Source organism: Urtica dioica, chromosome 9, assembly GCF_054948205.1.
Source record: "Urtica dioica subsp. dioica isolate 48M chromosome 9, U.dioica_male_clone48M_v1_H2, whole genome shotgun sequence".
Classification (NCBI taxonomy): Eukaryota; Viridiplantae; Streptophyta; class Magnoliopsida; order Rosales; family Urticaceae; genus Urtica; species Urtica dioica.
The window spans coordinates 9,286,987-9,359,075 of record NC_142764.1 but is presented as its reverse complement, the minus strand read 5'-3'; the positions used below and the strand labels follow the sequence as shown (position 1 = coordinate 9,359,075).

Below are 72,089 nucleotides of genomic sequence, written 5' to 3'. Positions count from 1 at the left end.
AGCGCCGCCCACCTCCAGTGGCTCTTCACCACCACGCACGCAATCGAGCCTGGCCGGGACTGGCCCCCCCAGGCTCCCATGGCCGCCGGCCACCTGCAAAACAGCCTCGGCGGCGTTTCCCCAAGCCACGCGCGGCGCCCCTGGCTCGCGCACCTCTCCAGCGTCCTCCACAGCCGGCCAAGCTCCCTCAGACCGAGGGGGATCTTCTCCGGGGCTGGGTTTGACCCAGACGGCGCCGACCCGGCCAGGCGCAGCTCCCTCCACGCCGGCATCGGTCCCCTTGGCGCCTTCGGCGTGCGCCCTGGCCAGGCTAGTCGCGCGCGGCCCAGCAGATGCTCCTCCGGGGCTGGGATTGGCCCAGACGGCGCCGACCCAGCCAGGCGCGGCTCCCCCGATACCGACGGCAGCCTGCGCGATGCCACCCACAGCCGGCTCTTCTCCCCCGGCTCCAGACTCGCCGGAGATGGCTCCCCCGGCGCTGGATGGCTCGCCAGCGGCCTCCTGGGTGGTCGACCCTGCGCGCGCGGCGCTCCCGGCACATCCCTCGACCAGGCCGGCCCCGAGCTGGTCGACCCGGGCTCTCCCCGGCGCCCGGCGCCCCTGGGCCGGCGTCCCCCTGACGGTATGGGCCATCTCCGGTGCGCGCCTCCTAAACTCCGTCGGCCAGCCACGCCTCTATCGAGGAAAAATCGCCCCCTACCATCTCTACATCGCTTTTGCTCGAGGAAAATGAAGGCGGTGCGTTGTAGGTGGTCGAAGGGGACGAGAATTGTGCCCAAAAATTGTCCAAATCCACGTTTTGATTCCCTAGAAAGGGAAAAAGGTCGTCATCAACGGTCCCACACCCCGACAGGTGGTTGGTGGGATCCATGAGCACGTATAATAAAATAATAATAAGGGAGGCAGGCTTCCCGATTCAAAACAAGGCGGTTCGACGAGGCGACGAGGGGCGAAGCTCACTTGAGTTTACCACACGGGCTGCGCCCGGTGGTAAACTCGGGGGGGCTAATGTTATCGGCCCGACGAGGTCCGACGACGCGGTCGACCCTTCGGGCGGCCGGACGAGCTCACCCGGCCGATGGCCGGCCCAATTCACTCGGCCATTGGCCGGCCCAAGCAGTTTACTCGGCCAATGGCCGAGTGAATCTCATCCGGCCCATCAAGTTCACTCGGCCAAGGGCCGAGTGAACCCCCCAGCCGGCCCAACAGTTCACTCGGCCAATGGCCGAGTGAAACCTCCAGCCGGCACAAGCATTTCACTCGGCCAGTGGCCGAGTGAATCTCGTCCAGCGACCAGCGATTCACTCGGCCATTGGCCGAGTGAACCTCTCTCTGCGGCCAGCAATTCACTCGGCCAGTGGCCGAGTGAATCTCACCCGGCGTCCAGCAACTCACTCGGCCAATGGCCGAGTGAATCTCCCCCGGCGGCCAGCACTTCACTCGGCCATCGGCCGACCGAGTCTCACTCGGCCGATGGCCTACTCAACCTCACTAGGCCAAGGGACCTTCAAAACGTCCCTTGGTCGCCTATATATTCGAGGCTCGACCCCTCGAGACAGGTAATCCAATTTTGAATCCCGAAACGCTACCGAACTCATAACTCGCTCGTTTCGCTCATCTTTGGCCTCTAAACACTTAAACCGTCAATATTCCACCTCAATCCTACTAATGTTGAGCGTCGGAGAGGTTAACAGAGGCACCTCCTCTGTTTTCCCTTTGTAGTTCACACCTCTTTTCTTATCTTTTCAGTTGTTCTGACGAGATAGACATCACCAACAGCTAAGGAACGACTTGGGATACCAAGCCCGACACGCTCGAACCGAAGCGAGGCCACTTGGTCCGGCCTTGGGCCTAACCACTTCCGGTTCCTAAATCGTTGTCCGAAAACGAGCGACAACAAGATCCATCAACAAAACCAAGCTTATTCTTCACAAAAGAGCAATCAACATAGAACGATTCCACGAAGCGTAATTGTCTCCATTCAACAATTGAGATACAATGACTGTACCTGGATTATCAGAGTGATGGAGATAGTATACGCTCAGCAGATCATCGATGACTGAACGTCACGAAGCTCCAAGCGTCGAGTCCACTGCAGCTGATTTGCTCTGATCTTCCATTTGAGCAGCAAGAAAAATAAAGTACGAACTAGAAACTACGATAATCGGAACAGTGAAGCTTCGACTAGCTCAACAATGGCGGAAAAACTACTCTGATGATACCATAATACATTAAGTCACTCAGAGAGGTTGGAGTTAGATCTGCTCAAATCAAGCCGTCTCTGTAATTCTCATTAAAAAGAATGTTCAGCATATCACTTGGATATATACAGACTCTAACCGAATGAAACAAACTATACAAATCAAAGTATGACACGTGTATAGACTAAAAACAAGAATAAAAATATGAGATGTAAACTAAGACTACGTCGTTTAGTCCCAATAATTGTTGTTTCTTGTGGTGGGTTCTATATAGAGAATGTTAGTTTTAACGTTAGAAATAGTTTTTGTTTCTTGAAAATGTGTATGTTTATCCTTGATGTTAAGAGTTTTGGCTGGATTAGTTTATCATTTGCAATTAAGTTGTGTGAATTTTGACTTCTCTTGTACGATGGACTTAAAAATCCACCGCGGTGGACTTGTTCCGCACCGCAGAGACAACATTATATATTATACGACATAAAAAGACCATCATACAAGTTTAAAGTTGGACGACGAAGATGAAAATCCCTCGAACGTATGTCTATCGAGTAGTCGAACTGCTTGCCAAACATGCATAGATAGGGAGACTTGTGTCCTAAGACAGACGACGGAGTCCGGTTTATCAGAAAACAGCCGTGAGAACACACTCGGACCAGAACTTAAGAGGCACACGAGACTGAAAATATAAGGCACGAGCCACATTTAGTAAGTGTTGGTGCTTTCGCTCAGCGACTAAGTTCTACTGAGGTGTCTAGACACACCAAAACTGGTGTAGTGTACCTTGCTTGGCAAAGAAGTTAGCAAAAACTAATTCGCGCGCATTATCTGATCTTAAACATTTTATGACTTTATTGAACTGAGTGTTGACCATAGCACAGAATTTGGGAATCAACATATGCACATCGGACTTATGCTTCATCATATAAATCAAACAAAAACGAGAATAGTCATCCACGAGCGTAAGAAAATAATTGTGACCCCAGTGAGATTGAATATGAAATGGCCCCCATAGATCGCAGTGAACTAAGTCAAAAATGTTATCAAATACATTTGTAGAAGCTATAAAAGGCAATCGTCTTTGCTTGGCAACAAGGACAATGTTTCGAACTAGATTTGTAATGAAGCAAATGTTTGAGTGGTTCTAACTTCTTGAAAGATAAATGGCCCAATCTATCATGCCACACTTGAGAAGAAAGCTGATTCACTTGATTTGCTATAGCATGACCACCACGAATAATGTATAACCCATCGCGGCTCTCACCCCTGCCAATCGTTCTCTTTTTCCGAGTATCCTGGATTAAGAAACCAGAAGCTGTAAAAAATGATCTCAACATTCAAATCTTCAGTGAGAGCATGTACAGATAAAAGGTTAAACTTAAATCCTGGAACAAAAAGAGTATCTCGAAGCACTAAATCAACATTCAGGGCAGCATCACCACACTGATGCACATGAATAACTGTGTGATTGGGTAATGTAACTGTAGAATTGACAATGGGCTTAAGCCCCATAAAAAGAGAACTCTGAGCACAAATATGCTTTGTAGCTCCAGAGTCTAATATCCACATGGCATTAGCATCAACATTGCAATCAAGAAAAGTGTCTGCATAACAAGCACCTGCATTATATGTGGTTTGATTGACTGTAGTGGCGGAGTTGGAGTTGGAGGCAAACAAATTGCTCATGTGACTCGCGAGCATCGTCATCATCAGATTGCCTTGATCAAAGAGCTGAGATGAGGTCAGCGAAGCCTGGTCTTCACTCTTGAGCTGCTGATCTTTGACTTCGACTCAATTGGCTTGAGTCCTTGGTTTCTTTTCACCCGGTGGATAACTGTGCAGCTTATAGCATTTGTCGATTGTGTGACTTGGAATCTTGCAGTGAGAACAAGTTGGCTTGTCTCTCTCCTTCCTGAATGGCCTCTTCTGAACTTCATCTTTGACTGCCATCGCAACAGCATTACCGGAACCCACACTCACATGTTTATTCCGATGTTTCGCTATTTTTCTTCCTACGTAATCAACGCAAACACCTTGTTGATGGCGAAAATGGGATCAATGAGTAGAACCTGGCTTCTCACTCCAGTGAATGAGTCACTAAGCCTTATGAGGAAGCTCATGACATGCTCGTTCTAAAAGAATTCGCTAAACTTCTTAACTCCTCCACAAGTGCACGATCCACAAGTGCAAGTAGGATGGAAGTTTTTAAGCTCATCCCAAATAGTCTTCAACCTGGTGAAATACATACCAACATAAATTTGATCTTGTGATAAATTCGTCAATTCACGCTTGGGCTGATAGATCCGAGGTCCATTAGACTGTTGGAATCTCTCATTCAGATCAATCCAGATATCTGCAGCTGATTCACCAAACAAGAGACTCGGCGAAATCTCATTGGACACAGAGTTCATCAGCCAAGCAATGACAATGTGATTGTTACGGCGCCAAGCATTCAACAAGTGAGGATCAGAACCTTTAGGTTTCGAGATAGAACTGTTATCGGCCCGACGAGGTCCGACGACGTGGTCGACGCTTCGGGCGGCCGGACGAGCTCACCCAGCCGATAGCCGGCCCAATCCACTCGGCCATTGGCCGGCCCAAGCAGTTCACTCGGCCAATGGCCGAGTGAATCTCATCCAGCCCATCAAGTTCACTCGGCCAAGGGCCGGGTGAAGCCTTCATTCGGCCCATCAATTCACTCGGACAAGGGCCGAGTGAACCCCCAGTCGGCCCAACAGTTCACTCGGCCAATGGCCGAGTGAAACCTCCAGCCGGCCCAGCAACCAGCGATTCACTCGGCCAGTGGCCGAGTGAATCTCACCCGGCGTCCAGCAATTCACTCGGCCAATGGCCGAGTGAATCTCCCCTGGCGGCTAGCACTTCACTCGGCCATCGGCCGACCGAGTCTCACCCGGTCGATGGCCGACTCAACCTCACTCGGCCAAGGGACCTTCAAAACGCTTGGTTGCCTATATATACGAGGCTCAACCCCTCGAGATAGATAATCCAATTTTGAATCCCGAAACGCTGCCAAACTCATAACTCGCTCGTTTCACTCCTCTTTGGCCTCTAAACACTTAAACCCTCAATATTCCACCTCAATCCTACTAATGTTGAACGTCGGAGAGGTAAACAGAGGCACCCCCTCTGTTTTCCCTTTGTAGTTCACACGTCTTTTCTTATCTTTTCAGGTGTTCGGACGAGATAGACATCACCAACAGCTAAGGGACGACTTGGGATACCAAGTCCGACACGCTCGAACCGAAGCGAGGCCACTTGGTCCGGCCTTGGGCCTAACCACTTCCGGTTCCTAAATCGTTGTCCGAAAACGAGCGACAATATTTTGGTGCTAGAAGGAGGGGAGCTCCCGACCTTGGCGACGCTCTCCCTTCCAATCCCTTCTTTGACTGCATCTACGACTCTCGAAAGATGAGTCAAGTTCCCGCCGCCTCCGCAGGCACTCGAGCGTCGAGCTCGAGATACGGCCTCCGAAGCCTCGCGCACCGTCTAGGAGGTCAACTTCATGACAATGAGAGCCAGCCCCGAGACTCGGCGAATGACCCTGAGGCCGCGCTCCGAGAGGACATGGCTCGAAGGCTCGCCGAGCTCCTAGATCGTCCTGGCGTTGACGGCACGCTCATCGCCGACCTCCTCGGCTACGACGTCGAGGATGGATCCGCCCGAGGTGACTGCGACCCCAACTATATGGGGGAGTCGAGAACCGACAAGGCAGCGCCTAGCCTTGCCCCGTCACGGTCCGAAAGGACGAATGGCGCCTTGGCCGAGCCGTCGCACCCGGCGCGACAATAGGCACGGTCACACTCCCAAGGACTCGCCCCCTCGGTTTCAAGAGGCGGCCGGACACGGCCCCTCGCCGGGGAGAGAGCGGCCCTAGGAGATGATGGGGCCGATAGCCGGAGCGCTCGCTGGACAATCTGGCCAAGGGCGACCTCGCCCCGCCAAGCGCCGAGTGTGGACCTTAGAGAATGCCTAACGCGCAGAGAAACTCCTGAGGGGAGGATCTCCGCCAAAGGCTCAACTCTCGGAGGGATGCACTCCCCGCCGCAACTCTCGGCCGACCTCAGGCCAATGCCGGGGACCAAGCGCCAACAGGCGACTCCCGCGGTCCCGGCAGTCAGCCCCGCCAACGGGCTCGACATGGTAACGATGATTCAAAGCCTCCAAAACCAAATAATCGAAATGAGGGAATCGGGGAGGCAAAGGCCTTACGGAGGGATCGAGGAGTCATACTCTCCCTTCGCCGCTCAAATCCTCGTGCAGCCTTGCGTGGGGAATTCCAAACTGCCGTCCATCTGTTGGAATCGATCTAGGGTTTAAGAAAAATTTAACGCTTCGGTAAGTGACGGAATTTTAAAAATTTTCTTTTTCAAGTAAAACAGTTTTTACTAACCTAGACAAAGAGCAAGCACATGTAAATAAAAACTAATATGAGCATAAAAGATTACTAACCTTTTAGAAGCTTGAACGTTGAGAAGCTTTTGGAAAAAGGTTGCAACGTTCGTCTCCCTCACAGCACGTCTCTCTTCCTTTCCCCGTTAACTCGAGCAACCACGAAAGTTTCTATTACTAAATCACTCAAGATAAAAAATAATTAGTGTGTGGGCACTTTTAAACACTACGACTTAAGAACGAGTCTTGAAGTCACAGAGCTAAATACTAGGTCAAATGAGGACCTAGGTGCCAAAACAATAAAAACGAAATTGAATAGAGAGAGAGAGAGAGAGGAGAGGGGCGGCCAAGTCTAGAGAGAGAAGCTCTCAATCTCTAAAACTTTGGATGAATGAAATGTGTGGAATGAAGCTCCTATTTATAGGAGAGGTCTCACCTTCAATAAGGTAGTTTCCTCTTCTGTAGAATATCACATATTCATCAGCAAATATTGCCTCCTTCGCACTTATGTCACACGGCCAAGGCAGCCTTCTAGAAGGCTTGGATTTGTTTCCTTTTTTGTTCCTTGCCTTGCCTTGACTCTACTTGGGCGATTCCCTTAGTGCATCCATTTGCAAATTTGTTTCCTCTTTTTCTTTTGGCAAGTATCTTGATACATTTATGCATAAAATATTCTCTCTTTCCCTTGGGTAGTAGGCGCCCATATTGTCTAGAAAAGGCTTCTAGAAGCTTTTCCATTTATTCATGACAACATGAAAAAAGCCCATTAAGAATTTTCAATAAAATGCTTATGAAATGAAATTAATCCACAAGGCCCAATAAATCTAATTTTGGCAGAGTGATGCATTCATCAAATGACCATGTCAAAAAAATTTATTGACATTCATTTCATCCTATGTCTCAAAAGATAAAAATACCCTTTGGACAATTTTCGTTCTTGTTTTGACTTAACTGCCGGACAATCTTTGGCACTAAAGCTACTAAGACTCGGATATTTTTGGCCTACCTTGAAAAAGGACTCCCACGAATGGGCCAAAAATACGACAAATGCCAAAGGTTCGCCCACGTCCCGCGCCAAGCGCCGGCCCCATTTTGCCCAATCATTGTGCCTCGACCCTTCGCGAAATGGGGAATCGACCTCATCGGTGAGCTGCCTACGGCCCCGAGGCAGTACAAACACGCGATCGTGGCTATCGACTACTTCACGAAATGGGTAGAGGCCGAACCGCTAGCAAAGATCAACGAGGCGAACACGACGAGCTTCATCTGGAAGAACATTGTCTGCCGCTTCGGGATCCCCGCGTCGATTGTGACCGACAACGGAAAGCAATTCGATAATGCGCACCTCCGGGACATGTGCGAACAGTTGGGCATCAGCAAAACTTTCTCCTCTCCCCGCCACCCGCAAGTCAATGGTCATGTCGAGGCGGTCAACAAGACAATCAAAGAGAACCTGAAGAATAAGCTGGAAGAGAGAAATGGGGCTTGGGCCGAGGAGCTTCCCATGGTCTTATGGGCATACCGAACAATCTCGCGAAACGCGACCGGCGAAACCCCTTTCGCTCTCGCATTCGGCGTCGAGGCCGTGGTACCTGTCGAGACCAAGCTGCCAACCTTGCGCGTCGAGGAGTATGAAGAAACCGCCAACGAAGAAGCAACCTGGCTCGAGCTGGACCTCATGGACGAGAACAGGGCAGACGCACTCTCCCGCCTTGCCGCGCAGAAGAGAAAGGTCGAGAAGTACTACAATTCCAAGGTCAAGCTGCGAAAGTTCGCCGACGAAAGCCTCGTCCTTAGAAGGGTGTTCCAAAACACCAAGGTGTAGGGAGAGGGAGTTCTGGGCCCCACCTGGGAAGGCCCGTATCGCGTGCGCCGAGCCATTCACAATGGCACGTACGAGCTCGAGAACCTGGAGGGGCTCGTGTTCACACACCCATGGAATGCGGAGCACCTGCGACAATATTACCAATAGAAGCTCGGTCTCGCCTTCTTTATGTTTAATTGCTTTTGTCTTATTTTCGGTTTTAGCAAAAGACAATTTTAAATTTCAAATAGGGCCAATGGCCTGGCAATGTAATTTTTAACTATTTCGACATGATAATTGGATTACATTTCACTTCGAAAACCTCTATCCTTTAATTGGATTACATTTCACTTCGAAACCTTTATCCTATAGTGTCATAATTTCTAGTCTCCTCTGCGAGTACACAAGAAACTCGGGGGGCTAATGAGGGTAACAGGTATACATTTCTCACGCGACGCACTCGCACGACTCGACACTTCGCTCACCGAGAGGTAGCAAAATGTCAATAAGTCGGATCCGCGCATCGAACCTCTGACCCTACACATCACTCGTGCGATGCCCTCGCACGACTCGACACTTCGTGCACCGAGAGGTAGCGAAATGTCAACAAGTCAGATCCGCACACCGGACCTCCGACCCTACACATCCCTCGTGCGACGCCCTCGCACGACTCGACACTTCGCGCACCGAGAGGTAGCAAAATGTCAACAAGTCGGATCCGCGCACCGGACCTCCGATCCTGCACATATTTCGCGCGACGCTCTCGCACGATTCCACGCCTCGCATAGCGACAGGTAGCCGAGCGTCGATCGATCACGTCCGCGCACCGGACCGTTGATCCTAGCAACCAAAGCCCAAAACGTGAGATGCATACCGACAGGTATCGCACTAGCTGGGAACTGCGCTCGCCTCAAGCCCATTCTGGCGCACAATTCGCACGCTGATAGGTAGCGTACGTGCCAGAAGGTGGGCGCGATAGCCACTCAGCTCGCACACGCCGACAGGCAGCGAGTCACTAATGAACGGCAAAAAAATCGCATCCGCCCGACGAAACTGGTTTAGCCAGCGTCCGTGGAAAACCTTGCCGCCAAGTGCGGCACTAAGCCGTGCAAACCGGTTACGCTAGATATAGTAATCCGGGTTTGTAAGACACGCACTAATCGGATTGCGCGAATCGGTTACGCTAAGCATAGTACATCGAGAAAATAAGACGCATGATAAATCGGAAAAAAGCTTTAACCAAAGCAACCAATGTTGCACAAACAACCCAACGGAAAAGAAAACACGACGAATGTCAAGCAAAAGAAGTCATAACAAGTATCCGAAAGGAAACACAAAGCAAGCGCTAAACAAGTGCGCGAAAAATCAAAATAAAGTTGGCTACTCTGAGCCGAAGTCAATCTGCTCCTCATCATCCTCGGGGCGAGGGGCGCTCGACCCGTCAGTAGCATCGCCGTCAAGCTTACCGAGGGTTCGAATCCCTCTCTTTCCGTACCCGTCACCTAATTCAATAACAACGTTAATGTTATTAAACGCAATATCTCAAATAAAATACACGATTAATTATTGTCGATTGCGCAGCCTCCGCGGGGACCTGGGGACGCGGGTCGCTCACCTATGGCACATCGTCCAAAGGAGGAAACATGGCGTCGAAGAAGGAAAAGGTGGTCCCGCGAGACGCGTTCTCCTTCGCGGTCGCATCTCGAACTCGTACGGCCGCTGCATAACGAGCCTCTTCTAACGCTAGGTCCTAATCGTCCTCTAGGTCCGCCTTGGATCGCACGGCGTCGTCCTTCTCCTCGATGAGGGTCTGCATCTCCATTAGCAGAGAATCCCTCTCCCTCTCGGCCTTGACTCGAGAGATTTCGCTCACCGATAGTCGAGCATGGACGATGCTCAGCTCCTCGTCTCGGCTCGAGAGTGCCGCCTGGAGTTTCTTCGTCTCCCGCAAGAAAGTGTCAGCGGCTTGCTCCTCCTTCTCCAGAGAGGCCTGCGCCATCGTATGCAATGATCTCTCGGCCACCAGTTCCTCGCTGGTCCGCCTCGACTCTTCCTCGAGCGCTTGAAACTCTTGGGCAGTCCGAACCCCCACTAGGGCAGCAGCGTGGTCTGCCGCCGCGCTCTCCATATCCCTCTTCATGATTTGCATTCTCCGCAGTAGGTCCCGGAGGATGCGGTCACCTCGTTCTTGACACGCGAGCATCTGCAAAAAATGGTGGTGCACATATAATCAAAACAAGTACAATGGTCGCATGTAGGTCAAACAAGCGTGCCATACCTTTCGAGTGTTGCTGATACCGTTTTGAAAGTACTCAAGATCGCTCATCGTCAGCAGACCCTTGAAGTCTCTCAGAGGGGTCTCAAGGATCCCCTGGGAACATTGGCCTCGCAGCTCCGCCGCCTCCGCTAGGAGCGTCGAATCAATGCCATCTGACGCCGCCGACGTATGAGCGCGCTTGTGGCCGGAGAGAGAGCCGAGGGAGATTGACGGCGATGGTCGCTTGTTCGAAGAAATCGCCTTGTTCCTCGCCCGCGTTGGCAATCCTCCACGACGAGCCTCAACTCGGGAACGAGCCACGGCCAGAGCTTCAGCAGTAGGTTCTACCCTAGGCATTCGCGCGCGCGACCGATGCCGGACCCTGGTATCTGCAAAAAAGGAAAAGGCATTAGTCGGTTAGAATGCAACGATAAGCATAAACAGTAGAAAGCAACAATAACACGAAAGCACATATGTGGTTAATATCCCCCACGTCGAGGAGGGGAGCAGACGAACCCCCCGCCTCAGACTCGGGGTCCTCCACGACCTCCGCGACGGGTCCGGGTCGTTGGGGACCTTCATTGCCAGGCACGAACCACCCGGTAGTCGCCATAAGATCAGGGGACTCGAAGAGCGATCCATGTCGCCTCGAATCCGGTACCGCTCCGACCACGAGAGTGAGGTCGGAACTCTCGATGCCGTGATCGGCCGAGAAGTCGGCCGCGGGGCCGAAGGTGAGAGGCGCCGTCCCGAAGGCAGATTTGGATACCCACTCCCAAGGGTAGCGGTGTTTGGAAGATAGCTTGGTGAGTATGGGAAATCGCTTGCGATGTTGAACCTTGTAGAAGCCGGGCTTCCCGGGGACGTCGTAGACGGATACAAGGTTCCTAATATCATCGGCCGTCACGGCTCGGCCTCTCGCTCGATGTAGCATCATGTGGCATGCCGCCACCATGCGATAGAAAGATGGAGACATCTGCGACACGTGGACGTTCAGTCGGACCAAGAGATCCTGGTTCATGGGTTGGAAAGGCAGCCGTAGCCCCCCGCGGAGACTCGCCTCGTGAATAGCGGTGTATCCCCTTCGTGGACGAGTGGGAAGGTTGTCGGGTAGCGGTCGCAACAACGAAACGGATAGCAGAATGCCGAATCGTTTCCTCAAGCCTCTGAAGCTGGCGAGTGAAAGAGAGCTCAAGAAGTCAACTCCGGAACAGTCGAAACCACTTCGAATCGCCGATTTCTCGATAGGGTGTGATGAGGCGAGCTCCTCCTCTTGTGCGGTCAAAGTAATTAGGGCGGTCGAGAGGGTACGGCGACTCGACGTCTCGCCCGAGCCCTCGGCGTTGGAAGCAGCCCTCGGCTCAAGGAGTTCCTCGCGACGATCGCCCGAATGGGCCGGCCGAGCCATTGTGCGCGTGCTCGGCCCGGCGGGGCCCATTTCCTGCGTGTCTACCTCAGAAGGCAGCCCTATTGACGCGTCCGGCCCAGTCATGGGTCCATGATGCACGTCGGGCACCCGAGCCCGAGGATCAACCTCGCCAAGGTCCGGCCCAAACAAGTCCCTTTCGCGCCCGTTGGGTTCTGGGTCGGCCGGACGGCCCTCTTGATGTGCATCGGGCCCGAACGCGTGGCCCTACCCGAGGCGGGCTGAATCTCCTCCACCTAGGCCCGGCCCAATGGGTCCTAGGGTTGGCACGGGAGCCAGGCTGGCCGCCCCTCCCACTCTGGCAATGGGCGGCCGACACCCTTCATCCCCGGCGCCGGCGCCCCCACCTGCAGCGCCGCCCACCTCCAGTGGCTCTTCACCACCACGCACGCAATCGAGCCTGGCCGGGACTGGCCCCCCCAGGCTCCCATGGCCGCCGGCCACCTGCAAAACAGCCTCGGCGGCGTTTCCCCAAGCCACGCGCGGCGCCCCTGGCTCGCGCACCTCTCCAGCGTCCTCCACAGCCGGCCAAGCTCCCTCAGACCGAGGGGGATCTTCTCCGGGGCTGGGTTTGACCCAGACGGCGCCGACCCGGCCAGGCGCAGCTCCCTCCACGCCGGCATCGGTCCCCTTGGCGCCTTCGGCGTGCGCCCTGGCCAGGCTAGTCGCGCGCGGCCCAGCAGATGCTCCTCCGGGGCTGGGATTGGCCCAGACGGCGCCGACCCAGCCAGGCGCGGCTCCCCCGATACCGACGGCAGCCTGCGCGATGCCACCCACGGCCGGCTCTTCTCCCTCGGCTCCAGACTCGCCGGAGATGGCTCCCCCGGCGCTGGATGGCTCGCCAGCGGCCTCCTGGGTGGTCGACCCTGCGCGCGCGGCGCTCCCGGCACATCCCTCGACCAGGCCGGCCCCGAGCTGGTCGACCCGGGCTCTCCCCGGCGCCCGGCGCCCCTGGGCCGGCGTCCCCCTGACGATATGGGCCATCTCCGGTGCGCGCCTCCTAAACTCCGTCGGCCAGCCACGCCTCTATCGAGGAAAAATCGCCCCCTACCATCTCTACATCGCTTTTGCTCGAGGAAAATGAAGGCGGTGCGTTGTAGGTGGTCGAAGGGGACGAGAATTGTGCCCAAAAATTGTCCAAATCCACGTTTTGATTCCCTAGAAAGGGAAAAAGGTCGTCATCAACGGTCCCACACCCCGACAGGTGGTTGGTGGGATCCATGAGCACGTATAATAAAATAATAATAAGGGAGGCAGGCTTCCCGATTCAAAACAAGGCGGTTCGACGAGGCGACGAGGGGCGAAGCTCACTTGAGTTTACCACACGGGCTGCGCCCGGTGGTAAACTCGGGGGGGCTAATGTTATCGGCCCGACGAGGTCCGACGACGCGGTCGACCCTTCGGGCGGCCGGACGAGCTCACCCGGCCGATGGCCGGCCCAATTCACTCGGCCATTGGCCGGCCCAAGCAGTTTACTCGGCCAATGGCCGAGTGAATCTCATCCGGCCCATCAAGTTCACTCGGCCAAGGGCCGAGTGAACCCCCCAGCCGGCCCAACAGTTCACTCGGCCAATGGCCGAGTGAAACCTCCAGCCGGCACAAGCATTTCACTCGGCCAGTGGCCGAGTGAATCTCGTCCAGCGACCAGCGATTCACTCGGCCATTGGCCGAGTGAACCTCTCTCTGCGGCCAGCAATTCACTCGGCCAGTGGCCGAGTGAATCTCACCCGGCGTCCAGCAACTCACTCGGCCAATGGCCGAGTGAATCTCCCCCGGCGGCCAGCACTTCACTCGGCCATCGGCCGACCGAGTCTCACTCGGCCGATGGCCTACTCAACCTCACTAGGCCAAGGGACCTTCAAAACGTCCCTTGGTCGCCTATATATTCGAGGCTCGACCCCTCGAGACAGGTAATCCAATTTTGAATCCCGAAACGCTACCGAACTCATAACTCGCTCGTTTCGCTCATCTTTGGCCTCTAAACACTTAAACCGTCAATATTCCACCTCAATCCTACTAATGTTGAGCGTCGGAGAGGTTAACAGAGGCACCTCCTCTGTTTTCCCTTTGTAGTTCACACCTCTTTTCTTATCTTTTCAGTTGTTCTGACGAGATAGACATCACCAACAGCTAAGGAACGACTTGGGATACCAAGCCCGACACGCTCGAACCGAAGCGAGGCCACTTGGTCCGGCCTTGGGCCTAACCACTTCCGGTTCCTAAATCGTTGTCCGAAAACGAGCGACAACAAGATCCATCAACAAAACCAAGCTTATTCTTCACAAAAGAGCAATCAACATAGAACGATTCCACGAAGCGTAATTGTCTCCATTCAACAATTGAGATACAATGACTGTACCTGGATTATCAGAGTGATGGAGATAGTATACGCTCAGCAGATCATCGATGACTGAACGTCACGAAGCTCCAAGCGTCGAGTCCACTGCAGCTGATTTGCTCTGATCTTCCATTTGAGCAGCAAGAAAAATAAAGTACGAACTAGAAACTACGATAATCGGAACAGTGAAGCTTCGACTAGCTCAACAATGGCGGAAAAACTACTCTGATGATACCATAATACATTAAGTCACTCAGAGAGGTTGGAGTTAGATCTGCTCAAATCAAGCCGTCTCTGTAATTCTCATTAAAAAGAATGTTCAGCATATCACTTGGATATATACAGACTCTAACCGAATGAAACAAACTATACAAATCAAAGTATGACACGTGTATAGACTAAAAACAAGAATAAAAATATGAGATGTAAACTAAGACTACGTCGTTTAGTCCCAATAATTGTTGTTTCTTGTGGTGGGTTCTATATAGAGAATGTTAGTTTTAACGTTAGAAATAGTTTTTGTTTCTTGAAAATGTGTATGTTTATCCTTGATGTTAAGAGTTTTGGCTGGATTAGTTTATCATTTGCAATTAAGTTGTGTGAATTTTGACTTCTCTTGTACGATGGACTTAAAAATCCACCGCGGTGGACTTGTTCCGCACCGCAGAGACAACATTATATATTATACGACATAAAAAGACCATCATACAAGTTTAAAGTTGGACGACGAAGATGAAAATCCCTCGAACGTATGTCTATCGTCGCGGCCTGGATAGTCTCTCGCCATAGCTGTAGACGCTACTATTGTACACGATCAAATATCCGTCATCCAAGTTGAAAGTTTACAAACATGTACCTATATATCGTACAATGTGTGCCTTGCCGCGGTGAGAAGAAGTTATGCTGCGGCGAGAAGGCTTGCACGATGATTTTTTGGTGAACGTTGTGCAAGGTTCTTCGTGCAAGCCACTATTTATAGTAGTGCACGCTTGGAATATAACATCATTTTCCTCTTTATCAACCACTCCACGGCTGCCGACATTTTGCTTTCCCAATGAATGCTTGATGTCTCGTGTAATAAGACTGAAAACTATTTATTTGTTGAGCCACCCACCTTACAGGATTACCTCTGGAGTATGGACCGCCCGGTCCCAGCCTTTGTTACTACACTCGTTAGATGTATGTCATATGATCCCGCACTTGAAACGGGTTTGATCAAAGTCTTTGAACTTACACTAATCCACATGGGTCAAGTTGCACCATATCCAAGAAGAAACCCACCATTTGTGATTTCCTTATGACGAGTACAACTCTCATATGCAGTCCTGTTGCTGTCCCACTAGTATAACGTAAGAAATCTTTGTACAAAGTTATTTATATATAAGTAAAATATACTACACAAAAGAGATCCATAATTATTATTTAAAATCATAGTATTTAATATCTGGATTCATTAGGAAAATAGTCAATTTAAACGTTTGATATTACTAAATAGTCAACATTTGGTAATTCTTAGGTAGATAACTATTTTCATGTATTTACAAACGTAAATCTTAGATAAACAACCACCTCCATATATATTTGTCCACGCATTATTTACGGTTATTTATCTAAGATTTATTAAACATTGGATATTTAGCAATGTCAAACGTTTAAATTGACTATTTTCCTAATTTTCTGTTAATAACAAGCTACATAAATGCTCCAAACAAACACAGTAGTGTTATCGTAAGACTATATAAAAAAAATTGTAGTCTAATATTAAAATAATTTGAATTAGATAAAACTATTATTTAACACCGTAGTTTTAATTGATGAGATTTGTACGTAATACATGTACATAATATAGTAAGTACATAATTCAATACGTGATCTGGTGTAAATAATAAACTCCAATAAAAAATCGAAGTCTTATGTAAAGTGTAAAAACTACAAGTGCCTCGACTGCAAACAGCTAATCATAGTTGTTTCGAAAGAGAAATTTGATTTTGTAAACCCCGAAATTATCAACATATTTAGTTAGTTCCACTAGTTTAATAATATCCAAAATGGAACTTTTGGGCAAATTTCAGACAAAAATACCCCTACATTCAAATATGCACACCATTCCATCTCACTTTCAAAACTCTTTATCTCTCTCTCTCAATCCACCAAATCCGACCGATTCCCTTAAAATCCGACGACATCCATCAAAATTCGACCAATTCCAAGTGTCACCAAGTCATTCGGACGAGTTTCCATGCTATAAATCCGGCGATCAAGGTTTTCAAGGCTCTCATTCGTGGTTGAAGGTTCCATAGCCAAAAATGACGAAAAAAGGGTAGATTTTATCTTTATTTCATGTTTTTATTGGTGTAGGATAGATAAGATGATTGAAGTGATTATTAGTGATTTTTGGATGATTTGAATCGAATTTGGACGAGAAAATGGAAGTTAGGGTTTTGAATTTTTTGGTATGAATCCGATGAATATTATCGGATTTCATCGGATTCGGATGAAATCCAACCGAATCCGATGAAATCCGAAGAGATTCATCAGAAATTTCCAATGGGTTCCGCCAATGTCAGATAGGCTCCGATGGTTTGAGGATTTCCGATGTTGTTCGACCAAATCCGATGGTCTCCGATGCCTCCGTCAAAATCCGATGATATACTTCAAAATCCAATGAATCTAGAAAGTTGTCCGATGGTTTTGGTGAAAAAAGATTTATTTTAAATATTTTAGGATAAATAGAGAAACTAATAAATTGGTGTTTTTTTATGATGATAAACTAATAATTAGTTTTTTTTTTATTATGAACAGTAGACTAATAATTTTTTTATTATTAAAAACAATATACTAATAAATTAGTTGTTATGTTTTTATTTATATTTTATGAAAAATATATTATTAAGTTGTTTTTTTTAATAATTATACAAATATTTTAGGATATGTTATTCGTGTTTTATGACAAATTGACATTCCTATGCGAGCACGAATTTGCGGTCGAATCACATATGGTGGTTCGGGTTACTTAAAGATGGTGAAGTAAAAATTTTACCGCTCTCGGTGTAATTGATTGGGTCACAGAGACTCTGTTCGCCCAATTCTTCGAGGGGATCACGCTCAACTTTTCCCCGGTACTCATACACTCATTCTTCTCCGAAAGATCGACCCAACGAAACGGGGGATATACATACATTTTGGGTTGGAAAATAAGCGCGGGAGATTTAGACGGCTCGAATACACGTTGATAACTAGATTCAGTATGAAAGATAGTCCGGCGGCGGCAGAGCAGGACGAGCGAAAGAGCGATAGGCTCATAACGGATTACTTGAATGGCGTGTCACATGCCAAGATCAACGTCTTGGTAAATGCGTTCAAGACTTGTCAAGATTCGAATGATGCGTACAAGCTTGGTTTGTGTGTTTGTCATAGGGTATCTCCTCGGACTAGAACACAACAAAACCATCAACGACAAATACCTCTACATGGCTGAAGACTTGCCGTTCTTCTATTATCTGCCATGGGGGAACATCACGTGGGATGAGACTCTATCATCCTTGTCGTTGAATTTTCTGTGCTACTATGACCGATTTCATGAGAAATGCGCGAAAGAGAATGTTTTCCAGAAGGAGGCGAAGTATTCCTTGTCGGAAAATTTGCACGGCGTGCAATACTGGACGTACAAGGCTATCCCAGAGATTGCTCAGCAGTTCGGCAAAAATGCTGGTGTCCGTGTACCGAGGATGCATCTTGGTCCAGCACCCGGGTTGCACCCGCAAGGACGTCAAGAAGATTTTAGTAAAAAAATGGTAATTTCTTTGAACTTAAATACTTTAACGTCTCTAAATTTTAAATGTTTATAACTGCTTATTGTCTTGTAGGTTGGCGTTCTTCAGATGTTGAGACCGCAGATCGGAGACCGCCAATTTTTTTAGCTACTAGAGACGCAACTCAGTCAATCGCTCTATCCGACAGAAGGAAAAAACATGATTGAGCTATGTAATGAAGTCGACGTACTCAGACAAGCCGAAGAGTACGAAGACGAGGACTTGTGGGGTGAGAAAGACGATGATGAAAAACATGTTTTGAATACTCCGCTAGTACCTCGTCAGGTAAATTTTATTAATTAAATATCAGTTTAGTTACTAATGAATTAGTAGTTTATTTATTAATTAGTTATTAGTTTATTCATCAATCATTTCAGTCCAAACGTCCTGATCGTGCTCATGCTCGTCCTGAAGCTCCCACTCATCCCTCTCATCCCACTCCGTGGGCTTTGACGGAGGTTATTGGAATCAAATTGTACATTCTAAGTCAACCGTCTTGAGAGCTCTGAGTACGAACGGTCACAGACTAGAGAAAATGAGGCGACACCAGGTTAGTTTTTATAAATTAAGTTCTAAATCGGTCGTTTTTATAAATGATTAGTTTTTTGTTAAAATATTTGGTGTCATCAACTTACAGCTTGCCATGTTTGAGAAGATCAACCTCATGTTCGAGGACGTGACGGTTTACCTATGGGACCGTTACCAACTACACAAGCTGGTGTATGTCGTCCACATCGATCGCGTAGTCCTCCTCCTTCACAGCCGTCCTCTTCGACAAAGCCACCCTCTTTGACGAAGCCACCGTCTTTGACAAAGTCATCGTCTTCTCCGAGTAGGAAACGTTCCCGACGCGAAGAAATATCAGAGAAGTTGCTCCCGCTTTCAACCATAGCGAAGACGAAACTGGAAAGAGACTCGGTACGGATGCCAATTCAAGGTTATATTAGGTAAAAATCCAATAGAATCAGATGTTGTCAATGGTGCCCACAAGAAGAGTAGTAGTGTCTATTTATGTACATTTGATGTCATATAGTCTTACGAAGACTCTTGCTTGTAATTGCTTATTCATTAATAAAAAGTTGAAACGTTCATTCAATCTTCTTTGTTTGAAGCTTTATGATAAAACCTTAGTCTTTTAGTCCATAAACAAACTTAACAACTTACGAAGAGACAAATGTAGATTTGCATGAACAAACTCTTCGTAGTTTGCTTAAAACGATATATTCGCAATCTTAGGGTCAAATGACTATTGACCTCAGTATGATTGTTAGAAGAATCTATGATGTCTGGTTATGAGGCATTGAGAGTTGAAGACTCTATAGTTCTTCTAGGTATCTTCCGAAGGTACTGAATTGACCAGTGCACTTCTAGAGACAATATAAGAACAAACCATTTAACCTCTTATGTCTCGAAGTCACTATATATGAATCGCATCATGCTTACCTTAATCCTGAAATGAGACATGCCATTTCACACCTTAGTATTCTCATTTGAGAAAGTCAAAGTTCGGACTCACTATGTGATTCCGAACAAGGCCTATTGGTGAAGTACTAAGTTGTGAGTCTGTCATGAGTAACTTTGTGAAGTTCTCATAGATATGGAATTCATGTACAAGATTGCTGAAATGCAATGTATGTCACCTCATGCTTTGTTCCTTGGAGTGTGAATAAATGAACTGGCCAGTGTCCAAATTGAGTCCTGACTCTTTTGGATGAAACAATGTGACTTGTTAGCTCATCGTCAATACATTGTTTCTAACTTATTCACAAGCGACAAAGGAGTTGAGGAAATAACAGCTAGAAGGGTAAAATGGTAATTTAGTAAATCCCGACTAGCTGATGACATTCATGAAGGGTAAACATAGATAATATTCAGTGGATCCGCTCATCATAATTAGGTCGAATTCTTGAGTAGAAAATAAATTCATTTGAACCGAGAGATTTTCAGTGTCAGCTCTTTAGTGGAGTCAGTTGGCATTAAGCTAAACTTGGAAAAGGTTTGTGAACTTTTGAGTCCAAGTGTTTAGCTCAAGCTTTGTTCATTTGGGTCCATGAGGTCACTGTCACGAATCACATCGATAGGAATAGTTAAACTGGAAGCTAAGTCAAAACAAGAACGAAAATAGTCAAAAGGGTTTTTTTGTCTTTTGAGACATATGATGAAATGAATGTCAATAAATTTTTTGACAAGTTCATTTGATGACTTAATGTCACTCTGCCATAACTTGATTATTGGGCCTTGTGAATTAATTTCATTTCATAAGAATTTTATTGAAACTTCTTAATGGGCTTTTCTCATGTTGTCATGAACAAATGAAGAAGCTTCTAGAAGCTCCTTCTAGATGAGAATAGGCGCCCATAATACCCAAGGAAAGAGAGTTTATTTTGTGCATAAATGTATCAAGATACTTGCCAAAAGAAAAAGAGGAAACAAATTTCCTCTAGAAGGAAAGCATAACTTCGGCCAAGAGAGAGACAAAGCAAGGCTTGGAACAAAATAGGAAACAAATCCAAGGCTTATTGAAGCCTATGTTGGCCGAGCATCTCAAGTGGGAAAAGAGGTAATTGGCTCATGAATATGTGATATTCTATAGAAGAGGAAACTACCTTATAGAAGGTGAGACCTCTCCTATAAATACGAGCCTCATTTCCTCACATTTCATTCATCCAAGTTTAAGAGATTTAAGAGACTCTCTCTCTAGAACTTGTGGCCGAAAATCCTCTCTCTCTCTCTAGTTTATTTTCGATTTTTTCTTGTCTTGGCACCTAGGTCCTCACTCGACCTAGTGTTTAGCTCTGCGACTTCGAGACTCGTTCTTAAGTCGTAGTGTTTAAAAGTGCCCACTCACTAATTCCTTTATTTCGAGTGATTTAGTGATAGAAACTTTCGTGGTTGCTCGAGGTGCCGAGGAAAGGAAGAGAGACGTGCTGCGAGGGGAGACGAGCGTTGCAACTTTCTAAGAGCTTCTCAAAGATCAAGCTTCAAGAAAGGTTAGTAAACTTCTTAGCTCATACTAGTTTTTAATTACATGTACTTGCACTTGTCTAGGTTAGTAAAAACCGTTTTTACTTGTAAAAGAAAATTTTTAAAATTCCGCCGCTTCCCGAAGCGTTAATTATTTTCTTAAACCCTAGATCGATTCCAACATCAGATAGGATTCAATAGAATCTGATAGCTATAAAAAATCTGACACAATCTGTCAAAATCCGACAGATTCTGATCGGATCCGATAGATTCCGACCAAATCCGATGAGTTTTGTAAAAAAATCCGATGACTTTTGTAAATTTCCGATGGTCTCCGATTGGTTTTATTTTAAATTTAATGTATTTTTGTGATATTTCTTGTAGTTTTAGTGATATTTAACGGCACATGGGAGAGAAACGACCACATATAGGTGTTCAATAATGCGAGAACATTTTCGATCGATGTTTCGAAAGAGGTGACCTACATGGAGTTAGTCGATAAGGTGCACAAGAGAATCGATATAGACAAATTCAAGTATGAATTAAAATTTGAAGTTCCATATGCAGTGGGTACGATTCCGATTGAGCCTGCTTAGTCGAAGAACGATCTTGACGTTATGAATTATACGAATTACATAAGTTGTAGAAGTTTTCCACTTCGTGTAAGCTTGGTATCGAAAGAAATCATAACGTTAAGTGCAAATCGAGGAGTTGATATAGGGAAAAATGTGATGAATGAATAATTGTCTCGCGTTGAACTCAACAAGAGACGAAATAATCTGATCATCAATGATCGACACAATGTTACTATCATCAACAACCGACAAGATGTTCCAGTGTTCAACAATCGAACAGATGTTCCTATCATCCATCAACACAATGGTATAAAAGATGATGAGTTGTATATGGGTGATGAAGTATACAGGCGTGACAGTGATGATTACCACATCAACGACTGACATGATGAAATAAATAGTGATAGAGGTGATGAAGACAACAATGACGAAGATGATGGACACAACAGTGACAACAGGTGAAGAATTCGCGAACCCTCAAGAATATGAAAATTTTGTTGAACATTTTACAGTACCATTGGGACACTGTGAACCGTCACGTGAGCCTCGTAAAGTAGTATTACCAATGGATTGCGTGCGTTACTCATGAAAAGCCCCCGATTTCACACCCGATGATGTTATCAAGGGAGAACGTAATGAAGGTGGAAGTCTGTGTCCAACTTCTTCCACAAGTAATATAAGTGAGATGTACTTAAATTCTTAAATGAAAAATGTTACGTTATACGTACTATAACAGTTGAATGTCCATCATCCCGCAATTACCACTGAAATACAAAAACATAAAATGTTATAACAAAATACGGTAAACAATTAATTATACAATTTGCATACCCGGCTACACATTGTGACACCTTTTGGTCGACTAGCCATAAGAACGGTGGAATTCGAATTTGGTCGCAATCTAGCTCTCGCTCCGCCCTCGGATGCTCGCCGAACAATCCCGACACTTCCATAACCGTTGATTGTTGGAATTGATCTAGAGTTAAGAAAAAGTTTAACGCTTCGGTAAGCGGCGGAATTTTAAAAAATTTCTTTTTGACAAGTAAAACAATTTTACTAACCTAGACAAAGAGCAAGTACACGTAAATAAAAACTATTATGAGCATAATAAATTTACTAACCTTTTTAGAAGCTTGAATGTTGAGAAGCTTTTGGAAAGTTGCAACGTTCGTCTCCCCTCGCAGCACGTCTCTCTTCTTTCCTCGGCAACACGAGCAACCACGATAGTTTCTATCACAAGAATCACTCGAAAGAAAAGGAATCAGTGAGTGGGCACTTTTAAACACGACGACTCGAGAACAAGTCTCAACGTCGAAGAGCTAAAACACTAGGTCAAATGTGGACCTACGTGCCAAAACAAAAACCGAAAATAACTAGAGAAATAGAGAGGATCGGCCACAATGTCTAGAGAGAGAAGCTCTCAATCTCTAACTTATGTGGGATGAGAAACAATGAGAATGAGGTGGGGTATTTATAGGAGGAGGATTACTTTCAAAAGGTAGTTCCCTCTTTTCTATAGAATATCACATATTCATGAGAAAATGTTATTTCCCCTTTTCCCACTAGGTTGCACGTCCAAGATGTTCACATGACACCTTGGATTTGTTTCCTCATTTACTTGTTCCTTAGTTGGCCGAAATTCTACTTTCCTTCTAGAGGAAATTTGTTTCCTCTTTTTCTTTTGGCAAGTATCTTCATACATTAATGCACTATATAAACTCTCTTTCACACTATGGCATGAACAAAATTCAGCCTTATTTTCCTTAGGTTGGACGTGCAAGGCTTCTAGAAGGAGCTTCTAGATTTTTCTTCATTTGTTCATGACAACATAAGAAAAGCCCATTTAGAATTTTCAAGTAAAATTCCATGAAATGAAATTAATCCTTATGGCCCAAATAACTTATTATGGCAGAGTGGTTTTAAGTTTCATTTGTCATCATATGACAATGTCAAAAAATTTATTGACATCCATTTCGTCCAATGTCCAAAAAGATAAAATTACCCTTTTGACAATTTTCGTAAAACTTGACTCGTTCTTGTTTTGACTTCGCTTCTAGTTTAACTATTCTTACTCGATGTGATTTGTGACAGTGACCTCATGGATCCAAATGAACAAAGCGTGAGCTAAATACTTGGACTCAAAAGTTCAAAATCCTTTTCCAAGTTTAGCTTAATGTCAACTGACTCCACTAAAGAGTGGACACTGAAAATCTCTCGGTTCAAATGAATTTAGTTTCTACTCAAGAATTCAACCTAATTGTAATGAGTGGATCCACTGAATATTATCTATGTTTACTCTTCATGAATATCATCAGCAAGTCGAGATTTACAAAATTACCATTTTACCCTTCTAGCTGTTATTTCCTCAACTCCTTTATCGCTTGTGAATGAGTTAGAAACAATGTATTGATGAGGAGCTAACAAGTCACATTGTTTCATCCAAAAGAGTCAAAACTCAATTTGGACACTGGCCAGTTCATTTATTCACATTCCAAGGGACAAAGCATGAGGTGATATACATTGCATTTCAGCAATCTTGTACATGAATTCCATATCTATGAGAACTTCACAAAGTTACTCATGACATTTTCACAACTTAGTACTTCACCAATAGGTCCTGTTCAAAATCACATAGTGAGTCCGAACTCTTGACTTTCTCAAATGAGAATACGTAAGCTGTGAAATGGCATGTCTCATTTCAGTATTAAGATAAGCACGATGCAATTCATACGTAGTGACTTCGAGACATAAGAGGTTAAATGGTTTGTTCTTATTTTGTCTCTAGAAGTGCACTGGTCAATTCAGTACCTATGGAAGATACCTAGAAGAACTATAGAGTCTCCAACTCTCAATGCCCTATAACCAGACATCATAGATTCTCCTAACAATCGTACTGAGGTCAATAGTCCTTTGACCGTTAGATTGCGAATATATTGTTTTAAGCAAACTACGAAGAGTTTGTTCATGCAAATCTACATTTGTCTCTTCGTAAGTTGTTAAGTTTGTTTATGGACTAAAGATTAATGTTTTATCCTAAAGCTTCAAACAGACAAGAAAGAATGAATGAACGTTTCAACTTTTTATTAATGAATAAGCAATTACAAGCAAGAGTCTTCGTGAGACTTTATTACATCAAATGTACAAAATAAAGACTACAAATCTTTTTGTGTGCACCATTGACAACAAACTCCCACTTGACTTAAAGAAGATGTGTATAGTCCTTCATGCCGAATCCCTCTCGATGTTGGTCGAAGACCTTGTTCACTAGGGCCTTGGTGAATGGATCTGCCAGGTCGTCCATCGTTGAGATCTTCTTCACTACCACGTCACGATCTCTCGAATCAAATGGTATTTCCTCTTAATATGTTTAGAGCGCTTATGGCCTCGAGGTTCCTTTGAGTTAGCGACAGCCCCACTATTATCACAATAAACGGTCATGGGCTCGTCGACGTTTGGAACAACTTCCAAATACTTAAGAAATTTTCTAAGCCATAAAGCCTCTTTGGATGCTTCACAAGCCGCCACATATTTTGCTTCCATTGTGGAGCTAGCAATGCAAGATTGCTTAATACTCCTCCACACAACAGTTCCACCATTAAGGATGAACACAGATCTCGAAGTGGATTTCTTGGATTCCTTATCCGCTTGAAAATCGTAGTCGGTATATCTCGTCATAGTCAAGTCAGTACCTGAATATTTAAGCATCAAGTTCCTAGTTATTCGAAGATACTCAAGAACATGCTTAACAGCAATCCAGTGCTCGGGTCCAGGGTTGGATTGGAAACGGCTAACTACGCTAACGGCGAAACAGATGTCAGGTATAGTGCAAAGCATAGCATACATGAGACTTCCTACGGCTGAGGCGTAGGGAATTTCTCTCATGTCCTCAATCTCTTGTGCAGTCTTGGGAGACTGGTCCTTAGAGAGTGAGACTCCATGCCTAAAGGGTGTTTGGCCCTTCTTGGAGTCTTGCATCGAGAAGCGATCCATCACCTTATCAATATAAGATGCTTGAGAGAGTGACAGAGTCCGGTTCTCCCTATCTCGAAAGATTTGGATCCCCAGAATGTACACGGTTTCTCCTAGATCCTTCATATCGAATTGCTTTGCCAGCCAGACCTTAACCTCAAATAACTTACCCACATCATTACCTATGAGTAATATATCATCGACATATAGTACCAGAAACACAACTTTACCTTCGTACATTAACTTGTAAACGCACGGCTCATCTATTGACTGCTCAAAGCCAAAGCTCTTCACAGTTTCATCGAATCTAATATTCCATGACGTAGACGCTTGCTTTAATCCATAAATGGACTTAAGAAACTCACAAACCTTGGTCTCTTGACCTTCCTTTATGAATTCGTCGAGTTGAGCCATCTAAATGCGCTCGTCAAGATTACCATTCAGGAAAGGCGTCTTGACATCCATTTGCCAGATCTCATAGTCGAGAGCTGCAGTTATGGATAGAAGTATGTGGATGGATTTAAGCATCGCGACTGGCGAGAAGGTTTCTTCATAGTCAATCCCTTCTTGTTGGGTATAACCCTTAGCCACAAGTCGTGCTTTGAACGTCTCGATGTTCCCATCCGGACCCCTTTTTCTTCTTGTATATCCACTTACACCCTACGAGTTTAATCCCTTCGGGAAGGTCTACAAGTTTCCAGACTTTGTTAACATACATCGAGTGCATTTCAACTTTCATGGCATCAAGCCAAAGGTTTGATTAAGAACAAGTCATCTCTTGGCTATAGGAAACAGGGTCATCCATGTCAGAGACAGCTACGAGAAAGTCTCCATAGGACATGTACCTGTTAGGCTTTTGAGTAGCCCTCCCATTACGTCGAAGTACTACTTGACGAGATTCTGATGAGTTAGGTTGTGTTTCAGTTGGGGTAAGAACAGTTCTTACAGATGAGGTAGAAGCTTCCTCACCCAACTTTTCTTCAAGCACAATTTTTCTTCTAGGTTTTGCATCCTTCATAAAGTCCTCCGCAAGGAAACGAGCATTTGTGCTAACGAAATTCTTATCGTCCTCATGACTATAGAAAGTAAACCCTTTGGTTTCCTTTGGATATCCAACGAACAGACACAATTCTGACCTACTAGCCAACTTGCTAGTCTTTTGCTTCAGCACGTGTGCATGGCAACCCCAAATTTTGATGCGGCCAAGATTTACTTTACGGCCAGTCCATCGTTCATAAGGAGTACCAGGAACCGTTTTGGACGGAACTTGGTTCAGAATGTAAGCAGCTATTTCGAGGGCATATCCCCAAAAGGAAAAAGGGAGTGATGAGTAACTCATCATTGATCTAACCATCTCCATAAGAGTTCGGTTTCTTCTCTCTAACACTCCATTTTGTTGAGGTGTGTCAGGTGCGGTAAGCTGAGAAGCGATACCTTCTTCTTTAAGAAAGTCATCGAACTCTCCAGACATATACTCACTACCTCGATCGGATCGAAGGGTTTTGATCACTTTTCCAGTTTGCTTTTCCAATAAAGCCCTAAAGACCTTAAATACGTTAAAGGTCTCGGATTTGTGTTTGAGCAAATAGACAAAACTGTATCCTGAGTAATCGTCGGTGAATGTAACGAAGTATTCGTATCCACCACGTGCCTGTTGACTGAGCGGACCACATACATCAGAATGTACTAGTTCGAGCAACTCAGTGGCTCTTCGACCCTTATCGGAGAAAGGACGCTTAGTCATATTTTCTTCTATGCAGGATTCACAAGTAGGTAGTGAACCTATTGCAGAGGTATGTTAATTTTGTTAGATCGGAGGATGCAGAAAGTTTGATCCTCTTTGGCTCCCTAACTAGATCGTTATCTATTTCGGTGTCTAAAAGAGAAGGTTGAGTGGGATAAATGTAAAAAATAGCGTTCTTCATACATGCATCAGTGACAAAAGAATTATCAGGAAACAAAATACGAATTCCATCCTTAATGAACTTTAAACAATAATCTTGCTCAAGGAGATGAGTAACGGATATTAAGTTCTTCCCAAAGGTAGGAACATAATAAACATTATTCAAGTTTAAAGTGCGATCTTCAAAAGACAGCGTCACGGATCCCACAACCTTCGCAGACACCAGGCTCCCCATCACCCCATTTGAAACAGAAGTCGCCTTCCTTTAAGCTTTTGGTTTTCTTGAAACCAGCCAAGGAAGAACAAATATGGTTAGTAGCAGCGGAGTCAAGAATCCACGTTGATACATTATCAGCTAATAAGCATGCTTTGGTAATTAGTACAATACTATGTTCCTTTGCTTTGAGATAGGCAGGACAATTCTTCTTATCGGCCCTGAGAGGTCTCTTTTTAGTTCCAGAGGCGAAGGCTTTGTGCTCAGTAGCATGTGCCTCTCCTTGATTCCTCTTTCTCTTAGTGAGGCCTTCAGTAGTGTGAAGCTCCTTCATAAGCTCGGTAACAGTGTACTCTAGCTTGTTCATGGAGCAGTTCAACTTGAAGGTATCAAAAGATTCGGGGAGAGTTGCTAAGATCATATCTATTTTGGTCTCCTTGTTAATCTTAGATCCTAGGATTTCCATTTCATTCAGGTAACTAATGATCATCATATGGTCCCTAACAGGAGTCCCAGCCTTCATGCGACAGTTCATAAACTGTCGGACTGCTTGTTGCCTTGCTTGACGCCTTTGCCCTCGAAACATCTCAAGGAGATTGTAGAGCATGTCGGCGGCAGTCTCGATGTCATGATGTTGTTGTTGCAACACATTGTTCATTGATGCTAAAATATAGCACCTCACAATCTCATCGGATTAGAGCCAGGCCGCCAAGGCGTCTTTGCCCTCCTAAGTCGAATCATCATTCGTCAGAGGAGGACACGGGGTGGTGAGTACCCATTTGTGCTTGTTAACGGTAAGGATGATATTGAGGTTATGTTTCGAATCTACGTAGTTTTTGTTTTCGAGTTTGTTCGAGGAAAGGATGAATGAGAGAATGTTGAGAGACATATTGCCTAATTAAGTTGAAACAAGGTTATGATTAGTCTTTTGGTTTAGGATTTAAGTTTCTTTAAGACTTGATAAAATCCAAAGGTGTTATAAACCAAACGATAATTTACTCCCTCAAGAGAAGGCCGCAAAAAATCTCCATTTATAAGTAAATGACACATCATTAATGCTTAGCCAAGATGTCAATTCACCAATTTTGACTAGCCACCTTTTAAATTGGTTTGATCACTCATATCCTTTCGCAGAGCCTCAAGGGAGGATTACTAGGGATTGAGCCTAAGTGTGCACCAACCACTTAGTCCAAAAGATCAACTTTGAAAAAACAATCCCCCAAGAGGAGGCCTTGTCTTCATCGTCTCACTCTCGGACGTAGCTCATTGAGCAATGATCGAAGTAAAAATGCCATAGAGTACTCTCATTTAAGAGAGGGCCACAAGAGTGACTCTTAGTCTCATGTTAATTACTTCTTTCATTAGTGTTGGGGATCGTGGGTTACAAACAATGAGTTAACCCTCCTACTTAGTTTTTGGAGTTGGTACATCGACTTTTATAAGTTCGGAAACGGATTTCCTAGTTATAGAGCGATAGAGCGGACAACTAGAAAAGAATCCTAGAGGTTCATGTTCAGAGCAGTGTTAGTGCATAAAGGCACAGCGTACATACTCGGATCTTTTCCTATTTTCTATTCGGGGAAAGTGCATGAGGGAAGTGTGACCTTCAACTCATCACTTGAACACTTTAAAGTTCGAGATTACACATCTTTTTATTTTTCGGCTTGTCTACGAAGAGACCTCCCACTCAAATTTTCAAGAGCATATAGATTTTGAACATATGTGATATAGATATAGTTTTGAAAACATTTTGAAAACTTATTTGATTTGGATGACAAAATATTTTCAAGTTTGAAAACGAAAACGGTTTTTCAAAATTCAAACTAGTTTTGTAAATATTCAATTTCAATTAAACTTTCAAGAATCAAAACATTTTAATCTTTCACATTATGTTTATAATCATAAAAAAAAAAAAATTTGCTCAGGAAAATTTTCTCATTAGAGTTCTATAACTCATGGTAGTGATGCTGAAAATCCGGATTTCTAAAATTTGGACTTTCGGCACAGCGTGCACCTCGAAGTGAAATCGCCATAACTGGCGGTTCCGATGTCCTTTTGACCCAAAACTGGTGGCATTGGAAAGAGAACAGACAGACCTATAATTTGATTTAAGGATCATTAAATTTTGAATTCGGAGCAGAGAGTTATGCCACATTTACTGCGGGTTTTACTCCAGCTCGAAGAAAACATAAATAATTAAACTTCGGTCTTTTAGTGCGTAAAAAGAATCGAGTGTAACGGAACATTTTAGGATGTTGTTAAGGATTTTATTTTTGTTTTATTAACATGGTAATAACATGATATAAAAGAAATAACAACAAGCATAAAATGATTCGAGCAAATAAAAGAAACTAGTAAGACAAGAAAACTAGTCACAAAATTTACTCGAAATTTTCTCAAACTTAAAAACACGTTTTTTAATATAAAAAATTAAAAACTTTAGAACTGATTCTAACGTGTTTTAATAGCATCCCAAACTCATAGAAAATCAACATGATTTTTAATTTAAAGGCAAGACCAATAAATTAAAAAATAATCTAAGAAAAAAAATTTCAAGCTCATAATTTTAATTACATGTACATGCATATCTTTGACCATAGCTCTGATACCATTTGGTGGAATTGATCTAGGGTTTAAGAAAAAGTTTAACTCTTCGGTAAGCGGCGGAAATTTAAAAAATTTCTTTTTGACAAGTAAAACATTTTTACTAACCTAGACAAAGAGCAAGTACACGTAAATAAAAACTATTATGATCATAATAAATTTACTAACCTTTTTAGAAGCTTGAACGTTGAGAAGCTTTTGGAAAGTTGCAACGTTCGTCTCCCCTCGCAGCACGTCTCTCTTCTTTCCTTGGCAACATGAGCAACCACGATAGTTTATATCACAAGAATCACTCGAAAGAAAAGGAATCAGTGAGTGGGCACTTTTAAACACGACGACTCGAGAACAAGTCTCAAAGTCGAAGAGCTAAAACACTAGGTCAAATGTGGACCTAGGTGCCAAAATAAAAACCGAAAATAACTAGAGAGAAAGAGAGAGGATCGGCCACAATGTCTAGAGAGAGAAGCTCTCAATCTCTAACTTATGTGGGATGAGAAACAATGAGAATGAGGTGGGGTATTTATAGGAGGATGATTACCTTCAAAAGGTAGTTTCCTCTTTTCTATAGAATATCACATATTCATGAGAAAATGTTACTTCCCCTTTTCCTACTAGGTTGCACGTCCAAGATGTTCACATGACACCTTGGATTTGTTTCCTCATTTACTTGTTCCTTAGTTGGCTGAAATTCTACTTTCCTTCTAGAGGAAATTTGTTTCCTCTTTTTCTTTTGGCAAGTATCTTCATACATTAATGCACAATATAAACTCTCTTTCACACTATGGCATGAACAAAATCTAGCCTTATTTTCCTTAGGTTGGATGTGCAAGGCTTCTAGAAGGAGCTTCTAGATTTTTCTTCATTTGTTCATGACAACATAAGAAAAGCCCAATTAGAATTTTCAAGTAAAATTCCATGAAATGAAATTAATCCTCATGGCCCAAATAACTTATTATGGCCGAGTGGTTTTAAGTTTCATTTGTCATCATATGATAATGTCCAAAAATTATTGACATCCATTTCGTCCTATGTCCAAAAAGACAAAATTACCATTTTAACAATTTTCGTAAAACTTGTCTCGATCTTGTTTTGACTTAGCTTCTAGTTTAACTATTCCTACTTGATGTGATTTGTTACAGTGACCTCATGGATCCAAATGAACAAAGCTTGAGCTAAATACTTGGACTCAAAAGTTCAAAACCTTTTTCCAAGTTTAGCTTAATGTCAACTGACTCCACTAAAGAGTTGACACTAAAAATCTCTTAGTTCAAATGAATTTATTTTCTACTCAAGAATTCCACCTAATAGTAATGAGTGGATCCACTGCATATTATCTATTTTGACCCTTCATGAATATCATCAGGTAGTCGGGATTTACAAAATTACAATTTTACCCTTCTAGCTGTTATTTCCTCAACTCCTTTGTCGCTTGTGAATAAGTTAGAAACAATGTATTGACGAGGAGCTAACAAGTCACATTGTTTCATCCAAAAGAGTCAAGACTCAATTTGGACACTGGCCAGTTCATTTATTCACATTCCAAAGAACAAAGCATGAAGTGATATACATTGCATTTCAGCAATCTTGTACATGAATTCCATATCTCTGAGAACTTCACAAAGTTACTCATGACATCTTCACAACTTAGTACTTCACCAATAGGTCCTGTTCAGAATCACATAGTGAGTCCGAACTCTGACTTTCTCAAATGAGAATACGTAAGCTGTGAAATGGCATGTCTCATTTCAGGATTAAGGTAAGCACGATGCAATTCATACGTAGTGAGTTCGAGACATAAGAGGTTAAATGGTTTGTTCTTATTTTGTCTCTAGAAGTGCATTGGTCAATTCAGTACCTTCGGAAGATACCTATACGAACTATAGAGTCTCCAACTCTCAATGCCCCATAGCCAGACATCATAGATTCTCCTAACTATCGTACTGAGGTCAATAGTCCTTTGATCCTTAGATTGCGAATATATTGTTTTAAGCAAACTACGAAGAGTTTGTTTATGCAAATCTACATTTGTCTCTTCGTAAGTTGTTAAGTTTGTTTATGGACTAAAGACTAATGTTTTATCATAAAGCTTCAAACAGACAAGGAAGAATGAATATGAACGTTTCAACTTTTTATTAATGAATAAGCAATTACAAGAAAGAGTCTTCGTGAGACTTTATTACATCAAATGTACAAAAGAAAGACTACAACTCTTCTTGTGGGCACCATTGACAACATTGATAACGCTCGAGCCCAATTATACATTATTGAATAAATATAAGATAATAAAAACATCAGGTTCACTAAAGTACTTTAAACTTCAAATTTTACTAACCTTAATCATCGTAGTGAAATCTTTTGAATATGCTTTCAACTAGACAAGGTCTTTCTGGAAATCCAAGACGGTTATCGTCTACTCTTGGAGGTCGACTCGGAACATGAACTAATGCATGTTCTTGAAGTTGACGACAAACAAAATCTTTCATTCACAGTCCATGCTAAGACTTACGAGTCTTTGTAGCCAGTCATTGGGATCAACACGCTTCTTGCATCATATCTTACGACATTAACCTCTATGCCTTGTTCAGCGACTATCTTCATGTTCTTTTCTTGCTTCGTATAACGACAATATGCATTTTAGACCCATCAAGTATCCATGATACGGACGTCTTGACGATACTCGGCAAACTGTCGTTGGCGTCTCCGAAGTATATGCAAAATAGCATCAACATGTTGTGAACGTGTATGAATTAACGAACATATTAATTAACTTTTTATTTAAATACGTATTAAAGATAATGTAATTCAACGTACCATATCGGTTAGCCATTTTCTGTTCTCCAATAAGATCTTGAAGAACTCGGTAGACACCTCGGCGTTCTTCACGTAAACTCTCTCCAAAAATTTTCCTTCATATTTCAAAGTGCGGGTCCACTTGACGAAATCATTGAAAGAGGAAGTTATTGGTTCCTTCAAGGCTCTGAACAGCGTTACCTGCACTTCTGAGGAGTTATCGGATTCTATCAGATTTTTACCTAATATAACCTTGAATTTCATCCGAAACTATCGGATTTCATCATAAATAACATGAAATTTCGGAAAGTTTGACATAAATCTACCTGCTTTTTTTTATTTTCCTCAAACTATATCACTAAGTCTATAAAAAAAAATTAATAAAAAAGCAAACTTACCCATTTTTTATAGAATTCAACCAATTGGATACTGGAAACAATGAGAAAATGATAGAGAATGAGAGATTTGAGAAGAGAGATTAAGATGAATTTTTGAGATAGGGGTTATATGGACTTTCAGAGGTATTTTTGTCCGAAAAGTGTCCAAAAGCCCAATTTCGGATATTATTGAATTCATGGATTTAACTAAAATATTTTGATAATTTTGAGGTCTACAAAATGAAATTTCTCCTCCATAAAAAAAACTACAACTTTCCGTTATTGTTGCTAAACAGTTTTGGACTATAGTGCTAGTTGCCAGAGTTTAGTTTGCGAACAATAATTATAAGATACTAAAGTATAATTGAGAAGAGATGGTGATAATTGCGTTTTAATCAAAAGTCAGGATATGGGTATGAATATGTCCTAATAAGTAATAACCGGTAGTTTTTAAACCTTCATTCTAAATTTAATTTCAAATTAGTATCTTTATTTTTATTTAGTATGAGATATTACTAAGAGAAAAGTATATATGGAACCGAATAAAAATCTACCATCCTAAACAGAATTATCGTACAAGTGTGGACAATTAGTTCCATTTTATTCAATACTCAATAGTCCTTGGCTTTTGCATTCTTTTAATTTGACTTGAACCAAATTTTATCTACCCATTGGTGCCCAACTTACACGTTATTAATACTTTATTTTCATTTACATATCGGAAGGTGTTACGCCATACTATAACTTTTTTTAAAAAGCTAGCCATACTACTACAGATGAATATATATTATAACCTTTCTGGATACAGCATACAAAGAGTACAACACCGTAAATATCAGAAAGGATCATATGATCTTCTGAGTTATGGAGGTGCTACCGGAATACTCTGCTCGTTCCTAAAGAAGTTGGTTGGGTCAACCAAAGACTTGACACGAACCAGCCTTTTAAAATTGTTCTTGAAATACTTGAAACCCCAAACGCTTGCTTGTGCAAAGCTGGTGGAATCGTCGTCATAGTTGGTCCCAAGATCGAGGTCTCTATAATTGGCATACGCTTCTCTAGGGTTCTTCGACACGTACGGAGTCATGTACGCGTAGAGCCTCCTGATCCAGTCGATGTCTCTCGGCTCAGCCACACTTCCGTTGGCTCCAAACGTGGCCACGAGGTAGAGAATCTTGTAGATATTCCCCGCCCTGTGAGGAAACGGCGTTTCTCTCTCCGGAATCTCTCCCATTTTCCCGCCGTAAGGCGTCATTTGAATCAGAGCCCTTTGAAGGCCTTCATCGAAGAACCTCTCCCATATCCCTTCCAGCCCATCCACCGGGATTGGAACCTTCACGTAGTCCGATTTCCCCTTTGTTGCCAGTCTTATCTCCGGCGTTCTCACGAGGAGGGCTTCATGTGGAGTTCCGACGGGAAATCCGGCAAAGTAAACGACAGAGTCGATCCAGCTCATCTCATTACAATCTTCTCTCGCCAACCCCAACTCTGGGAAGCTCAGCCGCATCAGTGGAATCAGATTGTTCGCTCCCCCGAGGAACAATGAAATAAACGAAGCTTGGATTGTCTTGTTGTTGACGGAGTTAGCACTTGCTATCGCTTGAAGCCTCACGAGGATGAACAAGTCTTTGTCAAATTTGTCGGCAACGGATTGCCAACGGTGGACGAGCGATGTCGCATTTTGCTCTAAGTTTCTGCTGACGGTGAACACAGTCACGGTCGACGGGACTTGGACAAGCCGGATTTTCCAGGCGAGAATCACGCCGAAGCTTGCTCCTCCACCGCCGCGAATACCCCAAAAGAGATCGTCTCCCATAGACTTCCGGTCCCGGATTTTCCCTCGGGCATCGACAATCTTTGCGTCAATGACATGATCGGCAGAGAGACCGTGTTTACGAAGCATGTTTCCATATCCGCCGCCGCTGAAAAGCCCACCCACTCCGACAGTGCTTGCGATGGCTGAGGGAAAGCCCAAAGTCGAACTCTTCTCAGCTATTCGGTAGTAGACTTCACCGATCGTCGCACCGGCTTGAACCCAAGCCGTCCTCTTAATTGGGTTTACGATCACGGAACGGAGGTTGATGAGATCGATAACGGCGAAAGGAGATGTGCGTGAGACGTAGGAGAGGCCTTCGTAGTCGTGACCGCCGCTCCGAGTTCGGACTTGAAGGCCGTGCCTCCTTGCGCAGATCACGGCTGCTTGGACATGGGAAGGATTTTTCGGCGTGATTATGACGAGAGGTTTTGGTGTCAATGGCGAAGAAAATCGAGGGTTTTGGATGGAGAAGTTGAGGACGGAGAAATACGACGTGTCGTTCTGGGTGTAGGCGAGGTTTGATATGTTGGAGGAATTTTGGGACAGGCACTTACGGAAGTTTTCAAGAGGCAGGCAATAAGATGCCGGTTGGAATGAGAGGACAATGAGAATGTAAGAAAATAGCATTGACGAGTAAGCCAATAGAGATTTCATTGTTGTAATTCGTGGGTATAACTTATTGGAAGTGTATGAAGTTGAAACCCATCTCCATTTATATATGATAGATCTGTAGTGATGGATATATGACAGTTGTAAAAGAAAAACAAAATGGAATAAATGAGTTGACATTGATTGAACTGCAGCTATAAAATGTTGACTTCAACCCGCTCAAACTATCTAAATCCCTCCTACAGAACAAAACAAGGCCTTAAGTTATTGTTTTTTTCTTTTATTACTATTATGTTTTCTCACGCTACATTTATACGGACTTCAATATTTTATTATATAATTAATTATTGATTATTAAATCTATGCGCCACCTCGACTCGTCTAAGGCGGCATGAAGGACATTCATACACCTAATAAAAGTCAACTGCGAATATAACGGACATGTTTGGTATAAAAATATGGTTCCATTTGAAATAAGGATTGGTATTTTCACTTCAGGTACCATTTTTTAAATAATTAATCACAATTATTCATAGACGAATAATGTGGTGTCTTTGTCTTATTGATAGTTTATCATTTCATCAGTTCATTTGCAGAGGAAGTATTAGCACAAAGCCAATAAGTGTCCAGAGCGCTATAACCTCATCTTAATAATCGGAAGGAAGTGTCTTGCATTTCCAGTAAACTACATTTCAAATGGTTATTGAAAGTGGCACTTCCGTTAAATAAATTGGTGCCTTCTAATTTAACAAAAGTGGAATTTTCATTAGATTTAATAAAAACAAAAAAAAAAACTAAAAAAACTAAAAGATTAATTTTCAATGATAAATAAAAGGGACTAAACTATTAAAATTTTATTTATTAGCACGAAGCCAGTAAGTGCCCAGAGCGCACTATAACCTCATCTTAGTAATCGGAAGGAAGTGTCACTTGCATTTCCAGTAAACTACATTTCAAATGGTTATTGAAAGTGACATTTCCGTTAGACAAATTGGTGCCTTCTATTGTTTAACAAAAGTGAAATTTACGTTAGACTTAATAGAAACATAGATTTTCGTTAATTTTCATTAACGGAATTAAAAAAACTAAAAAAATAATTTTCAATGATAAATAAAAGTGAAATTTGTTGTAACTAGCCAAATTTGTCATTCTTATTGGGGGAATAGTCCAAGTTTCATTTTATTAAGCAAATAGCCCATATTTTCAGCTCAGACCATAATGCCCTTTGTAAATTCGCGAATAGGTTAATTTAATTAACCTACTGGAGTGGGTTAGGTTAATTAATTAACTTATTTGTTGAATATAAGTTTAGGTACTGATTTTTTTGTGAGTAAAGTTAATTTACTAAATGATTGAATTCGGAATTAGGTTAATTAATTGAATGCTTTGAATATCAATTGACTTAAGTTATGATTTTTGTAAATTTTTTGTGAATTTCAAATCCTTCACGAATCAGTTAATTAATTAACCTAACTCATTGTAGTAGGTTGATTAAATTAACCGATTCGCGAATTTACAAAGTGCCTCTCCTCAATCCCCTCCATCGCCGCCGATTTCCTCTCCACCGCCGATTCCTCTCCCCCCGCCGATTTCCGAGTCAATCTGAGCCATCGATTCTCCGCGAGTTAGGGATCAGTAATTAACTGTTTCTTCTTCTTCTCCACCTCCGATCTCTCACCACTCTCTCTCCTCCCCAGTCCGGCCGATCCTCGTCGTACCTTCCCTGCGCCGCCAAGTACCAGATCGCCTTGCCTTCTTCGTCTTGTTCCTCGGCGCGGTGGTCGAGCTGGTTCATTCTGGTGAGGTCGAGCATCGTCGCCGCCGGAGCTCGACGGAATCGACGCCATCTATGGCGGATCTTGACGGCGTCTATGGCGGATCTCACCGGCGACGTTAGGGATCAGCAACGAGGATGGACGACGATTGGCGACGACGCGGCGACGTGAAATGGATCGGCGGCGATCGGCGGCGTGAAGTGGATCGGTGTCATGAAATGGACGAAGACGAGAGCGAGTTTAGGTTTAGGCTTTGGGAAAATTGAGTTTTGCTCTTATATATGAGGGTAATTTAGGTAGTGAAATATTAATTGGGCTATTCACTTAATTTATTCAAACTTGGGCTCTCCTAATATTGGTGGGTTGATTGAGCTAGTATGCTCACTCTCCCTAAATAAAAAGGACTAAACTATTAAAATTTTAAAAGAACCTACTAATATGTAAACTGAATTTCATCTTTATTAATAATTTTTTATAGAGATTTGTAAGTAACTAGGCCACTTTAAACATGTGATTTTGGATCTAGCCTATGTTTGACAATTTTTAGGGATATAGCCAAATGGTTTATGTGGCAATAATTAAAGTCTGATTTGCCCTTATTTATTAACAAATTCGCCCCTTTCTCTTTCCTATTTTTTTTCAAATAATTTTTTTTGCATCAAAACTTCAAAAATTCGTATCTTTCTCATACGAACTCGAAATTGAGTGATTTCAGATCCTACAAATTCGTGGCGTCGAGATCTTCAAAAATAGACCCATTGTGTTTGATGAAAAATTATGTTTAATGCATCATAGTTACGCTTCCATTTATTTTTTTGATAATTTCAAAAATTTCCAGTTATTTCCATATTTAATGTAGTAACGTGATTTTTCTACATCTATGGTATTAAACATGATTTTTCATCAAACACAATGGATCTATTTTTGAAGATCTCGGTGTCACGAATCCGTAGGATTTGGAATCACTCAATTTCGAGTTCATATGAGATAGATATGGTTTTTTGAAGTTTTTATGTAAAAAAAATGTAGGAAAAAAGTAGGAGAGAGAAAGTGACGAATTTGTTAATAAATAATGGTAAATCATACCTTAATTATTGCCACATAAGTCTGTTGGCTATTTCCCTAAAAATTGTGAAACATAGGCTAAAAACAAATTTTATAGTTTCATTTTGGCTATTTCGCTACACTGCCCTTTTTTTCAAGTATAAACATTACAACTATATTAGGAGTAAAACATTATAATAAGACTACATTTTATTAATAGTCATGTTTTGAAAGTCTATATCAAAATTAACAACAACATCAATGTTCACAAACGTATATAATATAAATGAGAGTTCTAATAAAACTTATAAACTATATAACAACTTAATAAAATTGAAAGTATGGTATATATTATAACTATATAACAACTTAAAAATTTAAATTATGCTATATATCATAACTATATAACAACTTAATAATTTAAATTATTTTATAAATAAGATAAACTATATAAAAAGTTAAGAATTTAAATTATGTTATATATTATAAACTATATAACAACTTAATAAAATTGAAAGTATGCTATATATTATAAATTATATAAGAACTTGATAATTTATTTATGCTATATAATATAAAGTGTATACAAGATTTATAGAGAGAATTTTAGTTTGTGGAGAGAAGAGATGCGATTTGAGAATTATCCATCACCATCGATAATATCAGCTAGCCACTCACAGAAGGATTTAGGATAAGTTGTTGCGCTCTTTATACGTCTTTCAGACTGAATAATAATCGTCTTTAAAACAAACTTCTATCGTCAATTTCATCATCTAGCAATTTCAATGTTTCTATTGAGAGTTCACCCTGTTATATATTGAAAGGAATTGGTGTGTATTTATAGTGAAAAATGAAAGTGGGGGTATTTTCCAAAAAAAAAAAAAGGCTAAACTTTTTATGAACTATAATTAAAACAATAATATATATTTGTATGACCTAAATCTATAATAAAAAAAATTATAAACTTAACTATATAATAAAAAATTTATTAACTGAAGTATATAATAAAAATCTAATAAACTTAACTGTATAAAAAATTAGAATACAAACTTAAATATATATTAAATACAAAATTATCTATATAAAATTAATTAGAATACAAACTTAAGTGTATAATAAAATTTTATAAAATTAGCTATATAAATAAAATTAGAATACAAATTTAATTATATATTTGTGGAGTATTTGAGAGAGATGAATTTTTTCTTTGTAATGAAAATGGTTAGAAATGGGATGTATTTATAGGAGAAATAATAGAGTGGGTTAAAATTTAAGAAATTGTGTACATTCGAAGGTTCAACGGTCAAATTTTTCAGACGTCAAGATTCAAAACGTTGTGAATCTAACGTCTGATATTTAATAAATAATAAAAATAAACATTCGCTGCCAACGTCTCTTTTTCTTTTCTTTCTTCTTCTCCAACGGCACCAATACCCCACCAAGCCTTCCGACACGCCACAGCCACTTCCGACACACGTCGGAAGGCTTCATACCATTTCCGAGCTTCTCGGCAGCTGGCACTTCCGTGAGGCACGTGGAAGACGCGGAAGGCCTTCCTTCCAAATTTATGCCGACCATTAGCTCATGATGAGCTATAACCCCCATTCCAAAAATATTATTTGCATTTTTTACCAGTTTTTATTTTTATTTATTTTTTTTACACTTTTTTACCCAAAAAAAATATAAATCAGCCTCTTCTGAACAATTTTTTTTTTTGCATGTTAGCCCTCTTAGTTAAGATTTTTTTGCTTCATTCCTATAAATACTCCTCAATTACATCAAATCTTATCCTTCGAATGACCAATAATCGTATCAGAGCCTCGTTATTAAAAAAAGTCATTCTTCAAAACACTATTCACCACTGATTTAATCAGGCTTTTGAAGTTTAAAAATCGATTTTCTCGGAAAAAGTTGTAAGTTTTTTATTTATATTATTTAAAGTTTTTTGTTTATTTAATTAAGCAAACAATGCATAGTGTTGCTTTAACTCATGAGCATGAAACGCTGCATTTATTTTCTCATTCCGCTTAAAATAATCATAAAAATAATTATAAATATTTGCATGTAGGCATGGTTCAAGTTGCTATTATAGTACTTTTTAAGGTAAGACTAGATATTCAAATATTTATGTATTTACGCGATGCACGTTATTTAAACTTTAATAATTCTCTATTAGCAATGATGGAATCTAATTAACCTTGCTAATGGACCAATTTTTATCAACCGTTATCCAAAGTTTTCATTTTCGCTATCTAATTCAAATATTCTTGACATTTAACTTTAGATATTGAATAAAAAAATATAAACTTCACTGCTAATTCTATATCTCTTGCTGTCATGTATCGTGTTTACTACAAAATAATGACTACTACCATTAATCCTAAATCTAAGCATAGTTCAAGTAGAAATGAGAGCATAATTTTTTAAGCCAATACTCAACATTCTTAAATAACAACTCATACGAGATTAAAATGGAATGAATTAAGTCAAGCAGGATCATGGGAGTTGTCTGATATATGTCGCCCAAAGTCACATGAACTCACATAATAATGGATATGTTTAGATAATCTTTGATTCAGACCGACGTGGTAGAACATGCACATCAGATTCATTTTTCAAAAGATAAATCTAAGCAAAGCTGTGATCGTCTACTAATGTCAAGAACTATCTATGGCCTACATGAGCAGTAACATGATACAAACTCAATATGTCACAGTGAATAAGATCTAACACAGAGTCACAAAATTGTTTAAATTAGGAAAAGATTTCATATGTTGGTTAGGTAAAGGACATATGTAACAATGAGATTTAGAGATTGTACTAACATTATTCCATCCGCTCGTCCCGTGTCTCGTATTCGACGGAGTATTGATTTGCTACGAGCTGAGAGTCGCAAAAATCTTATACTTTCTTAGCTCCGACAGCTGTAACCAATCTTAGTCCCGCTAGTAGTGCTTCGTACTTGGCCTCATTGTTGGATGCAACAAAGTCGAGCTGATTGATTGCTCGATGATTTCACCGTGGGGGATGTTAGGTGTTTTCCTGTTCCTGCCCCTTTGTTTTGACGATGCGCCGTCCACTTTTAGTGTCCAGGTGCCCTCGTTTTCGGTCACGGCGGGGTCTTCTATTGGGAGTTCGACGAGGAAGTCCGCTAAAACCTGAGATTTAGCGCATGCCCTAATTCGATACTTGATGTCGTATTCGCTCAGTTCTACGGCCCATTTGGTCAATCCCCCCGACTGATTGGGGCTTTGTAAGAAACTTCTCAGCGGCTAGATCGTCATCACTATTATGGAATGGGATTGGAAGTACGGCCGGAGCTTTCGTGCCGCGGAAACAACGGCTAAGGCCAATTTTTCCATAATAGGATATCGAGTTTCTGCATTGACTAACGACTTACTCACATAGAATATGGGTCGTTGGTTCCCTTGCTCTTCCCTGACGAGCATTCCACTAACTGCCGCTTGGGAAAAAATGACATATAGGTAGAGTGGCTCTCCTGCCACGGGTTTTGCTAGAATTGAGTGTGTCGATAGATATTCTTTTAGTTCTTTAAATGATTTTTCACATTTTTCGTCCTATTCGAGCTTCTTATTTCCTTTGAGGAGTCGGTAAAATGGGAGACATTTGTCAGTGGATCGAGAGATGAAGCGATTGAGGGCGACGATTCGGCCTGTCAACATCTGCACCTCGCGTCTGCTTCAAGGTGAGAGCAACTCTTGTAGGGCATTCAACTGGTCTGGGTTTGCTTCAATTCCTTACCGGGTGAATAAGTACCCGAGGAATTTCCCGGAAGACACTCCGAACGAACATTTGGTACGGTTCAGTTTCATTTTATACTTATTTAGTACCTCGACACATTCCTCCAAGTGTCCTACATGGTCATTTTCTCTTAGGGACTTGACGAGCATATCATCGATATACACCTCCATCGTTTTTCCTATTTTCTCTTTGAACATTTCATTGACTAACCTTTGATAGATGGCGCCCGCGTTTTTAAGTCCAGATGGCATGACCTTGTAGCAATATGTGTCTCGGTCTGTTATGAATGCCATTTTTTCTTGATCGTCCAGATGCATCAAGATTTGGTTATATCTTGAGAATGCGTCCATAACGAGAGTACCTTATGTCCCGCGGTTGCCTCGACCAGTTGGTCAATATGCGGCAATGGGAAGCTATCTTTGGGGCATGGTTTTTTCAGGTCCGTGAAGTCGATGCTAACCAATCCGGATATTTGACTTCACGGATTGAATCAGTTTTGAGGAGTCTTTCAACTTCGTCGTTGACTACTGATGCTCTGTCGAGACCGAGCTTGCGTCTTTTTTGTTTTACTGGTTTGAAACTAGGATCAACGTTGAGCTGATGAGACGTAATGTCGATACTAATCCCTGGCATATCTTCTGTTGTCCAGGCGAAGGTAGATTTGTTTCATTTCAGGAAACAAATCAGCTCTCGCCGTATAATTCCCTTGAGCTCGGCTCCGATCCCTACGCACTTGGAGGGATCGAGGCCGTCGAGCTGTATTTGTACTGTCATCTCAGTACTTGGAGAGTCCGATTCTTCTAGTTTAGAGCTTTCTTTTTTAGTTGGCTCTACGCTCATTAATTGCTATTGTTTCTCGTTGGCCTCTTTAGTATTCAGCTTGTGGCTATTGAGCAGCCACGGGAGGTTGCCTGGTTCCCTCTGATATCTCCTATCCCTCCAGGCGTAGGAAATCGAATACATTGATGGAAGGTTGAGGGAATGGCCCTCATCCTGTGTATCCATGGTCGTCCCAAGATGATGTTATAAGGGGAGAGACATTCCAAGACCTAGAATTCGACTATCTTGTTTATCCCGTTTGTCTTTACAGGCAACTTAATGGTACCAAGGGATGGAGTAATTGATCCATTGAAGCATGTCAACTGGGTCTGCTCCCTTTCGATCTTGAACTCTTCAATTCTCATCCTTGTGAGTGTGTCTTTGAAAATGAGATCCACAGAGCTTCCTCCATCGATCAGGATTCGAGCAACTTCGCAGTTGGACACATCGATTATTATAACGAGTGCGTCGTCGTGCGGGTTTATTGCCCCGGAGGCTTCTTTTTCGAAGAACGAGATTTGGATATCATGTTCTGCTCCGATCTTGGTGATCTTATTCATCAGCTGACGTTGATGAGCTTTGATCGAGTTGACCGAGTTATTGCAAAATTTTGAACCGCCCATTATGAAGTCGACTCGATGTTTTACTGTGGTCGGCGGGGATTCCGGTTCCCCTTCGTCGGTGGGCCTAGACCTCTTAGGTGAGGGGTTACCTCCCCTTCGGTTGTTGTTGAAGACCTTCTTTTTGGGCGGGGGACCCAAATCGATGTTCTTCAGTTCCCCCTTCGCATATTTTTCCGCCAAAACTTTGCGCATAGTTTTGTAATTTATCGTGGCGTGGCCGTTGTTGTGATGGAAATCGCAGAACGCATTTGAGTCCCAGGTCTATTTTTTGCTTGGGGACCTCACTCCTTGCTTTCATCCCCTTATATTGAAAGAAAAACCCAAAGGGGCGTGCTGCTTTCTGACATGTGGTCCGGCCTCCTGAGGGTTAGGCCTTCGGGGGTTGCCCCTGACGTTTACGGGCCGCACCCACGTGTTTCCATTTGGTTTCTTTTCGGCCATACGCTGTTTTGCTAAGGAGGCGAATTCCTCTTCGGCCTTAGCGTAGTTTGCGGCCTTGTGGATCGCGTCTTCCAATGTAAGAGGGCGGTTTACAGTCATCTCTAGTTTGAATCTCGATTCATGCCACAGTCCGTTCCTTAGAGAGGTTATGGCAGATTCGTGATCAACGTTAGAGATTTTTGAGAGAACGTCTTTGTATCGGACCATGTAGTCTTTCAAGGACTCGGTCTCCTTCTGCTGGACCCTCACAGATCTGCTATCATGAGTTCGTCCTCTACGAACATCGAGTAATGTTTTAGGAATGCTGCCGATAGTTTGGCAAAACTATCGATAAAGTTAGGCTCGAGTATGGAGAACCACTCTAAAGCAGCTCCAAACAAGCTTTCAGCGAATAGTTGGCAATATCCCGCCTCTTGTTCTCTCTCTGTCAGCAGAGCCCATCCCATTGCAATTATGAAGGACAGGATGTAAGCTTTCGGGTTCGAGGTCCCATTGTACAGAGGAAAGCGAACCTTCTCGGCATCTCCAATGAACACGTCGGTAATGTTTTTAGCGAAATGAGTCATTCCCGTTTCTGCAACGAGTCGATCTATATCGGGAGCCGAGCTGGTCACATTGTGAAATTTTGATTGGACTGCTCTCAGTTGCGCCGTCACCGATTCCTTGAATCTTTCGAACTCAGTCATGCTGGGTTCGCCCTCTTGAAAGGGTAGTCCCATTCGCACTCAGGTCGTCGAAGGACGAGGTCCGGAATTTGCTGGGAAGGATCTCGGGGGTGCTCCTGCCGGCGGGGGTGTAGTCCCTCCGAGCTGGGAGCTCGGACCCGGGGATTGATCAATCCCTTGGGCGACCTGGATCCTGGTGAAGTCCAGGCGGACTCCAAGAGGAAGAACCCAGCTCGTCTACGCGGCGCCGCGTTCCGAGCGGATTCTGAGCTGGTCATTTAGCCGGTTCCTGCATGGGGATCCGGAGTATTCTGAGGGGTCAAGAGGGAATCCAATCGATCATTAAGAATCTGTTGATTTCTTCCCGACTTTCTATTTTTTTATTCAACATATCTTGAATTACCCTGATCCCCGGAGGAATTTCCTCTCCTGATTCATAATGAGTCGGAGTGGAAGACATGGTGTTTCTTTTCTGGTGAACTTGCTCCTTTTAAGGTTGGTCTTTCTGAAATTTTCCACAGACGACGCAAAATTGTTGATGTCGATTTCGAGATCGCCAACTATCACAAATTAGTATGATATAAATTTGATTTATTTAAATATGGGTTTCAGAAGACTTCGTACAAGAAACAAATATTTTAGCTGAAAGAAATGAATAAGAATGAGTAAAAGAATAAATAATATCTTTATTGATAAACGAGAAAATTACAAATGGGTGAAGTGCCGAACTTAAGCGGGCGAACTCAAGAATAAAAAATAGTAGAGGAAATATCGAGAATAAAATGCGTAGGCTTGTGTGTGCGAAAATCAGCATATCGGCTTCTATTTATAGAGGAAGAGAATTCGTCGAAGAGGACACGTGTTGATCAGCTCGGCTACGCGACGTCGCCTGTCGAAATCATCTTAGATCCGGTCTTCGCGGCGAAGTCTTCTATCTGATCAAGATTGGTTCCTTCGAATGGGTCAATAAGGACTCATCATTCCTTTGGCGAACTAGGCTGCTGATTGTGCTTGGGCCAACCTTTAAGAGTTGATCTGGACCTGGAGAAGTCATCGTGAGTCGGACTGGGTCGGCTGTTGGGCTTTGGTCGAACTAAAGCCCAATTAAAACGATTTTATTTTTAGAAATTTGATTTTTAACCCCCACACTACTCCTAAGACTCTCCACAGAGAATATCATTTTCCTATTAGAGAATACACACATTCTCTAAAGTGGGTCACACTCAGTCCTAGAGTCTGAGACGTCGCTGAGTCGAGTCCGCTCCTCTGCATTCCATCTCCTCTACCGACCCCTCAAGGCTCCACGCCTCAAATAGTAATCAAACTCGCATTTAACTACGTCATGACTTGATCTCATGACTAAGGGTACGTAGGCAGCTTAGAATTAGCATGGTTACACCACCCCTAATCACCCCCATATCTTCTCAGAGAGTGCCTCCGAGTGGAGGATTCACATGTCGAGACTTATAAGTTCATACACTTGGCTCGGCGCGGCCATTTGGTCCAGCCTTGGGTTAAACCGCCCGAAGCTTTCAGGTTGCCGATTTTCGTCGATGAAGCGATTGCGCTTCTTGGCCCGAGTGCCTAAGCGATCCCGTGTGTTAACTTGTACGCCTCGCGCTACTTTAGCCCATGATGAAGTTTCTTGTCACAAACGACTAAGCGATTGCGCTTCTTGGCCCGAGGGCCTAACCGTTCCTGTGTGTTAACTTGTACGCCTCGCGTTACTTTAGCCCGTGATGATGTTTAATTTCGCAAACGACTAAGCGATTGCGACTCTTGTCACAAACGAATAAGCGATTGCACTTCCTGGCTCGAGTGCCTAAGCAATCATGATCGGTAACTTGTACGCCACGTGCTAATCTACACCGTGATCACTAAAGACGCTCTGAGTAACACACCAAAGATGTCTCTCACGATGCGCATTGAACACACCAACAAGGTGCAATAACGACTATCTCTTAAGACATGATCAAATCAACGAGTGTGGAACAAGCCAAAAAAATTGCTCACGAGGCATCCAAGAGATGAATCGGAAACCTCCAAGCGGTGCAACAAAGACGCCCCCTGACCAGGTTCCCGAGCTGACAGAGTCGGACTGGTACCGATGCATGGCGTCGACCATTATCGGGGTAAGTCCTATAATTTTTGCTACTATTTTATTACCATAGCGAACTGAGATAGTTAGCGATTTTTCTCTTTTATATATATATATATATATATATATATATATATATATATTTGTGTGCAGCTGTCAACTCAATTCAACCGGGGAGTGTACCGATACGAGAAGCGTCTCCGGAAGGCGAATGCTGCTCTTGCCGAACTAGCTTCGGTGAAGAAGGGGACGGAGTTCCTTAAGGCGGAACTCCGAGAGGTGAACGACAAAGTAGCTTCCCTCGAGGAGGACGTAGCTGCCAAGGACGCACTCTGTGGGAAGTACAAGGCCGCTCAGGCCGATCTAGTGGCGAAGACCAAGGTTTTGGAGGCCGAGGTTGAAAAGAAGGAGGCAACGATCGAAAGGTGGGGCGTTCACTCTACCGAGCTGAAGAAGAAGCTCGATGTGTCTGAGGCCAGGGTGAGGAACTGGGACCGGGATCTGGTGGCCGCTCTGAGCGAGGTGGCGAAGCTCAAGAGGTCGGCCAAGGCTGAGAATGATAGGGCTGTCTTAGCGGCCAGGAAGGCGACCTCGCTGCGATATCGGGAGCAGATACTGAAGTATCGTGCTCAAAAGGAAAAGATAGATGAGGCCATCCTCATCTTAAAAAAGCTCGAGCAGTGCCGGGGCAACAAAGAATTGATCTCGGAAGTAATGAATGGGGATATCTCCGACTGGGCTGGCGAACTCAAAGATACTGAGGATGACATTGCTCAATACGAGATGGAGTATGCCGCCATTGCCGTTCTCGAGGACATCCCATTCACTCCTTACGCCGACCATTCCCCTCCCGAGGTCCCAGCCGATTCCGCCCTCGAGGCCCCTGTCGAGGTTCCGGAGCCAGAAGTTCCTCCTTTCGACGAGCATGGGTCGATGATGGGCATGACGAACGAGGCCCTGAACCTGATTTCGGAGGCCGATGAGGGCGCGTAGCCGTTCACCCCGTCTCCGGAGCGTCCCGAAGCCTGAGTTCGAAGCCTTGCTCTCCTCAGCCCCTGCCTCTCTCGTTTTTGTTTTTGTTTTTCAGTAATATATTTTTTTTTTGGAGCCCGTTTGTTTTGGGCGCAGCTTTTCCTTATTTTGAAACAATTATAGGGGGCTTTGGTACCCCTATTTATTTTGGATTGCTTGTTTTTTTTCATTATTTAATGCAATTTTTCATTTCTTAAATATTTGCCAAGTCTTTTAGCTCGCCAAATTCCTTTAAGAGAGCATGAATGTTTGTTTAGTCAAAGTCTCTATTAACTCGGGTTTTCTAGAATCTGTTAATTCTTTAGATTACCGTGATCGAAAACGTTTCCCTTAAGATTTTAGGCCGTATGTTTTTTTATATTTACCAAGTCTTTTAGACCGCTGAGTATCTAAAATTTTTCCCTTGGGCCATGGTCTCACGGACACGTCCTTTATATTTGCCACAAGTCTTTTAGATCGTCGAGTATCTAAAATGTTTCCCTTGGGCCGTGGTCTCATGGGCATGTCCTTTATATTTGTTAAGTCTTTTAGATCGCCGAGTATCTAAAATGTTTCCCTTAGGCTGAAGTAATCAAATGAATTTACCCAGGCGTTGCCAATTTTTTTTAGATCGTCGAGATCCAAAAGGTTTCGCTATGTATTTCTTGGGCGAGGCACATTATGCCGAGGTGCGTCCTCTGATTCAGATGTTTACGTGAGATGACGAAGTGAGATTTCGGATCTCGCCTAGGTCACGAGGTATTACACCGTGGTCCTAGTTCGGGACCTGGACCCCTAGGACGAGGTGTGGGCTTCAGAGCCTTGTTGTCATGCTTTTGCAATTATCTCGAAATGAGCGATTTAGGTTATTTTATTTTTGGGACTGTGCCTTTGCAGAGAAAGGCTGCCTACGTACCCTTATGCAGGGATCAAGTCGGTCGTAGTTCGATTCTTGCCGTGTTAGTAGTAGTATTTTTTCAGGTTGATTACTTTCCATGATCTCAAAACCGGAACTCCACTGAGTGTTTCCAGCTCATAGACCCCGGGGTGTGCTATTCTGGTGACCTTGTAGGGGCCTTCCCAATTCGCACCGAGTTTTCTGGCATTTGCCTCGGTAGTGTTTTGGAAGACTTTCCGGATGACCAGGTCTCCTATATCAAATCTTCTCATGTTAATGCCTTTATTGTAGAATCTGGCAATGGATTGCATGTAGTGGGGTAGCCGTACCAGGGCCGCATCCCTCTTTTCCTCCACAAAATCCAAGGCGTCACATAGTGATTCATTATTTTTTGACTCATCCTCGGGCGCATGCATCACCCTAAGGGTTTGCACCTGGTGTTCGATTGGGATGACTGATTCGACTCCGTGGATCAGGGAGAATGGGGTTTCCCCTGTCGGCCTTCGTGGACTAGTTCGGTATGCCCACAGCACACCGGGTAGCTCTTCTGCCCATCGTCCTTTCTTAGCATCGAGCCTTTTCCTTATGGAGTCTACTATGGTCTTGTTTGTTGCTTCTGCGTGTCCATTCCCTTGAGGATATCGTGGTGTTGACATCCTCACCTCAATGTTATTGCGGAAGAAAAAACTCCTGAATTTTTTTTTATATGAACCGTGACTCGTTGTCTGTTATGATTTCGTGGGGGGTTCCATGCCGACAGATTATATTCTTCCAGATGAAAGCGGTGACGTTGACATCTTTTATCAAGATGAAGGCGCCTGCTTCGACCCATTTGGAGAAATAATCTGTTAAGATTAGTAAATATCTCAGCCCGTCGGGGGCGGCCGGCATTGGTCCTACGATGTCCATAGACCATTTCATGAATGGGTACGGAGACGAGATGGAGGACAATTCTTCCGCGGGTCTTTTACGCGAATGTGTCTCGCAATCTGCCAGCATGGTTGACCCAAAATAGCCTTGCCTCTTTATTTTGTTGGCGAGTGACATTCCCCCTGTGTGGCTTCCGCATTCTCCCTCGTGTACGTCTTCTAGGATTCGTTTTGATTCATCCGTGCCGACGTACTAGAGGTATGGTGCTGGGAAGCTTCTTTTGAACAGGTTTCCGTTTATTACGCAGAATCTTGCACTTCTCAGCACAAGTCTTCGTTTTGCCATCTTGTCGGACGGGACCGTACCAGTCGTGATGTAATGTATGATTTCATCTCTCCAATCCCCCCTTCTATAGCTATCACTACAGTGACAGTGATGGCTATGGAAGGTTGTTTGATTGTCTCGACTGGTATTATCCTTTTGAGGTCCGGATTCGAGGTGGATGCTAGGGTGGCCAGCGCGTTTGCCGAGGTGTTTTCACCCCTTGGGATTCGCGTTAGAGAGAATTGTTTGAATTGCGTCGTAAGGTCTTTTACGACTTTCGAATAGGCTTCCATTCGCTCATCCCGCGTCTCGTACTCGCCGGAGTATTGATTTGCTACAAGCTTAGAGTCGCAGAAGCCTGTACTTGCTTTGCTCCTACGGCTGTAACCAATCTTAGTCCGACTATCAGAGCTTCGTACTCGGCCTCGTTGTTGGATGCAACAAAGTCGAGTCTGAAAGATTGTTCAATGATCTCACCGTGTGGGGATGTTAGGTGTATTCCTATTCCCGCCCCTTGTTTTGACGACGCGCCGTCCACTTTTAGTGTCTAAGTGCCCTCGTCTTCAGTAACGGTGGGGTCTTCTATTGGGAGTTCGACGAGAAAGTCCGTTAAATCTTGAGATTTAGCGCGAGTCCTGATTCGATACTCGATGTCGTACTCGCTCAGTTCTACGGCCCATTTGGTCAATCTTCCCGACTGGTTAGGGCTGTGTAGGAAACTTCTCAGCGGTTGGATCGTCATTACTAATATGGAGTGGGACTGGAAGTACGGCCGGAGCTTTCGCGCGGCGGAAACAACTGCTAAGGCCAATTTTTCCATAATAGGATATCGAGTTTCTGCATCGACTAATGACTTGCTCACATAGAATATGGGTCGTTGGTCCCCTTGCTCTTCCCTGACGAGCACTCCACTAACCGTCACGTGGGAAACGGCGACGTATAGGTAGAGTGGCTCTCATGTCATGGGTTTTGCTAAAATCGGGGGTATCGACATATATTCTTTTAGTTCTCTAAACGCTTTTTCGCATTTTTCGTCCCATTCGAGTTTCTTGTTTCCTTTGAGGAGTCGATAGAATGGGAGACATTTGTCCGTGGATCGAGAGATGAAGCGATTGAGGGCGACGATACGGCCTGTCAATCTCTGTAGTTCTCGCCTGTTACGAGGTGAGGACATCTCTCGTAAGGCATTTAGCTGGTCCGGGTTTGCTTCAATTCCTCGTTGGGTGACTAAGTACTCGAGGAATTTCCCAGAGGACACTCCGAACGAACACTTAGTAGGGTTCAATTTCATTTGGTACTTGTTCAATACCTCGAAACATTCCTCCAGGTGTCCTACATGGTCATTCCCTCTTAGGGACTTGACGAGCATATCATCGATGTACACTTTCATTGTTTTTCCTATTTTTTCTTTGAACATTACGTTGACTAACATTTCATAGGTGGCGCCAGCGTTCTTTAGTCCAAATGGCATGACCTTGTAGCAATAGATGTCTTGATCTGTTATGAATGCCGTTTTTCCTTGATCGTCCGGGTGCGTTAGGATCTGGTTATATCCTGAGAATGCGTCCATGAAAGAGAATATCTTATGTCCCGCGGCTGCCTCGACCAGTTGGTCGATATGCGGCAAGGGGAAGCTGTCTTTGGGACATGCTTTGTTCAAGTCTGTGAAATCGATGCATACCCTCCACTTTCCATTTTTTTTCTTCACAACGACGGTGTTTGCTAACCAGTCCGATATTTGACTTCACGGATCGAGTCAGCTTTGAGGAGTCTTTCGACTTCGTCATTGACTACTGATGCTCTGTCGGGTCCAAGCTTGCGTCTCTTTTGTTTTATTGGTTTGAAACATGGGTCAACGTTAAGCTGGTGAGATGTAACGTCGATACTAATCCCTGGCATATCTTCCATTGTCCAGGCGAATGTGGATTTGTTCCGTTTCAGGAAGCAAATTAACTCTCGCCATATACTTCCCTTAAGCTCGGCTCCGATTCCTACGCATTTGGAGGGATCAAGGCCGTCGAGCTGTATTTGTACTGTCATTTCAGTACTTGGGGAGTCCTATTCTTCCAGTATAGAGCTTTCATTTTTCTGTTGGCTCTACGTTCATTATTTGCTATTGTTTCTCGTTAGCCTTTTTAATATTCTGCTTGTGGCTAGTGAGATAGCAGCTACGGGAGGTTGCCTGGTTTCCTCTTATCTCTCCTATCCATTCAAGCGTGGGAAATCGAATACACTAGTGGAAGGTTGAGGGGACGGCCCTCATCCGGTGTATCCAAGGTCATCCTAGGATGATGTTATAAGGGGAGAGACATTCCAGAACCTGGAACTCGACTATTTTATTTATCCCGTTGGTCTTTACAAGCAGCTTAATGGTTCCTATTGATGGGGTAGTTAATCCGTTGAAGCCTATCAACTGGGTCTGCTCCCTTTCAATCTCAGATTCCTCGATTCCCATTCTCTTGAGGGTGTCTTTAAAAATGAGATCTACGGAGCTTCCTCCATCAATCAGAACTCGAGCGACTTCGCAGTTGGACAAGTCGATTGTTATTACAAGCGTGTCGTCATGCTGGTCTGCTACCCCGGAGGCTTCTTTTTCGGAGAATGAAATTTGAACATCCTTTTCTGCTCCGATCTTGATGGTCTTATTCATCAGCTGACGCTGATGAGCTTTAATTGAGTTGACTGAGCCGTTGCAAAATTTTGAACCCCCCGTTATGAAGTCGACTTGATGTTTTGTCATGGTTGGTGGGGATTCTGGCTCCCCTTCATCGGTGGGCCTAGGCCTTTTAGGCGAGGGGTTGCCTCTCCCGCAGTTGTTGAAAACCTTCTTCTTGGGCGGGGGACCCAGTTCAATGTTTTTTAATTCCATCTTCGCTTATTTTTCAGCCAAGACTTTGCGCATAGTTTCGCAATTTATTGTGGCGTGGCTGTTGGCTTGATGGAAATTGCAGAACGCGTTTGGGTCCCTGGTCCATTTTTTGGCTTAGGGACTTCCCTCATTGCTCTCGTCTCTTATGTTGAAAGCGAACCCCGGAGGGGCGTGCTGCTTCCTAGCCTGTGGTCCGGTCTCCTGGGGGTTGGGTTTTTGGGGATTGCCCCCAGCGCTTACAGGCCGCACCCATATGTTAGCGTGTGGCTTCTTTTCGACCGCACGCTGTTTTGCTAGGGAGGTAAACTCCTCCTCGGCTTTAGCGTAGTTTGCGGCTTTTTGGATTGCGTCTTCCAGTGTAAGGGGTCGATTTACAGTCATCTCTAGTTTGAATCTCGATTCATGTCACAGACCGTTCCTTAGAGAGGTTATGGCAGATTCGGGATCTACGTTGGAGATTTTTGAGATGACGTCCTTGTAGCGATCATGTAGTCTTTCAAGGACTCGTTCTCCTTCTGTTGGAACCCCCACAGTTCTGCTATCGTGAGTTCGTCCTCGACGAACATCGAATAATGTTTCAAGAAAGCTGCCAGTAGTTTAGCAAAACTATCGATGGAATTAGGCTCGAGTCTGGAGAACCATTCTAGAGCAGCTCCAAACAAACTTTTGGCGAACAATTGGTAGTATCCCGCCTCTTGTTCTTTCTCCGTCAGCATAGCTCGTCCCATTGCAATTATGAAGGATATGATATAAGCCTTAGGGTTCGAGGTCCCATTGTACCGCGGAAGACGAACTTTCCCGGCATCTTCAATGAAAACGTCGGTGATGTTTTTAGCGAGAGGGGTCCTACCCGTTTCGGAGATGAGTCGGTCTATCGCGGGGGGCCGAACTAGTCGCGCTGTGAAATTTTGAGTGGACCGCTTTTAGTTCGGTCGTCACCGATTTCTTGAACCTTCCGAACTCGGTCATGCTGGGCTCGCCCTCCTGAGAGGGGCGAAGTCCCGTGCGCACTGGAGCGACCGTAGTGACTTCGGTCTGATTGTACTGTGTCTGGTTCTGCCCACCAAAATATTGGGGGGTGAACATTTGAAAGGTCGTCGCAGGGCGAGGTCTGAAACTTGCTGGAAAAGATCCAGGGGGCGCCCCTGCTAGCGGGGGCGGGGGCAATCCGGTTGGATCGATCGCCTCTTCAGTGATGGCCTCTTTTGCAGCCTCTCCGAGCTGTGAGCTCGGACCCGGGGGCTGGTCTATCCCCTGGGAGACCTGGATCCGGGCGAAGTCCAGGCGGACTCCGGGAGGAAAAACCCAGCTCGTCTGCGCGGCTGACGCCATGTTGCGAGCGGATTCCGAGGCGGTCATTTCGCCGGATCCTGCCTGTTGATCCGGAGTATTCTGAGGGGTCAGGAGGGAATCCAACCGGGCCTTGAGGCTCCGGTTGGTTTCTTCTTAACTTTCTATTTTTTTTATTCAGCATGTCCAGGATTGCGTTGAACGCCGAGGGGATTTCCTCTCTCGATTCATAGTGAGATGGGGTGGAAGACATGGTATTACTTTTATGGTCAACTTGCTTCTTTCGAGATTAGCCTTTCCGAGATTTCCCACAGACGGCGCCAAATTGTTGATGTCGATTTCAACAATCTCAAATTATACTATGATATATATATTTGCTTTATTTAAATATGGGTTTCGGATGACGTCGTATAAGAAGCAAAATGAATTCGAAAAGAAAATTAATGGAAAAAGAGTATAAATACTTGATGCTTTTATTAATAATCGCAGGTATTACAATCAGGGGGGAAGTGCCAAACTCAAATGGATGAACTCAAAGAACAAGAGATAGAAGAAAGATTATCGAGTATCAATATGTATGCTTGTGTCCGCGAAAATTGACATATCGGCTTCTATTTATAGCAGGGGATGATTCGTTGAAGTAGACACGTGTAAATCAGTTCGGCTCTGCCACGTTGCTGGTCGAAGTTATCCCAGATCCGGTCTTCGCGGCGAGGTCTTCTATCTAACCGAGACGAATTCTCCTGACTGAGTCCACGCGGGTAATTCGTCCTTCCTTTGGCGAACTGGGCTTCTCTATGGGCTTGGACCGACCTCCAGGAGTCAAGCTGGGCCTAGATAATTCTTTGAAAATCGGACTGCGTCTGCTATTGGGCTTTGGTCGAACCGAAGCCCAACTCGAATGATTTTAATTTTGGGAAATTGATTTTTAACCCCCACAGTCGTTAATAATTATTAATAGGTTTTTACTTCAACTAATAGTCGGTAATAACTGTTAATAGGTTTCTGGTAGAAACATATTAACAGTTATTGCCGAATATTAACTGCGATGTTGTTTTTTTCAACTTTCGTTATGGCTAAAAATGTAACAAAGAAGAGAGAGAGAGAGAGAGAGAGAGAGAGAGAGAGAGAGAGAGAGAGAGAGAGAGAGAGAGAGAGAGAGAGAGAGAGAGTATTTAGGTATAGATAAATTATTTTTATTTAATTTATTTTTGGCAAAAATTTAGGGAAAAAAAGGATAATTATGTCTTATTACATCAAAGATTGGCTAATTATCAAATATTACTAAAACATTGGCTATTTCACAATTCTAAGTTTTAAAAAAGGCTAATAAGCTAGAGCACCCATTTTTTATGCGATATATTTTTTTTCACTCATTTTAGTTTCTTTTTGATAGGTCATCACTGGAGCTGAATCAGCAAACCACGAATTAGTCAAAGGCATGTGTCACGTATCCTTGCATGTTTTTATTTAATAAGAAACTATTATGTATTGAAATTAAATAAGATAAATATATGGGTTATCATTGTCGTTCCTTGATTATTAAAAAGACTCGTCCGATAATCAAATGGCCAACTTTGACCATTTGAGGGATCAGTTTCCAGATTTCGTCTCATCTGATATGGCTGATTACTTTTTCAAGGTATTTGAATTCAAGTTCCTAAATAATTATCAGGAGTATTGTGAACCTATGTTATTTTATTTGTGGAAACTGAGAGAGACTTTGGGAATAATGAATGTAGCTTTCACTCATGGATTGAAATCCCGGGTGGTTCCCCCTTTTTTGAACTCCCCGGCACCGGAACGTTCAAAATCGGAATATTCCGGTGATTCCGGGGGAACCGGACCGGGAACCCGGTTTCCACTTCCCGGTCCAGTTCAGTTTAAAAAAATAAAAAAACCGGGTATAAATCTCGGGTTTCCCCCAAAAAAATCAAAAATAGGACGGGAAAGGAGATTTGAAATTCCGACGCGAGCAAGACCAAACTTCCTGAAATTCTGCACGGATTCCGCCATCCCGAGAGCTTCCCGACGCGGCGACGGCCAAAAGTCACCATATCCCGCCGGTCTGCCCAGATCCCGGTGAGTTTCCCGACTGTTTCTTGTTTTTTTATGATTTTGAGTTTAATTTTTGAAATTTGTTAGATAATTCTTGAAGATTAAGTATAAATTGGTAGTTGTGAACATGAATGTAGTGTTTATTTAGAGTTTGTGTTCATGTTTCAAATTTTTTGTAATTAATCCGAATTTTGTGGTAATTTTTTGATTAGTTAGTGATGATTAAGGTTATTTTGAACTTGTTTATTGACTTATGACGAAATTTTTATCACTTGTTTTTAATTTTAGAGTTTGTGTTCATGTTTATAAATTTTTGTAATTAATCCGAATTATTTTGTAATTTTTTGATTAGTTAGTGATGAGGTTATGTTGAACTTGTTTATTGATTTATGACGAAATTGTTATGACTTAGTTTTTGTTGTGTTTGTAATTTGGTAATGTGTTGAAACATTGTACATAATTTTTAATTTTATGAATTTTATCATACGTATTTTATATGTTTTTTGTATATTTCTTTTCAGGATTCCCCTCGATAAATACGGTATTTGACGGTATTCCTCTACGGTAACGGTAAGTTCAACGGTATTGGTTTCCTTTTTTTTCCTGCTTTCCCCGGTATTCCTTTACGTTACCAGGGGTTACAAGTAAATTTTGAAGCTCGAAACGGTAACGGTAACAGTATTTCGATCCTTGCTTTCACTACAATAAATACTAGAAACAGCCACAACTTTTATATTCGAAAATAGTCATGACTTGTAGTGGCTAAATAGCCGCGACATATACGGCTACAGTCGCGACTTGTTGTGGCTGTTCCTAATTTCGATTTTTCATTTTCGTTTGGCGCTTATAATTTGGGAATTTTTCGATAACTTGTGCTTCATTTCGTCTTTTCATTTTCAAATCTCTCCCTCTCTCGTTCTCTCTCTCTCTGAAATCGACCAAGCAAAGCCGCCACGACCACCACTCCGCCAAGCCACCACGACCACAACACCGCCAAGCCACAACCACCGCGAAAACCACCACTCCCGCAATCGACCACCACCGCGACCACGCACCTCTACTCCGCCAATCGACCACGACCACCATCTTTGCGAAAACCCTAGAAATTTCACTCCCAAATGAGTACGACCACCGCTAAACACCACGCCCGTGAAAAGCCCCAAATTTCGCTAAACCCTAGAAACTTGACAACCCCCATTCAGGCTCTTCTCTTTCACTCCTAATATTTACGATATTGGATTCAGTTTGTTGATCCTTTTTCTTGTTTTTTTTTTTATTTATTAAAATTTAGGGAGGTTGAGGAGTCGGTGGTGGAAGTTGAGAAGGTTGTTGATGCTGAAAAACCCGCCGGAGAGTAAGAGCCAGCAAGGGAGAACATTGATAGAACATGGAGTTTGCCTCTGCCGCAGACCCTTCGTGCGCTCAGACCTTGCTTCTTCTGACCTATGAGAACTCGTTTCCATTTCACTCTATTTCTCAATCTCTATCTCTATAAACGTCTCACTCTATCCCCATCTCGCTCTCTCTCAGCTCAGCGTTGAAGCCACCTCCGAACCGACCCCCACCGTCCTCTGATTGGTAAGTTTATCCATCCATCTTCTTACTTTCTCTATCTTCATCACTCTATTTCTCTCACTCTTGAATATGTGTGTGTGTGTGTGTGTCCTTGTCCGTTTGTGTGTGTGTGTGCGTGTTCGTGTATGTGTGTTTGTCGATGTGATGTATCTTCTCTTCTCTTCTATCTCAGTGTGTGTATATTTGTTTGGTGTCATTTTTTCTGTATGATTTAGCGTTAGATTTTAGATTCACCAATGTGTGTTGTGTTTATTGATTTATTTATTTATTTATTTTAATTCTTTTCAGGCTGTCCTGGGCGTTGCCGTCCCTTTGTTGCTCTAGCCTCTGCTGTCCGTAAGTTGTTGTGTGTATGTGACATTGGTTTTTATGTACTGAACTGGGATTATGTACTGAATTGTGTATTGATACACTCTCATTTTTCAGAGGTGCGAGCATTTTGAGATTGGTGGAGACAAGAAAGGGAAGGGAACACATCTTTGTTCCAAGTGCACAAGGTTTTTGTAAGTCTTAAAAAAATCTCATACAGAAAACTGTTTACTTTTTTAATCTCTCTGAGTGCCATATTTGTATATGACCCTGTTAGCTTTTAAGCTTTTTTCGCAACCATGATTATCTAATCTTTTTCTTGGGTTCAACATTTTAAATGGAATTGAAACTGCTATTTTCATGGCTAAAATGCCTTTGATCTTCATAACTTGCTCTGAAAACCATACTAGAGAAGTCAAGTTATATTTAAAAATAGCTACAATAAGTTACTGTCAATAATGACTGTGCCTATGGGCTAATTATACTTAAAAGTATTTCCTTGCCTATACTGCATAATACTCTTGAGTTATATTATTTTACTCACTCCCCCAATATGAGATTTGGGTGAATATTTATTACTGCTACTAATTATTTATTTATTTATTTATTTATTTTGTAGACATGTCGACTAAGCGCCTTCCGGTGTGGAGCATCAGCAAAGGAAAGTGTAGCGAGACAGTTATATATTCTAGTTTGTTAATACTTTGTATTTTGGTTTATTAGTACGAGACGTTATTAGCATGATCATGAATTCATATGAATGAAATAAATATTATTTTGGTTTATTAGATTTTAATTTTCAAAAAACAATTATATTTGCAATTATTTTTATATTCTGAAATAAATTTCAAAATTGGCGTGAAAAAATGCGGGAAAACAGGTTTCCCGGGAAAAATATGGTGAGAAAAAAAGGCGGGAAAACAGCCACGACTTTTGTATTGTTTCGCTCAATGCAAAGACGATTGCAGAGAGATTGATACCTATGGGAACTGGATTATATCCGATCATTTCTACTATAAATCACAGGTAAACTTTCAAATGGCTAGATTGCTTTTAACCAGCTATCAAATGGTCATTATTTTCTTGTATTGTAGTTGCTCGCCAAATGCGGTGTTGGTATTTGAGAGAGGTTTGGCGGTTTTGCTTGCTTTGGAATATATAAAAGCAGACACCGAAGTAAGTAATACATTAAACTCCTATACCATGATTTTAGTAAAGAGATTCATTTTTATTTCTTACATTTTTTAAAATATCTTTGCTAGGTGGTTATAAGCTATATTGGTCCACATTTTGGAACCACTACGGACCGAAAAGAGACTACAAAATTTACGTAGTTTTGATTGTCAATGTTCCTATTGCCAGGTACTCTTTCTATTTATATTCTTTTTTTTTTTCTTTAATTATAATCTTATTGCCAGATTCAAAGGATTTTTATTCTCTTGTTTCGTTATTGTGTAAGTTTTGTTTTAATTATCTCCCCATAGGAAAGGAGAGTGAAAAAGGCTGTAATTGAATATGAATACTGTACGAGGAATGGTAACGGTTTCTTGATCTCCGATCCATGTTTCAGAATTTCGATTGATAGACACTCGGCCGATGAAGTGAACATAACAATGTCTCACCCTAACCTATTAAAAGATTTGTACAAATTCGACGTCAATGGGCTAGTGTATGAGGAGAAAGGAGAGGATCTTCGCTCTTGGATGGACGCAAACACTTCCCGAGAACCGTTTGTTCAATACCTAACGGTTCTGAAGCTAAGGATGCGACCTCGGGGCCTGCCGGCTGATTGCAAAAGAACGGTTGAACATATTCCTGATGTGTGCATCGGGATCGTAAGGGGAATGCTCTTTGCAATCGAGTATGTACACAGTCAAGGTTTTTGCTTCGAATCCTTGAGTATGAGAAATTTCAGGGTTAAAGATGGTACTCTCAAAGTCTGGAGGCTGAAGTATGTTGCCAAGACAGAGTCAGCGATGAAAGAAGATTTTAGACTACTCAGTAACATCTTGGACCACCTCTTTTCAACATATGGTGCAAAGAATTGGACGAAGGATATGTATGATTTCTATCTTCTTCTACGGGATTCGAGAGTGAATAATGCGAAATTTCTATCACTGCACATTGCTTTGATGTCCACCGGTGAAAAGATAAGCTACATGCAGGATTTAAAAGACAAAACTAAACGCTTATTGCGTAATTTGAGGAGTCGGTTTTACAATAGCGTTAAGACGTGTAAACATATGTTTTCAAACATCGTGGAATCTCCGAATCAAGACAGAGCCACTACATTAATGTTCAGTGGGAATACCAGTAAATCACCCACATTACACTTCCATCGAATGATGACTTGGTGAAATATATAAGGAACGTAATCGTGCATATATGCAACCACGTGAGGAGTTTTGTGGTAAATTCTGTGAATTTTTATTTATTTAATTAATTAATTAATTAATTAATTTAAAAATACATATTTTACAGGGTGGTATTTCTTTTGATGATGAACATATGTATATCTTACCGATATGTAGGTTACAAGTTGCTTTTAAACAATTTGATCTGGAGACTTAATAAGAATTCACAAAAGTTGTCGATATCATCTTCAAAAGAAGTACCACCCTTTAAAATATGTAAACTTTTAAATAAATAAATGAATTAACTAAATAAATAAGAATTCATAGAATTTACCACAAAATTCCCCACGTGGTTGCATATATGCATGATTACGTTCCCTGTGTATTTCACTAAATCGTCATTCGATGAAGTGTAATGTGGGTGATTTATTGGTATTTCCACTAAGCATTGATAGTGGTAATGTCTTGATTCAGAGATTCCAAGCTGTTTTAAAACATATGTTTACACGTCTTACGCTATTGTAAAGTTGATTCCTCAAATTACGCGATAAGCGTTGACTTTTGTCTTTGGCATGTAGCTTATCTTTTCACCGGTGGACATCAAAGCAATGTGTAGTGATAGAAATTTCGCATTATGCACTCTCGAACCCAACATTCTCGAACCTCATAGAAGAAGATGGAAATTGTACGTATCCTTCATCCAATTCCTCGTAGCATATGTTGAAAAGAGGTGGTCCTAGATGTTACCGAGTCGTCTAAAATCTTCTTTCATCGCTAATTTTGTCTTCGCAACATACTCAGCTTCCAGGCTTTGAGAGTACCATCTTTAACCCCGAAGTTTCTCATACTCAAGGATTCGAAGCAAAAACCTTGACTATGTACATACTCGAAGCAAAGAGCATTCCCCTTACGATCCTGATGTACACATTAGGAATATGTTCAACCGTTCTTTTGCAATCAGCCGGCAGGCCCCGAGGTCGCCTCCTTAGCTTCGGAACCGTTAGGTGTTGAACAAACGGTTCTCAGGAAGTGTTCGCGTCCATCCAAGAGCTAAGATCCTCTCCTTTCTTCTCATACACTAGCCCATTGACGTCGAATTTGTACAAAGCTTTTAATAGGTTATGGTGAGACATTGTTATGTTCACTTCATCGGCCGAGTGTTTGTCAGTCGAAATTCTGAAACATGGATTGGAGATCAAGAAACCGTCACCGGTCCTCGTACAGTATTCATATTCAATTACAGTATTTTCACTCTCCTTTCCTATGTGGAGATAATTAAAACAAAACTTACACAATAAAGAAAAAGAGAAATTGAAATGCTTTTAAGTCTCCAAATCAAATTGGTTAAAAGCAACATGTCAACTATATATATATATATATATATATATATATATATATATATATATATATATAAAATTTAAATCTCATTTAGCTATTAATTAACATTTACGTCGGTTTTGTTTTGCAGGATTTAGCTATTAATTTTGAATCAGAGCCACTGAAACATCTGTTACGGTGGACGTTAGATTACACTTTTGATTTTATAATAGAATCAAAACCAATTGTATAACCCATAAGTTTGTGCTTGGGGGTTTCGTTTTCAACATTTTATTTTGGTACCCTGGTGTTATTGTATCGTTTTTCTATTATTTGTTTCTTATTACAAAAAAATTAGGCTGATAGATTTACCTTTCATGATCTAGATTTCTCTGTAATTTTTCTCGGAATCATAAATCTTTTACGTAACTTCAGGTCCTTATCGATTGTTTTCTTAACCAACAAAAAATGTATGTATGTCCTTATCTATGGGTATTTTGCGGTTGTTCCATGTAAATTGCGGTTGTTCTTGGCACTCAAACATTTAAATTGTTTAGCTAAACTCTTGGAACAATTATAAATATACATAGAATAACCAAAAGTTTTTCCATGCATATCGTATAAGATGTAGATAAGTAAATAAATAACGTAGATATACCAAATAAAAATACATGGAACCAGTGGTAGTTCTATGGGTATTTTGCGGTTGTTCCACGTAAATTGCGGTTGTTATTTGTACTCAAACATTAAATTGCTTAGCTAGATTCAGATTCCCAAACAACCATGCATATCTTATAAAATGTATACTTCAAAAATTGAAATTATTCGTATACATTTAATTTAAACTTATCATTTGCTTATCTTAGGATTTATACATTTTAATGACATTTTCAACAAAAAAAATTATACATGTATATGCCATTTTAATTTATACCGTAAACTCTAAAATAAATTGACAAGTATGTCAATAAAATGGAGCAAATCACATTTCAGATGTCAATAATTTTTGTGAAAGTTGCAGCTAATCTATTATGGTTGCCAGACAAGCCAAAAATTCAATTTAGGATGATATTTCATTTTTCAAGCAATCGGAAAGAGGTTGAGAAGTGGCACCATCAAGTTAGCAACCGGATCATGGACATGATCGAGACACACAAAGGAATAGCTAAGCATTGCTTGCTAGTCTACCTCTTTCTGGTAATGCCAAAATCAGAGCAAAAAATGGTCAATAAATTGACAAAGATGTCAATGAAATGCAGCAAATCATATTTCAGAGCTGATGTGAATACCTCAGCATTAAAAACAAAAGATAAACCTCAGCATTAAAAAAAGATGTTTCCAACCTCATAAAAGTAGAGTAATGTGAAAATGAGATTTTCTGACAATATTGAATGAGATTTCTAGATATTATTGAACTACAATAAAAGAATAAATCATCTCATAGCTAAATCATGGTCATTATTACAACCCATAAAATTCTCAGCCTTAGGGTATGATTGGAACCTGAAAAATTTGGACGAAATGATGACGATGAAAGGTTAGGTAAAAAATGTAACATAAGACTCATCGGAGAAGATAACAAGGATGGTTTCAGTAAAATTTATTATTCCATCACTCGGCAAAGATTCAAAAGACATACTGAGAAGTTCAACCTCTAACCGAAACTGGTTGGCGTCTAGAACATCGATTTTTATAGGCCTAAGCGACATACAAATTAAAAACGATGCATGCGCTTCAAAACAGAAAACATAGACAGAAGCAAACAACAATTAAACTCATGTAGTAAATGGCGCGAATACAATTTTATTTTAAATGCGTTGTTTAAATAATATTTTAAATAGAAAATTATTTTAATAATTCGAATGCTCGGAACAACCACACTTAACGTAGACCAATCGTAAATATACATAGAACAACCGTTGGTTGTTCCAGGCATAACTTATAAGATGTAGATTTCAAAAATTGAAATTATTCGTATAAATTTAATTTAAACCTACATTTTGCTTATCTTAGAATTTATTTTACATTTTAATGATATTTTTCAACAAAAAAGACAATTATAGTCCATTTAGAAGGTGTTGGAATAGATCTAGGATCAAGAAAAGTTTAACGCTTCTTCAAGCGGCGGAATTTAAAAATTTCTTTAAACAAGTAAAAAAGATTTTTACTAACCTAGACAAAGAGCAAGCACATGTTATTTTAAATTAAAACTATTGAAGAGCAACTACTCGTTTACTAACCTTTACGTAGCTTGATCGTTGAGAAGCTTGTGGAGGTTGAATCGCTCGTCTCCCCACTTATCTTGCCTTTCTTTGTTCTTCGGGAATTCGAGTAACCACGAAAGTTTCTATCACATGAATCACTCGAGGTGAGAAGGATTTAGTGTGTGGGCACTTTTAAACACGACGACACAATAACAAGTCTTAGAGTCCAAGAGCTAAAACAAAACGCTAGGTCAAATGTGGACCTAGGTGCCAAAAACAAAAACGGAGCTATGTTGGACGGTTTTTGAGGCTTCTAGAAGGAGCTTCTAGATGTTTCTTCATTTGTTCATGACAACACAAGAAAAGCCCAGTAAGAATTTTGAAGTAAAATTCCATGAAATGAAATTAATTCTCAAGGCCCAAATTCATCATTATGGCCTAGTGACTCAACTTCATTGTCATCATATGACAATGTCAAAAAACGTATTTATTGACATTCATACTATCCCATGTCCAAAAAGACAAAATTACCCTTTAGACAATTTTCGTAACACTTGTCTAGTTCTTATTTTGAATTATCTTCTAGTTTAACTAATCGTACTCGAAATGACTAGTGACAGTGACCTCATGGATCCAAATGAACAAAGCTTGAGCTAACATACTTGGACTCAAAAATTCATAAACGTTTTCCAAGTTTATCTTAATGTCAACTGACTCCACTAAAGAGTTGACACTGACAATCTCTCGGTTCAAATGAATTTATTTTCTACTCAAGAATTCAAATTAATTGTGATGAGTAGATCCACTGAATATTATCTATGTTTACCCTTCAAGAATATCATCAGCTATGTGGGATTTACAAAATTACCATTTTACCTTTCTAGTTGTTATTTCATCAACTCCTTTGTCGCTTGTGAATAAGTTAGAAACAATGTATTGACGACGAGCTAACAAGTCACTCATGGATTCATCCAAAAGAGTCATGACTCAATTTGGACACTGTCCAGTTCATTTATTCACATTCTAAAGAACAAAGCATGAGGTAATATACATTGCATTTCAGCAACCTTGAACATGAATTCCATATCTATGAGATCTTCACAAAGTTACTCGTGACATCTTCATAACATAGTACTTCACCAATAGGTCCTATTTAGAATCACATAGTGAGTCCGAACTCTGACTTTCTCAAATGAGAATACGTAAGCTATGAAATGACATGTCTCATTTCAGGATTTAGGTAAGCACGATGCAATTCATACGTAGTGACTTCGAGACATAAGTGGTTAAATGGTTTGTCCTTATTCTGCCTCTAGAAGTGCACTGGTCAATTCAGTACCTTCAGAAGATACCTAGAAGAACTATAGAGTCTCAAACTCTCCATGCCCCATAACCAGACATCATAAATTCTCCTAACAATCGTACTGAGATCAATAGTCCTTTGATCATTAGATTGCGAATATATTATTTTAAGCAAACCATGAAGAGTTTGTTCATGCAAATCTACATTTCTCTCTACATATGTTGCCAGGTTTGTTTAAGGACTAAAGAGTATAGTTTATCATAAAGCTTCAAACAGACAAGGAAGAATGAATGAACGTTTCAACTTTTATTAATTATCAGCAGTTACAAACAAGAGTCTTCGTGAGACTTTATTACATCAAATGTACATAAGTAAAGACTACTACTATTCTTATGGGCACACCATTGACAACAGAAGGATATCAACAGATATGATTTCAACATTTTCCTTTAGTTTCGTGCTAAATCATCCTTATTTTGTTTTGAAATACTTTGGTTTCCCTACAATATAAAAGCATATGTGTCAATACCAAATATTAACCGTAAGAATGCAAAGAACAACCGAAATTAACGTGGAACAACCAAAAAAGTTATTTGGTGTATTCTTGTTATTTATTTATATTCTTTGTATATCGCCGTGAATTGTATTAGAATGTGTTGTTTAAATTATAGATTTTTACAAAAATAAAAATATTTTAATAATTCGAATATTAGGAACAACCATACTTTATGTGGAAAACCTGTTATATACACATGGAACAAGCATTGGTTGTTCCATACGTTTTACTATCGTATTTACACAATTTTCATTTCTTTTCGTTGTAAATCGTAGTAAATTTTAATTTAAATGCGTTTTTTAAATCATCGTTTAAATAAAAAAAATCATTTTGATCATTTGAATGCTCGGAAAAACCATTAACATAGAACAACCGTAAATATACATAGAACAACCTACAGTCGTTCCATGCATTTCTTATAAGATGTAGACTTCAAAAATTGAAAGTATTCGTATTAATTTAATTTAAACTTATATTTTGCTTATCTTAGAATTTATTATACATTTTAATGATTTTTTTCAACAAAAATAAATTATATATAATTACGATCACAAACAAGGCAATCACAAACACGCAAGGCAAACACAACATAACTGATATACACAACACTAACACACTACCGCTAATCTCAAATTAAATTCCATCGATAGTTTTCGGATTCAATTCGATACATTTAGCGTCATTTCCCAAACATGTCCTAAAATGAATCGAGACTTAATCAACAATCGTCCAAGCACAACCCAAAATCAAGCACATTTCAAGGTTTCATCTTAGCCAACCAAAATCAAAGACTTGGACAAAAATAAAGTTCCTAAAGTGGTCCGATTAATCAAGTAAACCCACACGAAACAAAATCAGCATCAACTTGTCAAACAATACAAGCAACTCGGGATAAAATCCCGTCGATATCGAATCATCATAGAAATTGAACCAAACCAGAAAAAATCCACATTTAAACTCAGAGTACTACTTAGGTAAGTAACAAACCAAATACGATTATCAATTAGATTTTTCCACAAAATCCGAAATCAAATTCAATCCACAGAAAAGGACAAAAAAAAAAAACTAGCTAGCATAAGGTCGAATTAAAAAAGGGAACATAAGTAAGTTCGGAAATTTAGAAGTATCTCAGTTCTTTTCTGCGCAATTTCACCTGTTCGGCGCGTTTAGTAAGGTCATCCAAGTGAGAGTTCGCATACTGAAATGACTTCTCAGCAAGTGAAACTGTTTTGTTAAGTTCATAGTGATCCGCTACATCTCATCATAGGCGTGGTTCAATTTGGTTCTAAATTGTTGTAGAATTTCATCCACCAAATCTGATTTAGAAGTTGAAGTTGACGCTGATTTGGAAGCTGAAGTTTATTCGGAAGTTGAACGCTTCCTAGAACTGGACTTTGGACGCTGTACAGTTTAAGGATCACTCTTGGAGGAGCTTGCAGGATCACTTTTGGAAGAGTTTTTAGAATCAATCTTGGGAAATATCTTTACCAACTTAGAATATTTAAGCGCTTTCATCTCTTGGGCCCTGGCGACGTCTGCCTTATGATCTTGCGAGAAAAAAATATTGTTAATTTTGCTAATTCTAAAATATTGTTCTAAGATTAGAAAATGCTTACTTTGATAAAAATTAGACAAACGAAACATCTCATGCTTCATCCTCTCCGGCTTCCAAGCATGAAACTTTCTTAGTCTAAAAACATAGTAAGGTCTTTCTGCAAGCGATGTCGCTGAGCGCGATAAAATTCCATGGTATGAATCGCTTTTTCGTATGGGTAAAGTAGCTAGTATAGCATCATAGTTCGGCGGCTAGTTCTTTACTTTGGATAGCACAAAAAAACTAATAAGTAGATCTTCATGTTCTTCGGTCTATGATTCGGGCAGCGACACCATCTATGACAAAAGAGATGAAATAATAGTTGAATTTTTTTAAAAAAAATTATGAGAAATGTGAGTCGGCTGGTCGATAGAAAGACTTCAGGGTAAGAGTCAACCGAATGTTGTATTTCTTCCGATTTTAACCGCTTATCCTCTAAAGGATGCCTCTTATCAATCTTACAAAAAAAAAACAAAGGCGACAATGGAGGTAACTAATATTTTCTTAATTACTTAATCCATCTCTTAACTATTTTTTGATACTCTGATATAGTTCAATCGTAGTATCTGAATTTAAATAGACACGAGGAGTGTATAACTATTTTAATTGCAAGTAACAATTGTTGGAATTGATCTAGGGTTAAGAAAAGATTTAACGCTTCAAGCAAGCGGTGGAAATTAAAAAATTTCTTTTAAACAAGTAAAACGATTTTACTAATCTAGACAAAGAGCAAGTACATGTTTATTATTAAAACTATCTAAAAGCAATTACATGTTTACTAACCTTTGTGAAGCTTGAACGTTGAGAAGCCTTTGGAAGGTTGAAACGTTCGTCTCCCCACGCAGCTCGTCTTTCTTCTTTCTTCTTTCTTCGGGAAACTCGAGCAACCACGAAAGTTTTTGTCACAAGAATCACTCGAGAAAGAAAGGAATTACTGTGTGGGCACTTTTGAACATGACGACTCAAGAACGAGTCTAAGAGTCGAAGAGCTAAAACACTAGGCCATATGTGAACCTAGGTGCCAAAACAAAAACGAAAATAACTAGAGAGAGAGGCAGAGGAGGCGGCCACAATGTCTAGAGAGAGAAGCTCTCAATCTCTAACTTATGTGGGATGAGAAAGAATGAGAATGAGGTGGGGTATTTATAGGAGGAGGAATACCTTCAAAAGGTAGTTTCCTCTTTTCTATAAAATATCACATATTCATGAGCAAATATTATTTCCTCATTTCTACACCTCATGGACGTCCAAGCTTCCTTCTAGAAGCCTTGGATTTGTTTCCTCTTTTCTTCTCTCTCATGTGGGCACCAATTATGTTGCTTGATGAAGAAAATTTGTTTCCTCTTTTTCTTTTGGCAAATATCTTCATACATTAATGCACAAAATAAATTATCTTTAACACTGGCATGCACGAAATTCAGCCTATCTTTTCCTTGGGTCGGACGTGCAAGGCTTCTAGAATGAGCTTCTAGATTTTTGTTCATGACAACATAAGAAAAACCCATTAAGAATCTTCAAGTAAAATTCCATGAAATGAAATTAATCCTCAAGGCCCAAATAACTTAACTTGGCCGAGTGATATTTGTCATCATATGACAATGTCAAAAAAATTATTGACATCCATTTCATTACATGTCCAAAAAGATAAAATTACCCATTTATTTACATTCCAAGGAACAAAGCATGAGATGATCTACATTGTATTTCAGCAATCTTGTACATGAATTCCATATCTATGAGATCTTCGCAAAGTTACTCATGACATCTTCATAACCTAGTACTTCACCAATAGGTCCTGTTAAGAATCACATAGTGAGTCCGAACCCTGACTTTCTCAAATGAGAATACGTAAGCAATGAAATGACATGTCTCATTTCAGGATTAAGGTAAGCATGATGCAATTCATACGTAGTGACTTCGAGACATAAGAGGTTAAATGGTTTGTTCTTATTCTGTCTCTAGAAGTGCACTGGTCATTTCAGTACCTTCGGAAGATACCTAGAAGAAATATAGAGTCTCCAACTCTCAATGTCTCATAACTAGACATCATAGATTCTCCTAACAATCGTACTAAGATCAATAGTCCTTTGATCCTTAGATTGCGAATATATTGTTTTAAGCAAACCATGAAGAGTTTGTTCATACAAATCTACATTTGTCTCTTTATGTGTTGTTAGGTTTGTTTAAGGATTAAAGACTATAGATTATCATCAAGCTTCAAACAGACAAGGAAGAATGACTGAACGTTTCAACTTTTATTGATTATTCAGCAGTTACAAACAAGAGTCTTCGTAAGACTATATGACATCAAATGTACATAAATAGACACTACTACTCTTCTTGTGGGCGTCATTGACAACAAACTCCCACTTGACTCAAAGAAGGTGTGAGTAGTCTTTCATGCCTAATCCTTCCCGATGTTGGTCGAAGACCTTGTTCGCTAGGGCCTTGGTGAATGGATCTGCCAGGTTATCCATCATTGAGATCTTCTTCACCACCACGTCTCTGCGCTGCAAGATCTCTCGAATCAAAATATATTTCCTCTCAATATGTTTAGAGGGCTTATGGCTTCAAGGTTCCTTTGAGTTAGCGACAGCTCCACTATTATCACAATAAAGGGTCATGGGCTCGTCGAAGTTCGGAACGACTCCCAAATACTCAAAGAATTTTCTAACCCATACAGCCTCCTTGGATGCTTCACAAGCAGCCACATATTCTGCTTCCATTGTGTAGTCAGCAATGCAAGATTGCTTTATACTCCTACATACAAAATCTCCACCATTAAGGATGAACACAGATCCCGAAGTGGATTTCCTGGAATCCTTATCCGCTTGAAAATCGGAGTCGGTATATCCCGTCATAGTCAGGTCAGTACCTGAATATGTAAGCATCAAGTTCCTAGTTCTCCGAATATACTTAAGAACATGCTTAACATCAATCCAGTGCTCTGGTCCAGGGTTGGATTGAAAACGGCTAACTACGTCAAATGCGAAGCATATATCAGGTCTAGTGCAAAGCATAGCATACATGAGCCATCCTATGGCTGAGGCATAAGAAATTTTCCTCATGTCTTCAATCTCTTGTGCAATCTTGGGAGATTGGTCCGTAGAGAGTGAGACTCCATGCCTAAAGGGTGCTTGGCCCTTCTTGGAGTCGTGCATCGAGAAGCGATCCATCACCTTATCAATATAAGATGCTTGAGAGAGCGACAGAGTCCGGTTCTTCCGATCTCGAAAGATTTGGATCCCCAGAATGTACGTGGCTTCTCCTAGATCCTTCATATCAAATTGCTTTGCTAGCCAGACCTTAACCTCAGATAACTTATCGACATCATTACCTATGAGTAATTTATCATCGACTTACAGTACCAGAAACACAACCTTGCCTTCGTGTGTTAACGTGTACACACATGGCTCATCTATCGACTGCTCAAAGCCGAAGCTCTTCACGGTTTCATCGAATCTAATACTCCATGACCTAGATGCTTGCTTTAATCCATAAATGGACTTAGGAACCTCGCAAACCTTGGTCTCTTGACCTTCTTCCACGAAACCGTCTGGTTGAGCCATATAAATGCGCTCGTCAAGATTGCCATTCATGAAACCAGTTTTGACATCCATTTGCCAGATCTCATAATCGAGAGCTGCAGCTATGGATAGAATTATGCGGATGAATTTAAGCATCGCGACAGGCGAGAAGGTTTCTTCATAGTCAATCCCTTCTTGTTGGGTATAACCCTTAGCCACTAGTCGTGCTTTGAACGTTTCGACGTTCCCATCCGAACCCATTTTCTTCTTGTATATCCCTTTACACCCTACGGGTTTAATTCCTTCATGAAGATCTACAAGTTTCCAGACTTTGTTGACATACAGCGAGTGCATTTCAACTTTCATGGCGTCAAGCCAAAGGTTTGATTCAGAAGAAGCCATCGCTTGGCTATAGGAAACAGGATCATCCATTTCAGAGACGGCTACGAGAGTGTCTCCATATGACATGTACCTGTCACGCTTTTGAGAAGCCCTCCCACTACGCCGAAGTACTACTTGATGAGGTTCTGATGAGTTAGGTTGTGTTTCAGTTGGGGTAAGAACAGTTCTTACAGATAAGGTAGAAGCTTCCTCACCCAACTTTTCTACAAGAACAATTTTGCTTCTAGGTTTTACATCTTTCATAAAGTCCTCCTCAAGGAAACGAGCATTCGTGCTAACAAAAGTCTTGTCGTCCTCAGGACTATAGAATGTGAAACCTTTGGTTTCCTTTGGAT

General features: G+C 41.9%; 3 protein-coding genes and 1 pseudogene across 3 annotated transcripts; 1 reads left to right on the top strand and 3 right to left on the bottom strand.

Moving 5' to 3' along the window:
* Nucleotides 1–34,367: 34,367 nt before the first annotated feature.
* On the bottom strand, nt 34,368–36,119 carry LOC149384847 (tetrahydroberberine oxidase pseudogene; annotated as a pseudogene).
* Nucleotides 36,120–49,264: 13,145 nt separating this feature from the next.
* On the bottom strand, nt 49,265–49,858 carry LOC149384846 (uncharacterized). The gene has a single exon (XM_089626182.1). The coding sequence runs from the start codon at nt 49,856–49,858 to the stop codon at nt 49,265–49,267; it is 594 nt and encodes a 197-aa protein (XP_089482308.1).
* Nucleotides 49,859–52,674: 2,816 nt separating this feature from the next.
* On the bottom strand, nt 52,675–53,265 carry LOC149384845 (uncharacterized). The gene has a single exon (XM_089626181.1). The coding sequence runs from the start codon at nt 53,263–53,265 to the stop codon at nt 52,675–52,677; it is 591 nt and encodes a 196-aa protein (XP_089482307.1).
* Nucleotides 53,266–54,599: 1,334 nt separating this feature from the next.
* Nucleotides 54,600–60,975, top strand: LOC149384844 (uncharacterized). Its single transcript, XM_089624988.1, has 12 exons — nt 54,600–55,316; nt 55,952–56,005; nt 56,106–56,197; nt 56,298–56,637; nt 57,135–58,029; nt 58,144–58,191; nt 58,477–58,524; nt 58,615–58,691; nt 59,117–59,523; nt 59,592–59,673; nt 59,760–59,859; nt 60,068–60,975. The coding sequence occupies exons 5-9, from the start codon at nt 58,001–58,003 to the stop codon at nt 59,218–59,220; spliced, it is 306 nt and encodes a 101-aa protein (XP_089481114.1). The 5' UTR covers nt 54,600–55,316; nt 55,952–56,005; nt 56,106–56,197; nt 56,298–56,637; nt 57,135–58,000; the 3' UTR covers nt 59,221–59,523; nt 59,592–59,673; nt 59,760–59,859; nt 60,068–60,975.
* Nucleotides 60,976–72,089: the final 11,114 nt, after the last annotated feature.

Excerpts from the sequence above, each read along its gene's own strand:
- LOC149384846 (XM_089626182.1), bottom strand. The coding sequence starts at position 49,858 with ATGTCAACACCACGATATCCTCAAGGGAATGGACACGCAGAAGCAACA.
- LOC149384845 (XM_089626181.1), bottom strand. The coding sequence starts at position 53,265 with ATGGAATTAAAAAACATTGAACTGGGTCCCCCGCCCAAGAAGAAGGTT.
- LOC149384844 (XM_089624988.1), top strand. The coding sequence starts at position 58,001 with ATGGAGTTTGCCTCTGCCGCAGACCCTTC. Across the intron at positions 58,030-58,143 it reads GCCTCTGCCGCAGACCCTTC|CTCAGCGTTGAAGCCACCTC; the intron begins GTGCGCTCAGAC and ends GCTCTCTCTCAG. Across the intron at positions 58,192-58,476 it reads CCCCCACCGTCCTCTGATTG|GCTGTCCTGGGCGTTGCCGT; the intron begins GTAAGTTTATCC and ends AATTCTTTTCAG.